The sequence below is a fragment of the Rutidosis leptorrhynchoides genome, chromosome 6, assembly GCF_046630445.1.
Source record: "Rutidosis leptorrhynchoides isolate AG116_Rl617_1_P2 chromosome 6, CSIRO_AGI_Rlap_v1, whole genome shotgun sequence".
NCBI classification, from domain to species: domain Eukaryota; kingdom Viridiplantae; phylum Streptophyta; class Magnoliopsida; order Asterales; family Asteraceae; genus Rutidosis; species Rutidosis leptorrhynchoides.
The window spans coordinates 367,997,949-368,070,037 of record NC_092338.1 but is presented as its reverse complement, the minus strand read 5'-3'; the positions used below and the strand labels follow the sequence as shown (position 1 = coordinate 368,070,037).

At 33.9% G+C, this 72,089-nt stretch overlaps 1 protein-coding gene across 1 annotated transcript; it reads right to left on the bottom strand.

Annotated features, from left to right (window-relative positions):
- Positions 1-56,111: 56,111 nt before the first annotated feature.
- On the bottom strand, positions 56,112-65,559 carry LOC139854508 (V-type proton ATPase subunit a1-like). Its single transcript, XM_071843809.1, has 18 exons — positions 65,237-65,559; positions 63,300-63,344; positions 62,612-62,731; positions 62,375-62,482; positions 61,522-61,632; positions 61,267-61,440; positions 60,766-60,903; positions 59,792-59,899; positions 59,555-59,662; positions 59,316-59,464; positions 58,937-59,090; positions 58,615-58,775; positions 58,275-58,481; positions 58,006-58,189; positions 57,507-57,590; positions 57,198-57,391; positions 57,045-57,104; positions 56,112-56,805 (listed from the first exon to the last, which is right to left on the bottom strand). Exons 1-18 carry the CDS (start codon positions 65,375-65,377, stop codon positions 56,601-56,603), a joined length of 2,451 nt encoding a protein of 816 aa, XP_071699910.1. The 5' UTR covers positions 65,378-65,559; the 3' UTR covers positions 56,112-56,600.
- Positions 65,560-72,089: the final 6,530 nt, after the last annotated feature.

Here is a 72,089-nt window from a genome sequence, read left to right as displayed (position 1 = left end):
ATTAAACAAATTTTACGACATCAGGCCCACATCGGCCGTTTTACGAAATACATACAAAAATACGAGTTTCGACCCAAATGAGTTTAAGTTCCAAACAACTACGAGCATGATGTTTGGGGATAAACTACCTGATGTCGAGCGAGGTGTATATAAAATAGCTTATATTTTACTAGGAAAAACTATTAAATACGATACAATTTTACACAAGATATTTATTTATTTATAGAATGGATATACTTAAACCTTGCTACAACACTTATAGGCAGTGTACCTAATCGTACAGTAGTGTAGTTTTTAGTAAGTCCGGTTCGTTCCACAGGGAAATCTTTGAACAAAGCTCAACGCTATATTAGTTTACTTTTATAAAAATACAAATATATATATAAGTAATATTATTGTTATAAAGGGGGGTTTTTTTTACCGTTTAATGACCGGTTTGTCGATTTTAAAACTTTAGTCGCAGTTAAAACCTAATGTAAAATATTAAATAAATACAAGACTTAAATTAAAGCGTAAAGTAAATAATGATAATGAAATTGCGAATAATAAAAATGCGATAAAATAAACTTGCGATAATTAAAAAGTACGATAATTAGAAGTGCAATTAAATATAAAATAAAGGAAATTAAATATGAAATAAAAGAATTATGCTTATTTAAACTTCCGTAATCATGATGTTTGACGTGTTGATTTTAGTTTTATGCCCATGGGTTAATTGTCCTTTGTCCTGGATTATTTAATATGTCCGTCTGGTTTTTGTCCATAACAGTCCATCAGTCATAAATATAAAGTGCGAGTGTCCTCATCAAATTATTATTATACCCGAAGTTAAATATTCCAACTAATTGGGGATTCGAATTGTAACAAAGTTTTAATACTTTGTTTAATGAATACACCAGGTTATCGACTGCGTGTAAACCAAGGTTTTACTACTTTGTTAACAATTACACCAATTACCCTTGAATGTAATTTCACCCCTGTTTTAATTATTCTAGTGGTTATTAATCCATTCCCGTTTCCGGTTAAATGAACGATTATTCGTACATATAAATACCCCGCCCATCGTGTCCGATCGAGTGTATATGGTAATTTATAGGGACGCCCAATTGTAAATCTTTATATTAACATTAACAAACTTTCATTTAGTTAAACAAATATAAAGCCCATTAATAGCCCATAGTCTAATTTCCACAAGTGTCGTTCTTTTGTCCAAACCCCAATTATGGTACAAAGCCCAATTACCCAATTTTAGTAATTAGCCCAACATCATGATTACTTCGTTTTAAATAAGCATAATAATAACTTAGCTACGAGACATTAATATAAAAAGGTTGAACATAACTTACAATGATTAAAAATAGCGTAGCGTTACACGGACAGAATTTCGACTTACACCCTTACAACATTCGCTAACATACCCTTATTATTAGAATTAAAATTAAAATTAAAATTAAAATATAAATTATAAATATAAATATATTTACGTATGAAGAGGAAGAAAAAAGATGTTTAAAACTCGGCACAAAACTGGCTTTATATAGGACCTGACCAGCAATCTCACTCCATGCGACTCGCATGGATTTGTGCCTTTGGCCATGCGAGTCGCATGGCCACCCTGGATCCAGCCAAATTGGTTTGTTTTCTTCTTGCCGACGTAATATAATAATAATATATAAAATAATATATAATTATATATAATTATATATATATTATATTATATTCTTGTGCATAGTAGACTAGATATTTTTGGTCCGTTGCGTCGGGCGTTAAGAGTTGACTCTGGTCCCGGTTCCGGATTTTCGAACGTCCTCGCGTACAATTTAATATCTTGTACTTTGCGTTTTGAATCTTGTACTTTTGTGATTTCGAGACGTTTCTTATCAATAATTGGAACCTTTTTTATTGTCTTTTGTTCTTTTGAGCTTTTTGGTCGTTTGCGTCTTCAAATCGTCGAATCTGTCTTCTGTCTTCACCTTTTATTATTTAAACGAATATCACTTGTAAATAGAACAATTGCAACTAAAAGCTTGTCTTTCTTGAGGAATAATGCTATGAAATATATGTTCGTTTTTAGCATTATCAAATATTCCCACACTTGAGCGTTGCTTGTCCTCAAGCAATATTGTCTTGAAATACTAGAATCACTTCTTTATTCTTCACACTTTGTACATCAGTGATTTCAATACGGCGGTATGAACAATGGTAGTAACGATGTGGTTTACAGTCCCACATGACTATAAAAATTTAGATCCATTAAGGAAATTGGATCTTTATGAAAACATTTGATCTTTCGAAATCTAGTTTTTACCCTAGATAAGTTTTCCGGAATAACCCTTTACCGGTGTTTGCAAAATATTTTTGTGGGTTTGGTGGGTTTCAGATTTGAAAATTTTAGCTCAAAACTTGCGGTTTTGTGTCACCCACTTGCTAACCTTGTATTTGAAAAGCAACACGTCCAGTTTACTTGTTCCGTATATTACCTTTCGGCAAACTACCGTCCGGTTGTAAAGGAAAGCGTTGAACAAGCAACTGTTTAAGGCAATGTCCCGTGACATGCTTTTGATTATGGTCTATAACGTGTCGGACGCAATTACTATCCTTGGTAGGAGCAATAGTAAAGCTCACCCTTATAATTTGTCGGTTTGGCACAAAGTCCTGTCTTTGACCATGTTATGCAACCACCGTTCTTACGGTTGACACCCGATTTAGTTCAGGTGACCTAATGAATTCCAGGTGAATTCCTAGGATTTTACGTTCAATGGTAATGAACGCATTGAAAATAGGGTTTTCAGAAAATAAATCGGTTTGTATTTTTGATCAAAATATTTTCTCGTTCAAGCTCGAGTTTAGATATCATTGAATTCCATGAGTTTGTAATTCTCAATCTTTAAGGTCAATCTCTAGGATTGAGTAATATCAGTCTTAAAAGCTGATTTTTAATCTTTAAGGAGATTATCCTTTCTGGGGATCTAATTCATTAGTCTTATCCAGCTAATTTGCATGGTGCCCCCCCATTGTACGAGATAAATCCTTCTCATGGTTAGGATAAATCTGACCACTTGGCGACCCTGTTTAATGCTCAGGTCCGTGGATTTCCTGCTGATTTTAGTGATGACTTTTCTAGATTTTTCGTCAACCTACAGCTGGTCTGAACGACAACTTCATGACCTAAATCAAGAAGCGCGTGTCTTTTTCGGAAGACTTTACTTCCTTTTAATGATGGAATTGATTCATCGTGTAGATCCATCTCTTCTTTTCTTTCATCGGGTAAAACAGTTTAGTTTAGTTCAAAGCAAAAGTATTTTCAGTTATTTGTTACAGATATATGTGGCATATGTTTAAAATAACTTGGTAAATTTTCCCACACTTGGCTTTTATTTTCCTTTTTATCGTTCTCTATTCCATTTTAAATGAATTTTAACATTTTAGTTTGTTTCTCAATTTATGTCCTTTCCGAGGTAACAATAATTTCGGTGTTAAAACCTAGTTTTATCGTTCATAAATATGTATAAACATGATTTGAATTCATTTAATTGAAAAATTTTACTAGAATTGGGTAGTTAGTATATAAGACTAGGGCTGTTCTTTTTTATCAGAGAGCACTAGATTCTAATACAACTACTGCTTTACTAGTATTTTTAATGGTAGTTAGTATTTTTAAAATCCGAAAGAATTTAACCCCTTCCCACACTTAAGATCTTGCAATGCCCTCATTTGCAAGAAATCAGTAACAATTTAAATTATTGAGGGTGACTTGTGTGAAAATGATTAAATTTTTACCAAAGTTTCCAAATATATTGGCGTTTGTTTGCTGAATGATAAATGGTGCACATCATTTGTTCATTCCGTCTTGTTGTTATTTCACATATATTTTGCATCTTGTCGTCAAAATTACTTGCTTTTGCTGAACTTAATGCCAGTCTTTGAAAATGCGTTGTTTTACCCTGTTTTGTGCATAAAAGAGAATACATACAATACAAATATAATCATACATGCAATTTGAAATGGAACTTTGGCATCCCACTTTCAAACTATAAGAAAAATATTAGTACACAATAATAATAAGAATATCAAACATTACATAAACGTAATAAAATGTTAAGTGTTTAAAAAATAAAAATTACCAACTTATCTCTACTGATCAGGAGGTGGGTTAGGAGGAAAATTAGGATATGGATCCCAATTCATGTTCGCGTCCGGGTTCCATGGCTGATTATAGGTGAACTGGTATGCTGCGTCATAATCATATGAATCATAGGGTGGTCTCATTTCTGGCTGATGTGCGGGATAGTATGCGGGTCGGGTCGGATAATACATCTCGCCAGGCTGCAACTGGCTTATAATTTGGCGCTGATGATAATCCCATCGGCCATGCTCTCGTTGTTGGGAATGCTCGTAGTCATTCCGACGTTGCCATGCCTCGTACTGCATATGCCTATCATAGTTCGTCATGTATTCATCCTCCATATGAACGCCTAAATCAAGAGCAGTCTCCCGAACAACTCCTATAATGTTGTTCGCCTCCTCCATCTCGTCATCCGAACCTCTTTCTACCTGTCGCTGAGGTCCCTCGTATCGATATACCCGACCACGTCTCATCAATAATACCCTTGCACCGTGATAAAGGTTTGAACTTATAGTTTCACCTCCGTCCTCTATCTCGTTCATTGGACCCCCTTGGTGCTTATCTACACCTAAATACTCTCCAATGAGAGTAATGAAAATACCACCACCTATAATACTCCCCGATTTCATCCCCGAAACTACATTAGCGAGATAATAACCAACACAATAGGGAATGTTAACGAAACTCCTCGGGTCTCTAATACACTTGAGGTAGAACAAATCGTTTACGGTCAATTTCTTCTTATTTCTTCCCCTTTGTGTAATTGTGTTTGCTAAGAATCTATGAATCACCCGGAGTTCAGCTCTGTCTATATCTAAGTATGTATGATTTCCACTGGCGTGAAATTCATTAAAGTGGGACATACGCCTCCAGATGGCGTTAATATCAAATTCCCTATCTACCCTTTCTCCTTGGGCAATCAGGCTATTACAGTCGGGGCTCAAAAGTTCAGCAGGGGTGTAAATCTGTAAGGCCCTAGCTAAATCTATCATGGACATTCTGTACATGCGTCCACCTAACAGAAATCTAATAAAGCTTCTATCATCTATCCTCCTAACATCACTGTTTAACTTAATAGTACTAAGTAATTCTATACACCATTCCCTATATATGGTTCTACGAATGGAAAATAGGCGCATCCAATCGTTAAACTGAGAATTACCATACCTTTGCACCAATAATTCCCGAATCGGTTCGGCAAGGTCAACTGTTTCCAAAGGTACCCAGTCAATTGCCCTTGGCATTTCAACAACCTTAAAGTAGAGAATGTGCATGTTCTTTTGATAATCTGGATACTCTATCCAACATCGATCAAATCTCAGATTTGGGTGTAACTGATCTTCATTAATGTCTAAGCTCAGAATCCTTTGATGTGGAGCGAATTGACGAAACTGATTCATGAATAATTGATCTTGATCGTAATATGGAATATGTTGCTCCTCCTGTTCTTCTTCTTCTTGTTGCATATGTTGTTCTTGTTCATGAAACATTTCCGGTTCGGGCTCTGGTTGCCTGGACGATGATGCTCCTGAACCTCCAGTATCGGCTCTCTGTAAAACACATTAAACACAAAAATTGTGCATCCAAATATGCATTAGTGTTAGCAAAATAATAACTTGAAACAATTATGATGACATGTTCAATTCATAACACATTTTATACATATTTTCCTAAAAATAACAATTATATACTTTTACATACGAAAATGTGTACAATGTTTTATCACATTTAAACTCTTAAACATGTCAACAATAATTATTATAACAATTAAACACTTGTTACATGGCATTCAAATCAAACTAGTGCTCATTTTCATATTTTTGTCAAGTCTACACTTTGTCAAAATAAGCATATACGAAAAATGTACATCAAGTTCATAAGCATTTATCTCAAATAACATGCCAAAATAATCACTACTAGCAATGAAACAAGTTTCAAATGGCCTTTATATCAAATTATCCAAGTTCATGAATTTTTAGACTTAAAAAGTCCACTTTAATTCTCAAAAACATGTTTAGGTTCAAAGTTTGGATCAATTAACTACCTAAACATGTTACACTACTTAATTTAGCAACAATTCATGACAAAAATCGGCCATAACCTGTTTATATCAAAAAGCCCCAAATTGCTCAAGAACACAAACCCTAGATTCTTAAAAATTTGAAGTTTTTAGCTTCAATTCATGTTAAATAGCTTCTATCTAGGATATACATGCATAATATAACAACAATTTAGCTCTAATTACACCTAAATTTACCAAAATCAAAATATAAATTTTCTAGCTCAAGAACACAAAAATTCGAATTTAAAGAGATTAGGGGTGAAATCTTTACCTTTCTCCTGAAGGGGTTGAGACTACTGAATCTAGGCATGATTGTTGTGAAGTTTTGCAAGAAATTTGGTGAAAAATGATGAATTTTTGAGAGAGAATGGGTGTGTGTTCGTGTTTGTGTATGTGTGTTGTGAAAAAGAGCAGGTCGACTGGAATTTTGATCCTGGCCAGTTTTTATTAGCCATGCGAGTCGCATGGTTTCCTGCCCATCCCCATGCGACTCGCATGGGGTTAAATTCCAGGTTTTTTTTTTTTTTTTTTTATTAAAACCTTAAACTTTTAAAACATAAATTAAATAAAATTTAAAAATTTTGTTTCTTTTTAAGACGAGGTCGTTTCGGGACGATGCCCTAGTCCGTCCCTCGACAAAATTTTAAAATTTGTCTTTTTGTAGCGATTGTTTTAAAAGCTAAGATTTTTGGGTTTTTTAATTTTTTTTTTGGCATACTTTAAATCAAAAAGATTAAAAATAATGATAATAAAAGTTCTCGTCCCTCCCTCGGGTAAAGCAATTTCGGTTCAAAGACCTAGTCTTCAACTTACGACGAATTTTAAAAATCATATTCTTAACTTAATGAGATAAAGTAAATTTTTGTTTTTAAATTCACACAACTTAAATATAAAATTCAAAATTAATATTAAAAATTCACACCAAACTCAAAATTTGAAATGCATAAAATTAAAAATTCATATTTTAAAAATTCAAACCAGACTTAATTTTAAAAATTCATATTATAAATTCACACCAAACTTATTTTATATTATAAATTCACACCAAACTTATATTAATTTTTCAAATATTTACAATTTTAAATATATTGTTTTTACAAAGTTTACAATATTAATTTAAGATTTAAATATTAATTTTAAAAATATGGTAAAAATAAAATTAAAAATCTTTTTATCTTTTTATCCCACTTTAATCAATCAAATATTATCAAAAATATGCGCCCCTCTTTTCGGTAAAGTAATTTCGGTTCCAAGACCTAATTTAACTCATGACGAATTTTTGAAATATTTTGGGTTGATTGATTAAAGATATTTATACCTTAAGAATAAATGTTAAATTTCGCAGTGATGTAATAAATTTTTGAATGATATCAATAATTTCGGTCGCCAAACCTAATTTTATTTAATACCAATTTAATACTTTTTAGCGAACAAATTAGCGTTTATTATCAAAAGGTTAAAAATAAAAATAAAAATAAAAACTGTACAGACATACCTGTGAAATAGATTTCTTAGTTATATGATCTATTATATTCATAAGATAGTCGGTTTAATTGATTTTCCATGGCTGCATAGGCGTAACCTCGAGCATTCATTGTCTTTTCTTCTAAACATATGAACGGTCCGTCTCTGCATAAAGTAACAAATTCGGTATTTGAATAGGTTTGATTATTTGAACATTTACCTCCATGTGACCATTTTCCGCATTTGTGACATCGTTCTAGGTGTCGTGCTCTTCTTTTCGCTGCGGATTTTGATTTTCCTTTACCAAATTGTAACTTATTATCTTCGCATCTGGATCCTTTTCTAACTCCGTCCATTCTTTCTCTGATTACTGATACTAATTCACTCGGTAGTATGTCATTATTACGTTTAGTGATTAAAGCGTGTAGCATTAGACCATGGTTTAATTCACAGGCAGTCTTCATTTCGTAAAAACCTAAAATAAAAATAAAAATTCAGAATGGGGGGAGAAGACTAGTTCTTTAGGGTCTGCTAGGGAAAGACCATACGTGTTCCATTTTCGAGAACTACACAAAAACAGACAATCTAACTCTAACAGAAATACATATTATCCTTTAAAGACTTGATTCTCCCCACACTTAGTTAGCTGTGGTGTCGAAATTGTGATTAACTTCGTTGTCGACTTCCATCGGACCATGTATGTAATGTTTAACTCTGTGACCATTAACTTTAAATTCAATCCCATTTGAATTTATCAATTCTATCGTTCCGTATGGGAAAACTCTTTTGACTATGAATGGTCCAGACCATCTTGATTTCAATTTTCCAGGAAATAGCTTGAATCGTGAATTGAAAAGAAGAACTCTGTCTCCTTCTTTAAATTCTTTTGAACTTCTGATTCTTTTATCATGCCATTTCTTCGTTCTTTCTTTATAGATTAACGAATTTTCGTATGCTTCATGTCTTAATTCTTCTAATTCGTTTAGTTGACTTAATCGTAGACGTCCGGCTTCATGTAAATCAAGATTACATGTCTTCAAAGCCCAAAATGCTTTGTGTTCAATTTCTACTGGAAGATGACATGCTTTTCCATAAACAAGTCTAAAAGGTGTGGTTCCAATTGGAGTTTTGTAGGCTGTTCTAAAAGCCCAGAGTGCATCCTCCAATTTAATGGACCATTCCTTTGGATTTGATCCTACGGTTTTCTCTAGAATACGTTTTAAAGCTCGGTTGGTATTTTCAACTTGTCCACTTGTTTGTGGATGATATGCGGTGGAGATTTTATGAGTTACTCCATATCTTTTAAGAACTTTCTCAAGTTGATTATTACAGAAATGAGTACTCCGATCACTTATTAAAGCTTTCGGTGTTCCAAACCTTGCAAAAAGACATTTTAAAAAGTTGACTACAACTCGTGCATCGTTAGTTGGGAGAGCTTGTGCTTCCGCCCATTTAGATACATAATCAATGGCTACGAGTATATATAGATTATTATGAGATTTTGGAAATGGACCCATAAAGTCAATACCCCAAATGTCAAATACTTCACATACTTGGATGACATTTTGTGGCATTTCATCACGTTGACTTATTTTTCCGGCCCTTTGACATGCATCACAGGATTTGCAAAGAAGGTGTGCGTCTTTGTAAATTGTAGGCCAATAGAATCCAGCTTCATAAACTTTTCTTGCTGTTAGTTGAGGCCCATAATGCCCTCCTGTTGGTCCTGTGTGACAATGGTTTAATATTTTACTAGCTTCATCTCCAAATACACATCGGCGTATTATTCCATCGGGACAACTTTTAAATAGATGTGGATCTTCCCAGAAATAATGTTTTATATCACTGAAGAATTTCTTTCGTCTTTGGTATGATAATCCTTTTTCAAGGAATCCACAAACTAAGTAGTTTGCATAGTCTGCAAACCATGGGATTTCTTTATAATCTATCTTCAATAGATATTCATCAGGAAAGTTGTCTTGTATGGCCGATTCATTTAGAATTTCTAATTCGGGATTTTCAAGACGAGAAAGATGATCAGCGGCGAGATTTTCTGCTCCTCTTTTATCTCGGATTTCAATATCAAACTCTTGTAAGAGTAAGATCCAACGGATTAATCTTGGTTTAGCATCTTGTTTTGAAAATAGGTATCTAAGAGCAGAATGGTCGGTATAGACCACCGTTTTTGCTAGAACGAGATATGATCGAAATTTGTCAAAAGCAAAGACAATAGCAAGGAGTTCTTTTTCAGTAGTTGTATAGTTCGTTTGTGCTCCTTGTAATGTCTTACTAGCATAATATATAGGTTGAAATCGTTTTTCAATCCTTTGTCCTAAAACGGCTCCCATTGCAAAATCACTTGCATCGCACATTAGTTCAAATGGTAGATTCCAATTTGGTGTTATCATGATCGGCGCATTAGTGAGTTTTTCTTTAAGAATATTAAAAGATTTGATACATTCATCTGAAAAGATGAATGGCGCATCCTTTTCTAGGAGTTTATTCATAGGAGTGGCAATTTTAGAAAAATCTTTTATGAAACGTCGGTAAAAACCGGCATGCCCTAGAAAACTCCTAACTCCTCTAACATTGGTGGGATGTGGAAGTTTAGCAATTACATCTACTTTAGCTCTATCCACTTCAATTCCTTCTTTTGAAATTTTATGTCCAAGAACGATGCCTTCTTTCACCATGAAATGGCATTTCTCCCAATTAAGTACTAGATTTGATTTTTCGCATCTAATTAGCATTCGTTCCAGATTAACTAGACATGATTTAAATGTATCACCGAAGACTGAAAAGTCATCCATGAATACTTCCATGCATTCTTCTATCATGTCATGAAAAATCGCCATCATACACCTTTGAAAGGTTGCAGGGGCGTTACAAAGTCCAAATGGCATTCTTTTGTAAGCAAAAGTACCATAAGGGCACGTGAATGTGGTTTTCTCTTGGTCTTCGGGTGCTATTGGAATTTGAAAATATCCGGAAAATCCATCTAGAAAACAATAGTAACTATTTCCGGCTAATCTTTCCAACATTTGATCTATGAAAGGTAAGGGAAAGTGATCTTTTCTGGTGGCGTCATTTAATTTTCTATAATCAATACATACACGCCATCCTGTTACAGTCCTAGTAGGAATAAGCTCATTTTTCTCATTTGTAATGACAGTCATGCCACCCTTCTTCGGCACGCATTGAACTGGGCTTACCCATGGACTATCAGAGATTGGATAAATTAAACCTGCATCTAGCAGTTTAATAATCTCTTTCTTAACTACATCTTGCATATTAGGATTTAGTCTTCGTTGGCGTTGCACATACGTTTTATGATCTTCTTCCATAAGGATTTTATGTGTGCAATACGAAGGACTTATTCCTTTAATATCATGAATCTTCCATGCAATGGCTGGTTTATGAGCTTTCAACACAGAAATGAGTTGTGATTTCTCATTTTCAGTAAGAGAAGACGATATTATTACAGGTAATTCAGATTCACCATGTAAATAAGCGTATTCCAAATGGTTTGGAAGTGGCTTTAACTCTAATTTCGGAGGTTCTTCTATCGATGATTTATATCGATATCTGTCTTCTTCTTTTAGCATTTGAATTTCTTCTGTTGTTGGTTCATATCCATTAGCTATAAGTGTAGCTAACATTTCAGCTTCATCAATTGGTTCATTACCTTCTCCTAAAGAACATTCTCCTGTTCCTTGTAATTCTGGAAATTCTTCTAATAATTCTGCATGTGCATCTATAGTTTGAATATAATAACACGTATCATCTGCAGATTGTGGTTGTTGCATTGCTCTATCAACTGAAAAGGTAACACTCTCATCCTCTATACTTAGGGTCAGTTTCTTACCGAACACGTCTATCATTGCTTTAGCCGTGTTTAAGAATGGTCTTCCTAATATGAGAGGAACTTGAGAATCTTCTTCCATGTCCAAAACAACAAAATCTACTGGAAATACTAAAGTACCAACTTTAACTAGCATGTTCTCCATTATCCCTCTAGGATATTTTATTGATCTATCGGCTAGTTGTATGCTTATTCTGGTTGGTTTCAATTCTCCAAGGTCTAGTTTAGCGTATAGTGAATACGGCATTAGATTTATACTAGCACCTAAGTCTGCCAATGCTTCTATTGAATTAAGACTACCCAGAAAACATGGAATTGTGAAACTTCCTGGATCAGATAGTTTTTCTGGTATCTTATTCAACAGCACTGCTGAACAATTAGCATTCATAGTAACAGCCGAAAGTTCTTCCATTTTCTTTCTATTTGAGATTAGATCTTTCAAGAATTTAGCATATCTTGGCATTCCTGAAATCACATCAATGAAAGGAAGATTTACATTTATCTGTTTAAACATATCCAAGAATTTGGATTGCTCGGCTTCAAGTTTCTCTTTCTTCATTTTACTCGGGTAAGGAAGTGGTGGTTGGTATGGTTTAACATAAGGTTTATCCTTAACTGTGTTATCTTTATTAACCTTTTCAACTACCGGTTCTTTTTCCTTATCCTGATCAGGTTGTGGTTCTTGTGGAGTAGGAATGGTTTCATCAGAAGTTACAGGTATTTCAGGTGGTTTAAGTGTTGTACCACTTCTTGTGGTAATAGCTTTAGCTGTTTCATTCCGGGGGTTAGCATTTGTATCGCTTGGTAGACTTCCCGGTTTTCTTTCACCTATTAACCTTGCTAGGTTACTTACTTCTTGTTCCAGATTTTGAATAGAAGCTTGTTGATTTCTAAATGCTTGAGCATTTTGTTCATTTGTTTGTTTTTGAGATGTGAAAAACTGCGTTTGAGTTTCAACTAGCTTCGTCATCATATCTTCTAAATTCGGCTTTTTATCATCGGTTTGTTGTGGTGGTTTGTTTTGAAAATTAGGTCTTTGCTGATTATAAGTATTATTGGATACTTGTTGATTGCTAGGACCTTGTTGGTTGTTGTATGGAATATTTCGGTTATAATTCTGGTTTTGATTGTAAATCGGTCTTGGCGGTTGATAATTATTCTGATAATTATTTCCAGGCCTTTGGTTTATGTATGAAATATTCTCTCTTTGTTCCATTGTTAACTCAATACTGAGACAATCTTTTGTCAAATGTGGTCCTCCACACAGCTCACAACTAATTCGTATTGAGTGAATATCCTTAGTCATCTTTTCCATTCGTCTCTCGAAAGCATCTATCTTTGCCGAAATGGAATCTAAGTCATGGCTAGAATCGGCTCTAGCTGCTTTAGATGATCTAATGATATCTTTTTCTTGGTGCCACTCATGTGAGTGGGAAGCAGTGTTATCAATAATTTTGTAAGCATCAGTTTCGGTTTTCTTCATAATAGAACCACCAGCTGCTATATCTATGTCTTTTCTTGTAGTGATGTCGCATCCTTGGTAGAATATTTGTACTATTTGACAGGTGTCTAAACCATGTTGCGGACATCCTCTTAACAACTTTCCATATCTTGTCCACGCCTCATATAGAGTTTCATTTGGCTTTTGTGTGAACGTAACAATTTCTGCTTGAAGTCTTACGGCTTTAGATGCAGGAAAGAATTGTTTAAGAAATTTGTCAATTAAAACGTCCCATGTATCGATCGCCCCTTCAGGTAACGATTCCAACCAATCTTTGGCTTCTCCCTTTAAAGTCCAGGGAAATAACATGAGATATATCTGTTCATCCTCCACTTCTCGTATTTTAAATAGTGTGCAGATCCTATTAAAGGTACGTAGATGTTCATTTGGATCTTCCTTCGGCGCACCACTAAATTGGCATTGATTAGTCACCATGTGTAGAATTTGTCCTTTGATTTCATAATCTGGCGCATTAATGTCTGGATGAGTAATTGCGTGACCTTGGCCAGTGCGTTTAGCTCTCATTCGGTCTTCCATACTTAAAGGTTCCAGATTCTCCATAATTGAATTTGTTGAATCGGTATCACTAGATGATTCTGATTTAATGGTTCGTTCCTCAATAATCTCTGTTTGAATGATTGGTGGTTCCGGAGGAAAGTTTAATGGTTCAGGATCTACGAACCGTTCCTGAATATTCTCTGGATTCTCAATTGTGAGGTCGGGTTCAAAAAATGGATTATCGGAAATTTGAACTGAAGTACTTGGTCGACTGGATGACGATTCTAAAGAAAAATCAACGGCGGCGATATTTGTTAAACGATGTCTTGATCTAGTTACAGGTGGTGAACGTACAAAAGGTGATGAACGTCTTGCTCGGTGCATTCACTGAATATCCTATTAGTTTTTAAAAGGAAAGAAAAATTATAATAAGTTATCCAATCAATAGACTTTTCTGATTTTGCCCACGTTTCGAATAGCCAAAAGATGCAGCAGAGGGGCAGGATTCGTTTGGTCTCAATATAATTGAGGACTGTTTGGCTCCAATAACCCGGTCCACGTACAAATCCAACTATTACTACGAACCAGAAAATTTTGATGTCTATCAATTTAACCACTTAAAATAAATTTTCGTAATTTTAAGAAATTTAGATAAGAAGTAGAAAAAATTCTAAGTCCTAAAAACTAGAATGGCGAGAAATAAGAGAGAAAAAGAGTTCGTCGAAAAAGGTCGAAAAAGAAAAAATGGTTGAAAAATAAAAGGTGACGGAAAAATAAAAGAAACTTATAAAAACTTAAAAATACTTTACTAACCTAACCTTATTACTACAACTAACTTAAAATTATAATCGCAAATTGAGATTACTAATTGAAATGATAATTGATACATAATAAAAGGTCTAAAAATATTAAAGCTTACAGGAAAAACTAAATCCCAAATGGAAATAACTTAAAAAGAAATTAAAACTTAAAAAGGCGTCGCAAAATTCTAAAGCACCTAAATCTTAGTCTAAAGAAAAAGCACTTAAGGAGTTTTACGGCAAAGCCTAAAAATCTAGGAGTAAAAATAACTATAGCAAAAACTAAGTTTAAAATTAAATATGAGCTAAAAATACAAATATTATGCTACAACGATTAAAAAGGGACAAAATATAAAAATATACAAAAAGTTGTAAAAGTATAATTTTTATAAAAATATTATTTTTATATTTTATAATAAAAGTATTAAGTTTATAATAAATAAAACTAGTTTAAAAGTAATATAAATAAAATAAAATAAAAACTTAATTATAATAATAATAATAATATTAGGGTTTAATAATAATAATATATTATACTCCGTAATAAATGCGTTTTTAGGGTTTGTTTGTGGCCCTGTCAGACCCCTCATGCGAGTCGCATGGTTTAAGGGGGTGGGTCATGCGAGTCGCATGGATACCCTGAACTGGTTCAATTGGACTGGTTCAAATGACAGGCCACGTAATATTTATTATTTATTTATATTTTTCTGTTTTATATATAATATAAGATATAAATATATAATTTAAATAAAAACTTAATAAATTACTAAAATAAAATACAAATACTTTAATATTTTGTAAATAATAAAGAAAAACTTAAAATACACTTTAAAATATATATATTTTTTTTTTCGATTTTAAAAGCTCTTTTTTTTTTATATATTTTTTAATTTTTAAAAATATAAATTTTACCAAAACTAATTATAACTTAAAAATTAAAAATATGGCATTTCGCTTCGGCGAATTTCCCCGGCAGCGGCGCCAAAAATAACTTGATGTCGAGCGAGGTGTATATAAAATAGCTTATATTTTACTAGGAAAAACTATTAAATACGATACAATTTTACACAAGATATTTATTTATTTATAGAATGGATATACTTAAACCTTGCTACAACACTTATAGGCAGTGTACCTAATCGTACAGTAGTGTAGTTTTTAGTAAGTCCGGTTCGTTCCACAGGGAAATCTTTGAACAAAGCTCAACGCTATATTAGTTTACTTTTATAAAAATACAAATATATATATAAGTAATATTATTGTTATAAAGGGGGGTTTTTTTTACCGTTTAATGACCGGTTTGTCGATTTTAAAACTTTAGTCGCAGTTAAAACCTAATGTAAAATATTAAATAAATACAAGACTTAAATTAAAGCGTAAAGTAAATAATGATAATGAAATTGCGAATAATAAAAATGCGATAAAATAAACTTGCGATAATTAAAAAGTACGATAATTAGAAGTGCAATTAAATATAAAATAAAGGAAATTAAATATGAAATAAAAGAATTATGCTTATTTAAACTTCCGTAATCATGATGTTTGACGTGTTGATTTTAGTTTTATGCCCATGGGTTAATTGTCCTTTGTCCTGGATTATTTAATATGTCCGTCTGGTTTTTGTCCATAACAGTCCATCAGTCATAAATATAAAGTGCGAGTGTCCTCATCAAATTATTATTATACCCGAAGTTAAATATTCCAACTAATTGGGGATTCGAATTGTAACAAAGTTTTAATACTTTGTTTAATGAATACACCAGGTTATCGACTGCGTGTAAACCAAGGTTTTACTACTTTGTTAACAATTACACCAATTACCCTTGAATGTAATTTCACCCCTGTTTTAATTATTCTAGTGGTTATTAATCCATTCCCGTTTCCGGTTAAATGAACGATTATTCGTACATATAAATACCCCGCCCATCGTGTCCGATCGAGTGTATATGGTAATTTATAGGGACGCCCAATTGTAAATCTTTATATTAACATTAACAAACTTTCATTTAGTTAAACAAATATAAAGCCCATTAATAGCCCATAGTCTAATTTCCACAAGTGTCGTTCTTTTGTCCAAACCCCAATTATGGTACAAAGCCCAATTACCCAATTTTAGTAATTAGCCCAACATCATGATTACTTCGTTTTAAATAAGCATAATAATAACTTAGCTACGAGACATTAATATAAAAAGGTTGAACATAACTTACAATGATTAAAAATAGCGTAGCGTTACACGGACAGAATTTCGACTTACACCCTTACAACATTCGCTAACATACCCTTATTATTAGAATTAAAATTAAAATTAAAATTAAAATATAAATTATAAATATAAATATATTTACGTATGAAGAGGAAGAAAAAAGATGTTTAAAACTCGGCACAAAACTGGCTTTATATAGGACCTGACCAGCAATCTCACTCCATGCGACTCGCATGGATTTGTGCCTTTGGCCATGCGAGTCGCATGGCCACCCTGGATCCAGCCAAATTGGTTTGTTTTCTTCTTGCCGACGTAATATAATAATAATATATAAAATAATATATAATTATATATAATTATATATATATTATATTATATTCTTGTGCATAGTAGACTAGATATTTTTGGTCCGTTGCGTCGGGCGTTAAGAGTTGACTCTGGTCCCGGTTCCGGATTTTCGAACGTTCTCGCGTACAATTTAATATCTTGTACTTTGCGTTTTGAATCTTGTACTTTTGTGATTTCGAGACGTTTCTTATCAATAATTGGAACCTTTTTTATTGTCTTTTGTTCTTTTGAGCTTTTTGGTCGTTTGCGTCTTCAAATCGTCGAATCTGTCTTCTGTCTTCACCTTTTATTATTTAAACGAATATCACTTGTAAATAGAACAATTGCAACTAAAAGCTTGTCTTTCTTGAGGAATAATGCTATGAAATATATGTTCGTTTTTAGCATTATCACTACCCAATCCTAGGTTGAATCCAAAAGTAATCCAAGCAAGCATCCAAAGGGGAAATCATCTAATCCTGAGCATACCATTGCCACGCCCGCCTCCTAACCTAAAAATATAAACAACGAGAAGGTAAGCTAATTGCTTAGTGAATGCAATACTTATACGCATACATATATAATTCAACCACTTGCATACACCTACATAAACAACGCATTATCATTAGCAAACCGCAATAAATGAAATAAGCAACGTACAATGCTAATAAAAACTTACACACCCCAATATACACAATGTCGACATTTGATTTGATGGTGGCCGACGAAGAGCGATAGTTCAAACATTAATCACTCACCACCCATCGCAACGCGTACGTGGCTGACGAAGAGCAGTAGGTCAAAATCATTAACCACTCACCACTATGCACCATGAGGCCGACGAAAAGTGCAACCGAAACATTAACACTTACCTCAATCACAAGGATGGCCGACGAAAAGTGAAATCGCTTACCATCCTACGATAAATGGCCAACGAATAGCGAATCCCCAAACGGATAACACTCACCACTTACCCCAACACACACATGTGGCCGACGAAGAGTGATAGGTCAAACATTAATCACTCGCTACATAACCAAACACGCACATGTAACCGACGAAGAGTGATAGGTCAAACATTAACCACTCGTCACATGCCTCACCTCCAATCGTGGTCGACAAAGAGTCATTCCTTCCGGATATCACTCAACACATAACGCAAACCAAATATAGCCAACGAAGAGCTATCCATAAGGATAACACTCACTATATTTCTCCCAACCCAAGTGTGGCCCACGAAAAGCGTATCCTACCGGATAACACTTACCACGTTGCACGCAAGCAACCAAATTATATACATAAACGTATAAATATTCCACTCACCTCGATTACTTGAAAAGAAATACCGCTTAAGATCCTAAACGTCTAAATGCAAATCACCTAAGTAATTCACAAACAAATAAGCTAAACACTCTAGCTTATGCCCAAAACACCATAAGTGCAATTTCGACCCATTAGCACTTACTTCCACTTTGACTAAGTCAAATCTCTCCCGAAAACCCCCCATAATCACAATCGACTAGTGATTATGTTCCAACAACTCATTTCACTCAAGATTTCATCATCAAAACATATTACTTGCATCAATTTACACAAAATCCATTTTGACCTAATCTCAAGTCAAAACACCCATTTTGCAAGCTTACACAATTAATCACTTATAACCTAAGTTAACTAGTGATATTAACACCCGAACATGATTATCAACTAATCAATTTCATCATCTAACCCCAAAACCCACCAACAATGATTATCAACACCATTTACTAGCTTAATCACCCATTTTATCAACTAGTGGGTCTTATTCAAGAACACACAATCAAACCCTAACTTTGAATATCAAATCCAACAATGAAATTCGGAGTTAGAACTTACCACAACAACCACAACGTAGCCGTGAATGAGATGGACAACTTTAACACTCGGGCCTTTGATCGATTCAAGCTTCTTCTTCTCCAAATCTCCAAATCTCTCTCTAGAATCTCCCTCTCTCTCTAAGATGAAATGGGAGTGTTTGTGGATGTGAATAATGATCCAAAATTGAATCCCAAACTGATAATATGGCTACACATCCGACCTCAAGTGAAAAGACACAATTACCCCTCTTAAAATATCAAAACCGCACAGCTGGCCAGCCAGTTCATGTGGACGGCGTCCAACAATCTGGACGGCGTCCAGTCTTTTTTTACTGGATGGCGTCCCATCATCTGGACGGCGTCCCATTCAACTGCACAAGACTGAAACTGAAACAGGGCCTTACATATCAACGATTTGCGGACTTTGTAGCTACACTCGGTTTCATTCATAGCAAATGTGATCATTCTCTTTTCATCTACAAAAATGGGTGTGACACGCATACTTACTTTTATATGTCGATGACATCATCTTAACAGCTTCCTCCGATACTTTACGATAAATGATCATGAGGCATTTATCTCAAGAATTCGCTTTGAAAGATCTTGGCAAGTTGAGTCTCTTCTTGGGCATCTCTGTGCAACACACCGCGAATGGGTTATTCTTAAGTCAATCTAGATATGCTACTTAAATCATCGAACGATCTGGTATGTCATTCTGCAAGCCGTCCAAAACACCCTTTGACACCAAATCAAAGCAAAGTTCCACGTCAGGTTAACCATATCCTAATCCCACTTAGTTCTGCAGTCTCGTAGGCGCTTTACAATACTTGACATTCACACACCCAGACATTTCTTACGCGGTACAACAAATTTTCCTTCACATGCATGCACCCTATGACATTCACATGCACGCCCTCAAACGCATTATTCGATATCTCCAGGGTACTATACATCATGTGTTACATATGGTTCGATCTCCTACCACTAATTTGGTATCCTACACGAACGCAGATTGGGCTGGATGTTCGGACACTTGCCGATCCACATATGGTTACTGCGTATACTTAGGTGACAACCTCATCTCTTGGTCCTCTAAACGTCAACCAACTCTCTCTCGCTCCAGCGGTGAGGCCAAATACCGCGGTGTTGCTAATGTTGTGTCTGAATCCTACTGGTTGCACAATTTACTTTTGGAGATACATCAACCAATACACAAAGCTACTATTGTTTATTGTGATAATATCAGTGCCATCTTCTTGTCTAGCAATCCTATTCAACATCAATGAACCAAACACATAGAGCTCGATATCCATTTCGTTCGGGAAAAGGTTGCACGTGGCCATGTTCGCATCTTGCATGTGCCTTCACGATATCAAGTTGCCGAAATTTTTACTAAAGGACTTCCTTTAGTCCTCTTTGATGACTTTTGGGACATCCTCAACGTCCGCCCACCTCCCGTTTCATCTGCGGGGGACTATTAGCTGTATATTATTAGATGTATATTATCATGTGTATCTTATCTATAATTAGGAGATTCTAGTATATCTCATATAGGGATAGCCGATTGTAATCCCTATGATACAGGGATTTAGTCAGACATCCTCTTGTATAAATATAGGATTGATCATTGTAAAACATGACTTTACAATCTAATATAGATCACTCACTAATATTTTTTTGGTATTTTTTAATATTTTCATTGGTAAAGATTAGTAATAATCGTCAATAAGCCAATTGTAATTATGAATGTATGGAACAAACCTATTTCCTGCAACAACACGCGTGACATCTTTAATTGAGTTATATATTTAATCATTTAAATACATGATCGTCTCATAGATTTATAGAATTATTATAAACTTTATGTCGTGATCTATATAAATAAATATGAACATTTAAACTTTTAAAGCGTTAATCTGCTCCATCACGCGGCTCCAAACTAGTTGGTTATCAAGATAAACAAATTATGTTTTAAAACTTTCCTTAATGAATTATGACTAATCATATAAACTCACGTGAGTCAAGAGTCGGGTCGTATTAAACCGATAAACAAATCCACTTAATTTATTAATATAATATTAGGCATGATTTGGTCCAGTTACTCCTGGGCCAAGTTATCATGACTATGCTAACCAGCTTAAAAAAACAATGGGCCTATATATTCTCAGATTCTCAGAAGACTTAATTACACGAATGGTCACCGTGGTTTGTCAAATCTTGCAACTTTAGTCACTATGGTTTTTTTCTTGCAAATTTAGTCGCTAGAGTTTCAAAAAATTACAAGTTTAGTCACTCAAGCTAACTAACGTTAATTTGATCCGTTAGAACACATCATGTGCTGCTCGTGTGATGGGTAATTTCGTCAATTATTTATAACTTCAACCTTATGTTCATCCCCTTTTCCATCTGAAACCCTAATTTCAAAATTTCATTAACCCTAATTTCTTCCTAAATCAAAACTCACTGAATAATCAAAACAATAAAATATATATAATTACTAGTTAAAATTAACAACAAACACCCTACCATGAAGAATCTTGGCAAAATCAAACATCAAAATTCAATTAAATAAAATCAAACATCAAAATTTAATTAAATAAAATCAAACATCAATTTGTTTATTCGCATCTGACTACGCATCTTACCATATTAGCTTGAGAATCAAAGTTTTTTTTCACAATCAACATCTATGCACATAAATTTGTGTTGACAAAAGCCGCTTATATTTCTTGAAAAGTCACAGATATGTTACACCGGTCAAATCACCATCTCAAAACGATTTTTGTACGATTTTGGTGGCTAATTATGAAGCTCAAAACGATTCATGAGCAGCCATCGTCACCGGGAGCGTCGGATTTCAGATTTAAACCTGGAGCCACCATCCCTATCAATGAAACCCTAACGATTTCAGATCTAAACCTTCGTTATGTTAATTATTAGATCTAAAACCCATCGATTTATGACTTATTATACGTTCAATCACCACCTAGAGTTTCTAACGAGGAAGAAGGATTTTAAAGTGTTGGTGGTAGTTTCCAGTGGGAATGAACTTAAATCTTAAATTTAATGGTGGTTAGGTATAAGTTTGAACTTATTTCTTGTTACAGATCTGAGATCAATTTGGGTATATATATTTTGTTATTGAATTGGACATAATTTTAAATGGTGAGGAGTTTGGATGAAAGAGAGGGTGTTTGTGTGTATGTTAAATTATCGATTTCAACATGGTGTTTGATACAGTTGAGATACAAAACTAAAAGAGGTAGAAACGAAACATCAAAAAAATATTTAACAAACAAATTTAAGTAGAATGACAAATATACTCTCACGTGCTAGGCATGTGAGGTGACTTAATGACAAAATTTAACGTCTGTTAAAAGGAGTGACTAAACTTGCAAGATTTTGAAACCCCAGTGACTAAATTTGTAATAAAAAAAAAATATAGTGACTAAAGTTGCAAAATTTGACAAATCACAGTGACCATTTGTGTAATTAAGTCTTCTCAGAAACTGATGATAATAAGAACACTATAATGAAAGAGATGAGATTCTTAACAGTTTATGAAGGAATTTATGTCTCGCCGGGAAATGTCATGGAAATGGTAAACTTTGTGGGCATGGGTGAACCTACATTTAACTCTACGAGGTTCGTGACAACACTAGTTTGGAAAAAAAAATTAGAGAGTATACATCAAATTGTGTATGACACCACTAAATTTAACAATAGGATCTCGAATATTTTTTAATATGTATGATTTTTTAGAGGTAAACAACCACTACAATACCCTTCAACTATAAATAGTTTCGAAAAAAATAATTCGGGATCCCATTAAGTTTTGATCCTAGATTCGCCACTGTCTGTGAAAAATGGGTTGTTCATCCTTAGATCAACTTCTGAGCATGAGCAGCTAGCGGTAGCATATACGTTCTTGAAAATTAACACTCCCTCTTCATTGACCGATTTCATTAAGGCTATCAAAATCAATTCGTGTTCGGATTCTTTTTCCTTAAGTTTTGATGAATTACCGATTTAAGTTTGATCGATCGTATCATTGATGGCAACTTCTTGTCATATCTCCTTACTCTATCAAATCAGATTCATTATCGTTTAAGGATTTATTTGCAAATAGAGTCGAATCGGTTTTAGGTGTTGTTGGTGGTGTTAATTTTGTGCCTTCTTTAAGTCAGGTGTGATGTTTAATTACATAGAGTATGTTAATCATGCTATGACTTCTCGCGTTCCGGGGAATGATTCGCATAAAGTGATAGATGCTCCTTTGTTGAACACACTAGGTCATGGTATGAATATTGATAATGCTTTTGTTATGCAGCCTTCTGCTGTGAATATGGATGCAGTTTATGATCCGAATTTTTTGGTCAATTGTGACATTGGTGTTGGTATTTCTCATTTGGTTAATCCAGATTTTTAAAATACGTACGAGTATAAGTCGGTGAAGAAATAGGGCTCGAAGACGTTATATAAGGATATGTTAATTGCAAAGGTGCCAATTACCGTGCAGAATGGAGATGATATTTGTTTGGTTGATCAATTGATAGATGATCAAAATTGAGGTAGTTCTAGCCATATTTAGGGATGACAATGAATGTATGGTTCATTGGATATTCATCCGATCCAATCCATTAAAATGGATATGGATGATCTAAATAGATGATAAACGAATATTAATATTGTTGAGTCCCCCATGTAATTAAAGATTTAATTATGACAAAACATGATTAATAATAGCAAGTTTAATGTGCAACCATTATAGGTTTACTTAAGATATTCCAAGTCTAGAAATAACTGTGTATGTTGTGTCTTAGTGTTTTATGGTGCTGCCTTAACTATCAGCATAAGACAGTTATATAAGAAAGGTTCGACATAACCATCATAAGACTACAGAAGAACCAACAGAAGAAGTAACCAACGCAAAACACTTAGACAAATTATGCACCATTACATGCATAATCGTTTCATGTGTTGTTTATATCAAAGCATGTTATTCAACTGACATCGAAGACGGGGTTGAGATATAAGGACACAAGTCGGCGACTGACAAGTGACCTTACAAGACAACAGTGGAATGTAGAATTTAACCCATGCGCAGTTCATGGTTAATACTTTATCAACGCCTTGGGAGCACAGCATTTTATTTATTTATTCAAATAGTATGTCCATCCATATTTGGTTGTTCTTGAATTAGTTCTAAAATAAGTAAGGGAGTCATGTGCTATCTGCGACAGTTGTCGACTGAAGTACAAACATCTTTTGAATCAGCGGACAACAGAACCAATACATGGTTAATAGACTCTCTACAAATAGATGAATCCGCAAATGTAATATTTAGTGGTGTGGTATTTAAATAGACCGAGTCTGTTAAATCTTGTATATGCTTTCAGTGTATCTGATCTATCAAGACGTAATCTGCATCAACCTATTATTTATTTCGCTCTAAGATTTTTTATCTTTTTTGAAAGGCAAGTTGTTGGCATCGAATACTATCATTTTTCACGCACGCACGCGCTTTTGGGCAGGAAACCCGAACCGTAGTACGGGGATCCGAACCTTATACCATCCCAAGGGGCAGGCAGTCGAACCTGGGTCCTGGATACGGGTCGGTAAAACCTTCCTTGGAACAATTCGGCTTTCAGAAAATAAATCCCACGAATATTTTTAAGAGGAGGGACTCGAACTTGAGACCTCCCCATCCCAATGCACAAGTACAAAGGGGTGAACCGCTAGACCACAAGGGTGGGTTCATTCCGCTCTAAGATAATAGTGATTCTTTGAGATTATATCAATAAAAAGAATAAGTAGAAAATTACTCGGAATTGTGTTTGTTTAAAATTTTTTGCTAACTTATCTCAACTGTTAAAACTCTTTTAATTGGGAAAAGAATTGTATTCACCCCTCTACGATAATTCGTGATGTTCAATTGGGACCAACAGATATAGATATTGATGACGTGAAAAATTAGTGAATCGGATATGGATGACAATCTATAATCAACGGATATATCTATTTATCACCCGAAATACATATATACATATAAATATATTCAAATTTACTAAACTGTATGCATATGGATTTACATATCCCTATACAGATACATTATAAACTATTGAAAATGTTATCGAAAATATTGATTGTGAAAATATAACTTTGTGAATATTATTGACTTCATATATCTTATACTCTCTACGCCCCAAATTAACAGTCACGATTGACTTTTCAAAGTGTTTATTTTTAAATTTTGACTTTGAAAATTTTTATTTGTGGTGTATAATATTTGATGAAAATATATGAACAGATTCGGTTTTGAAATGCATTTTCAATAGAATAACTTTCATCAAATATTATATAACAAAAAAATCTTATTTAATGCCCAAGTTGTACACAAAAGGATTCAGAAAGTCAAAGCGGGACAATATTTATATAATAACCAAAAGTAGTTCAAAACATGTGCGACTAATTAATATTCTTAGAGATCACACGTAACATTAATCAGTACTTGCATATTTTGTTGTATTGACGATAAAGGATTACACGTTCTTGATTATAAATTTTATCAAATTACAATATCTATATTCGTTAAAATTAAACATAATAAAAATATTTAAAAAAATAACTTAACATTCAACACATATTTATTAACCTGTTTAATTCAACAAATATGAAATGGATTGATGAAAAATATTTAAATGGCTATGAATATGGATTTAAAATTTTAAATGGATATGTATATGAGATCACTCTATCCATATCCGATCCATTGCCATCTTTCGTCATGTTGCTTCCATTTCTGTCACGAATATTGATGCCCCGCCCTCTCCCACAAGAGCATGACTTCGTTTATTTTTGTGGTGGCTCTAAAGGCCTTCAATACTTCGCTTCTGTTGCGTCTAAGTTCGAAAAGTCAATCGTAAAAAAGCCTATTGGACTATTCGGATTTGGATAATGCAAATCCTAAACCTACTCTGGACTCTTCTTTTGCTAAATTTGAAGAAATGGTGAAGGATATTGGGGGCGTTAAAGTAGATGTCATTCTTATTAATTTTAGTGATCCTTCAAACATCCTGCCCAAGCCTAAGTAGACTCGTAAGGGATGTTAATCGATGTCGAAGTACAAACCAAAAATGAACTAAATACTCTAGACTAGCTAGGGTAAGTAGGATTAGTTCCACGGGAGATTGTGGTCAAAAGCAAGCAATTTTCAGAATTCGATTGTTTGTTTTACTAACGAGTAACTAAGATTAACCAACTAAATTAAAACTTAAATACTTAAGCTAAGAGTACAAAAAAAAGATTAAAATGTAAACAATGAGATTAAAAGTCTTTATTCCTTCACAATCTCAATCTAGCATGCATCCAATCAAACAAGTCTTATGTTCATCAAGTATTGATCAAATCTCATAGACAAGATTTCTTAAGTCTATCAATTCTAACTATTTTGAGATTGAACTATGCAACCTAGACACTATGTCTTTATCTTTAATCTAATTGACACTAAGTTGGATCAAGAACACAATGTTAAATCACTATAACTCAACTTGCAATAATCAAAATCATAAGACTTGAATTAATCAATAGATAATCGGTTCATAACATTACAATCAAAAAGACATAAGTTTCATAATATTACAAACCACATAAAACTTGGATGAAAAATACATACATTAATTGTTCATGAAAGAAATAAAGAGAAAGAGACTAGACACTCATGTTGAAGATGATGAACATGATGATTTCTTGAAATTGCATGAAAAGCACCTCCTTGATCTTGACTTGAATCCCTGATTGATGATGTTTTGTGATGTTTTTGTATGTGATTAGGGCTCTAAAAACCGAGGAAAAAGGTCCCCAATTCGTGGCTAAGGGTTTCCTTTAAATAGGGAATAGCCAACTTGTTCCCAAAGAAAAAACTCTAAAAAACCGGAATCAGCAATTTTGCATTGGCGTGATTTACTCTGACCTGGCATAAATTACGCTACCAAGTGATTTTCTGACATATTTTTACGCCCAAAAGTCCCCTTTTTCCTGAGCTGGTTGTGCCTTGGGCATAAATTAGCCATGTCTGGCGTAATTTACGTCAGTGTTATTGAGCTGGTACTTTTCTGATTTTTCCAACTTTTGCACCAACTTCTTTTCACACCTGAAATACACGAAATTTCATCAAAGTATCTTGTTTTTTAATTAAATGTAATCACTTTTATCATGTTTAAGTACAAACGATTCTGTCAAACAATGACCGATCAAACCCCCCACACTTGGCTATTGCTTGCCCTCAAACAAATCTGTTTTTAACTATAAGACAACAACACCCAGATGATCTTCTTTTTACCATTCAAACAACTTTTCGCCAAACAATTTTAACCATTAATTGATATGTAAAGGCAATTCGGGTCAATCACTCAATACCTCAAACAATTTTCCACCTCCAATACATCAACCACAAAGGTTTTCCTCATAGCACATTTCCTTAACTTACTAATTTCAACGTTATGCATAACATTATAAGCCTCAATCATTTCCCAAATCAACAAATGGATCAACACTTAGAACTAAGTTAAACAAATATCCTTCACAACTTTTTCATGATCCATACTTAATCTTTTAACAATAAATACAAATGTACCTAGGTAACATATCAAAAGAAACACAAGATGGGTTAAATTACATCCGGTTGGGTTTATCAGGTTAGTCATGACTCGGATAAAAATTGGTGTAAATCAGTTACGAATGTCGAACCAATCAAATTTTACAAGGTTTAGAAATTTTAACGTGACCCCCAGCAGCCACACCATGAGTTGCGTTGTCACCTAATGTTAGTACGTCTAAACAAGATAAAGTAAGATTAAATTCGACATTAATAACCAAAAATAACGGTAGAAATGGGAAGTTGGTTGTTCTTTGGTTTTTATTCTAAAGGCTCGGGCTGCTAATGGTAACTAATTGATTCTAGTACACAATTGTGTACTAACGACCTGGGTGGACTGCCTTAAAAATGGTGTAAAATAAAAATGGTTTAAAAGTCCTAAAGTGTTTCTTTATCATACATGTTACCTAAAGTACAACATTCGGATCTCATTTTTATTATTGTTCTTCCATGAGAATACATATACTTAAAGTTTATAGGCCAATGTCAATAAGGTCAAATGAATCTAATAAATCACCTAACACTATCATACCTCACCGGCCAAGTTCAAAAACTCCAAATTGATTTTTAATCACTACGGTGCTCTCATGAGTAAACATCTCAATTATAGCCTTAAAAATTAAAAAAATTGACCACATAGGCGATTAAAATTCATTTACTCATAAAACAAAAACCACAACCAATTTCAATTGATCAAGCTAAGCTAAATATGAATATTTCCTTCCTCCCCCCGACACTTAAGTCATGCTACGTCCTCGTATGCATATTAAAATAATTTTTAACAAAAGTGGAGAAATCAAACAAAGAGAAAAAGAAAAAGAACAATATTACCCGAGGATAAAATCAACTTCCATAGCAACCGTATTAAGCATACGAACTTCCCAACTTTCATCACATAAACATGTGTCCTTCCATACAACTTTATTCTTACAAAACAAAAACAACAAGAAAATGTAATATCTAACTAACCCACTTTCGTAAGGAACACGATTGCACTTAGCATGTGCAACAAGCCTTTAAACCATCTGATTCCCTCGGGTGGACTAGTTTTTGTCTCGTGGGGGCTTGCAGTGAACATACCCACAAAGTTCATGTAAACTAAATTAATAAAAATAAAACAAAGTAAGAATAATATAAAGATGACTTACAAACTCTACATATAGTTTGTGCAGTTTTTATTTTCGAGTCGTGCATACGACTCTTTCTCTACTTTAGCTAATTCCGGGACTGTAAAAGGTTCCTCGGTCTTTCACTTTATGAGAACCTTCACTTTTTCTAACTTTCCTCAACTTAGACTCCAACCATGCATCATCTTCCTTTACCACATGCATTAACTCAAACAAATTATCTTTTTTAGGAGACAAGTTATGCACAAAACGGTTACTCAAACTTTCATCTCCTCTACTCCTCGCATCATGGACCCTTCTATGTAATTTCTTCATGGAACTATCAATCACCGGGTCATCCTTATCTTCCTCTACCTTATCATGCGATCTCACAAAAATACGTGGTAGATTTTCCTCGTCTCCCCCACACTTAGGCCGTTCAAGATATCCTCTAAATTTGAAGACACCTCATAATTAACTTGAGAATTCACCTTCACATTCTTATTCATTTTTATCTTGTGACCTCCAAACCTTTCAACAAGTTTTTCTACGGTTCCTCCGGTTATTGTGACTACCTTACCATCGAACTCTCTAGACTCATCAAGTGCACCAACAAACCCATTCGGAACACAAACATTATCCATTTTATTATCACTAGATATATGTTCATTTGATTTTTTCATTGGTGGTGGTCGGTAGGGCCTAATCATCTTCGGGGTTACTAAATGTTCTTACTCTTCACATTTAGAAACTTTTTCATCTACCCCAATAAATATGGATACTGCCATCACAGTTTCTTTCATCGGTAATGAACAAGTGGTGCTAATAGATGAACTCAAATTGGTTTCAAGAACTTGACTCAAATTTTTCATCTCGCACTCAAGATTTTGTATCGACACTTGTTGTCTCATCAAAATTTCTGCATTAGTTCTTATTTGAGATTCCATGAATTCACTCGTCATACCTTCTTCACTAAATTTCCTTACATCCTCTTCCTCGTTCATACCCGGTGCATACTTTTGAACCTGTTCATGGTTAGTATCTAACATAAAACAATCCTGGACATTTGGTGTATGTAATGAATTAAATATATTAATCTGTGATCTCTTATTACCAAAATAAATGTCTATAAACCCAGTTCTACAATTTATAAGAGCATCAATTGTGGCAAAAATGGATGACCAAGAATGATCGTCGGTTGGGTATCCCTAAAGTTGGTCTCAATGTCCATAACTATAAAATCTACCGGGTAATAAAAGTCTTCCACTTTTACAATCACGTTTTATAGCATGCCCCTTGGAGTTCTTATTGATCAGTTTCGCAAGTTGGATGAGAATATCAGTTTGTTTTAAAGTTCCCAACTCGTACCGGTCAACAAAACTTGATGGAAGTATGTTAATACTAGCCCCCAAATTCAATAAAGCCTTTTTGACATTAACATTACCCACCCTAATCTAAATTAATGGTGTCCTCGAGTCCTTAAACTTAGATGGAAGTGAACCAGAAATGACCGCACTCACTTTCTCTGTTAATTTCACCTTTTTGGGCAATGATGCTTTGAGTTTGTGTTTTTAAACGCACAAATCCTTTAAAAATTTAGCATATGCTGGAATTTGTTTGATTGCATCAATAAGTGGGATATTGATTTTTTACTTGTTTAAAGATCTCCCACATATCATCCGTTTTTTGTCCCTTTTTCCCATAAGGGAATTGGTTTGGGGACTCCAAAGCCTTGGGAAATTGAATGGTATTAGTATCCACATCTGTTTCCCCAATTTTGAAAATTTTTGATTTATCATAAAGATTCTCAACCCCAAAATCTACAGGAACCTCATTAGCATCATTACTTAAATCATGTAAAATAGGAGACTTACCTGGACCATACTTGATTTCTGATTTTTTGGGCATTTTTACCTTGTTATCATATGTCTTTCCAATCCTTAAAGTGCCCACCATGTTCACTTCATGTCCCCTTCCTTGTAATTCATGATTCGGGTTTAGCAATGTATAACTCAGAATTGTACCCAATTCTCGTGTTGCCTTTTCCTCCTCCACTTGACCAATTTGCTTACCCAATGTCGTAATTGACTTATTTTGAATTTCCAAAGTCTTCTTCATTTCTTCCATGAATGACTCCATCCTAGCATCCGTGCTTGAGGATTGACTTTGTTGATTATTTTGAGACAAGTTTTGGTTTTGATAGTTATGATTTTGGTTTTAGTTTTGCCTTTGGTATTGGTTGTTGTTTTAGTTCGGGTAATAGTTTTGGTGTTGGTTTGGTGCATTCAATGTGTTATTGTTGTCCCAGCTAAAGTTTGGATGATTTCTCCATCCTTGGTTGTAGGTGTTGGAATATGGATCATATTTTTGCCCTTGAATCTCGTTCACTTGCTCTTCCGTCATTGGTGGATTTCATTGCTTACATCCATTTGCATAATATAAAGAATCCCCGCATAGTTAACACACTTCTTGAACCTGCACAGAATTAAAATTACCACCCTGGTTCGGGTTGTTAAACATGGGAAGCAACAATTTTATCTCATCTAATTCCTTTTCTAAATTCCTAGTCGACCCTCCCAATTTAGACACATGGTTAACTTGGGAAGAATTGTGAGTTTTTCGTTCAACAGAAGCTTGAGTTTTTGAACCCTTGCTCAATTGCTCGAAAATGCACACTCATCCTCACTAGTTCGAGTCATAAACACACCACCACTAGCCACTAATAAGAATTGTCGATTTTGCGAGTCAAGACCATCATAAAAAACTTTGACAAGTTCCCATTTGATAATGCTAAAAACGAACATATATTTCATAGCATTATCCTTCAAGAGAGACAAGCTTTTAGTTGCAATTGTTCTATTTACAAGTGATATTCGTTTAAATAATAAAAGGTGAAGACAAAAGACAGATTCGACAATTTGAAGACACAAACGATCAAAAAGCTAAAAAAAAAATACAAAGTACAATCCAAATGGTTCAATTTATTGATGAGAAACGTCTAAAAATTACAAAAGTACAAGCCGTGAAACACAAAGTATAAGATATTAAATCATACGAAAGGACGTTCGAAAATTCAGAACCGGGACATGAACCAACTATCAACGCGCGACTCAACGGAACTGAAAGTACAAGTCAACTATGCACATGAATATAATATAATATATATATAATTATATAAAATTATATATATTATATTATATTATTAAAAACCGTCGGCAAACAAGAAAACAAAAGTATGTGAGCTATCCCAGGTGGCCATGCGATCGCATGACCTGGAAGAACAAACTCCATGCGATCGCATGGAGTAAAAAGTTAGGCCAAGTGCTATAAATTGCAAGTTTGGGCGACGAGTTATTTACACCTTCATCATACAATTCTCTGCACTCTCTCAAATATATTTATATTTATTATAATTATAATTTTAATATTAAGTTAATAATAATAAGGTTATAGTGGCGAATGTTTTAAGTTTGTAAGTCGAAATTTTGTCCGTATAACACTACGCGATTAATACTCATTGTAAGTTATGTTCAACCTTTTTAAATTAATGTCTCGTAGCTAAGTTATTATTATGTTTATTTAAGCCGAAGTAATCGTGATGTTGGATTAAATATTAAGACGGGGTTATTGGGCTTTGGACCATAATTGGGGTTTGGACAAAAGACCGACACTTGTGGACATTGGACTATGGGCTATTAATGGGCTTTATATTTGTTTAACTGAATGATAGTTCATTAATTTAATATAGAGATTTACAATTTGAGGTAATTATAAATAACCACATACACTCGATCGGATACGATGGGCGGGATATTTATAAATACTAATAATCGTTCATTTGATCGGACACGGGGATGGATTAATAGTCAATGGACTCATTAAAACAGGGGTGGATTACATACAAGGACACTTGGTGTAATTGTTAACAACGTATTAAAACCTTGGGTTACACGCAGTTGATAACCTGGTGTAATCATTAACAAAGTATTAAGACCTTGTTACAGTTTAAGTCCCCAATAAGTTGGAATATTTGACTTCGAGTATAAGGGTAATTTGACGAGGACACTCACACTTTATATTTATGACCAATGGACTGTTATGGACAAAACCCAGATGGACATATCGAATAATTCAGGACAAAGGATAATTAACCCATGGTAATAAATTAAAATCAACACGTCGAACATCATGATTACGGAAGTTTAAATAAGCATAATTCCTTTATTTTATATCTCATCGCACTTTTATTTATCGTCATTTTAATTATCGCACTTATATTTATTGTCTTTTACTTTACGCTTTAAATTAAGTTGTATTTATATTTAATATTTTACATTAGGTTTTAATTGTGACTTAAGACATAAAATCAACAAACCGGTCACTAAACGGTAAAAATCCCCTTTTATAATAATAATACTACTACTTATATATATATATATAAATATATATATATATATATATATATATATATATATATATATATATATATATATATATTTATACAAATATAGTTTAAAATAAATATAGCGTTAAACTCAGCTAGCTCCCTGTGGAACGAACCGGACTTACTAAAAACTACACTACTCTACGATTAGGTACACTGCCTATAAGTGTTGTAGCAAGGTTTAGGTATATCCATTCAATAAATAAATAAATAACTTGTGTAAAATTGTATCGTATTTAATAGTATTTCGTAGTAAAATTAATAGTATTACGTACCCCTTCGCTTTAACATCACCATTACGGTATTTCGTGGTGGGGACAAGATCTAAGCAATTCCTTCAGACGTTCGTATGCTTCATGAAAAAGTTCACTTGACAATTGCCTAAAAGATTTAATTTGCATACGCATATCCGAAGTTTTACTTATCGGGTAGAATTCCTCAAGGAATTTCTTTTTCATCAGCGCCCAAGTAGTGATACTTCGGGCAGGTAAGGACAAAAACCAATGCTTTGCTTTATCTTTTAACGAATAGGGAAATAGGAGAACGCGTACCTCATCGTCGATGAACTTATTTACCTGGTTTGTAGCACAAAATTCATTGAACTCGGTGATGTGCTCATACGGTTCTTCCGTTGCCAAACCTCGGTAGGTTGTCAAAATAGCAATCAATTGAGGGCGGACCTCAAATCTCCGGGTGTTTTCCACATTCGGAGTTGCCGGATAAAAAATGGGTGAAGAATCCTCATACTCACCTGGTTGGTAGTACGAATTCACTCCATGTATGTCTCTTTCCGCCATTGTGCAAGCACAAAAACAAAAGATACCACGCGTAAAGCCGAACAAAACTAACGCAAATAAATAACTAAAGTAAACTAAATGTAAAAAGAAAAAATATTTTTTGATTTTTTAAGTTTTATAATTTTTATGACTTTTTCAAAATTTGAAAGAAAGCAATTAAAAATAAAAGCTTGCAATCAAGCACACACTCTCCCCGACAGTGACGCCAAAATTTGATCGGTGTCGAAGTACCAACCAAAAATGAACTAAATACTCTAGACTAGCTATGGTAAGTAGGATTCGTTTCACGAGAGATTGTGGTCAAAAGCAAGCAATTTTCAGGATTCGATTGTTTGTTTAACTAATGAGTAACTAAGAATAACCAACTAAATTGAAAACTTAAATACTTAAGCTAAGAGCACAATTAAAAGATTAAAATGTAAACAATGAGATTAAAAGCCTTTATTCCTTCATAATCCCAATCTAGCATGCATTCATTCAAACAAGTCTTATGTTCATCAAGTATTGATCAAATCTCATAGACAAGATTTCTTAAGTCTACCAATTCTAACTATTTTGAGATTGAACTATGCAACCTAGACACTATGTCTTTATCCTTAATCTAATTAACACTAAGTTGGATCAAGAACACAATGTTAAATCACTATAACTCAACTTGCAATAATCAAAATCATAAGACTTGCATTAATCAATAGATAATCGGTTCATAACATTACAATCAAAAAGACATAAGTTTCATAATATTACAAACCACATAAAACTTGAATGAAAAATACATGCATTAATTGTTCATGGAAGAAATAAAGAGAAAGAGACTAGCCACTCATGTTGAAGATGATGAACATGATGATTTCTTGAAATTGCATGAAGAACACCTCCTTGATCTTGAATTGAATCCTTGATTGATGATGTTTTGTGATGTTTTTGTATGTGATTAGGGCTCTAAAAACTAAGAAAAAGGGTCCCTAATTCGTGGCTAACGGTTTCCTTTAAATAGGGAATAGCCAACTTGTTCCCAAAGAAAAAAACTCTAAAAACCCGGAATCAGCAATTTTGCATTGGCGTAATTTACTCTGACATGGCGTAAATTATGCCGGCAAGTGATTTTCTGGCGTATTTTACGCCCAAAAGTCCTCTTTTTCCTGAGCTGGTTGTGCCTTGGGCGTAAATTACGCCATGTTTATTGAGCTGGTACTTTTTCTGATTTTTCCAACTTTTTTCACAACTCGACTTCAAACGCCATTTTTCGCATCTTTTTGCACCAACTTCTTTTCACACCTGAAATAGACGAAATTTCATCAAAGTATCTTGTTTTTCACTTAAATGTAATCACTTTTATCATGTTTAAGTACAAACGATCGTGTCAAACAATGACCGATCAGATGTCTGGTTCAAGGCGAAGGGATGAGGAACTTTTCGAAAATTGTTAAGGACATTTAAGCTTGCTTCCGTTAGGCTCTAGTTCTTTGGTATGTCCGTTTGTCGACCTGAAAAGGGTCTTTAATCTTTCGTCAACGTTATGTTTGAGAACTCTAGTTGGTTTCGCTTCGTTATTTGAATTGGTGATCTCTTGTTTGTTTAGTTCCTTTTATTTTCATGCTTTGTTGTGAGCGCTTGTTTGCTCTTTCATGTTTGGTTGGGCTCGAACATTCCTGTGGTTGTCTCCTTGTATTTTTGGAGTTTCATCTTTTGAATGAGATATTCCCGATTAGTTATCAAGTTTTATGTATTTATAGCGAAAAAATATATATACATGAACAACTACTTTAAAAAAAAAAAAAAAACAAAATTAAAAACATTTGATACGGATAATATAACTTAAAAATTAAAAGAGTGAATGGAGAAATGAATATGTTAGAGATGGCTAAACATTTATTTATTTAGAAATATGTTAATAAACATTTAGAGAAATCAAAGGTGTATTGTAGAGAATGAAAATTGTTTTCAGTCAATTACATATACATATCAATAGTGATCAATAATTATTTATTGGGTACGTAATAAAATATTACTTTTCAACGAATTACAACACCCTTAAAAAAATTTTGCTCAATAGCCCTCACATATTGCAAGCATATTTTGCGACCTTGTGAAACAATATTTACCGGTCATGATCAATAAATTTGAGGTCGCAACCTAATATTTATTAGTCATGAACGGTCAATGTTGTTTTATAAGGTTACAAAAAGTCATTGCGATTTGTAAAAGCTATTTGAAAATAAAAAGTTAGTTATGAATCGTTAGAAAAAAGAGCGTTTTCGTATTACACGCTTATTTATTTTGATATATTTTTTTATATATACTAATATATATTGTATAATAATGATGAGTACAAATTAACTGGTGATTAGCTTTCAAAAATACAATTTAAACTAGTTATTTGGTAAATTAAAACAAAATAAAAAAAAATGAATAAAACATAGGGCTCACGTGTAGGGTTGAATGCACTTAAGGATAGCAGTAATAATGAAATTCCATCATTACCCGTTGCATGGGTTGGTAATTATTACGATATGAAATGATGATATTTTATCTCCACAATTCATTACTAATGAAAAATAGAGATCGGGTTGGGGCTCTATGTGTAATTGAGTACTACTCTACAAGAAGTTAAAGGAGTAACAAAGTTAAATAAATGGAGTATGGTTATTATTTTATTTTTATGTAATTGAGTATGATTATTACTGAAAACTCATCATACATTACATAACATAACATTAAATATAAATTTAAACGTGATATCATATACAGTACTATAAAACATAATGATAATGTATTAGACTTTCATACGTTGGATGAAGAAATTTTTACCATCATTGTTTAAAGTAAATTAAAGGGTGATGATATATACACAACCAATTTTTATACAAATACACAACCAAACATGCTTTACAGTGTTGTACAGTACAACACTGTAAAACATGTTTGGTTGTGTATTTGTAAAAATTGGTTGTGTATATATCACTACCCTAAATTAAAACAATCCACACGAATATTTTTACGATATGATTATCTATACATGTTCATTTTCATATTATAACTTTTTCTTTTCTTTTTTTGCCAAAAAAACAGAAAGTATATCAAATAAGGGAAATCATTCAGTGGTGGTGACGGTCCTTTGGGTCTTATGGCGGTTTCAGAACGGGGTCATCTTTAATGACATAATCATTCGTATGAGTAACATTGTAGATGTAATTAAGTTGTATTCTTTTTGTTGGCTTAAAAACCGAAGTCATGTAGTTTCCAATTGGAATTACTGGCTTCAAAAGCTCTTGTAATTTCTCTCTTAGCGACTAGCTATGGAGCGTTCATTAATATACATTCTGTTGCTGTTAAAAAATAAATAAGGGAAACCATTCATCAAACAAAGAAATGAAGGTAACCAAACAAATTACATCAAAGTTGTCATACTCGGCTAACAACAAACAATCATCTCCAAACTAAAACTAAGCCGAGTGACATAAAAGATTGGGTTGTATTCCCATACATATGATTGATGACTAAAACAAAGTTTGAGAGAAGTCACTCAAAGGAAAACTTTTAGTTTGATGTTTCATACAATAGCCGACGGACAAGTGAACTTCCCGTTGAAGATGAAATCGTTCCTAGCTAACCAAATAGCAGAGGCGTCTTTGAGCATAGACAAGATAGGCAGCCGCCTAGGACTCAAAAATTTTAAAGGGCCCAAAATTTTGAATATCTGTATACTTTTTTCAAAATTTTCTGTTTAATTAAATAAAGAATTGTCAATTTACCTTTAAATAGTTAAATACATTGTAGGTAAATAAATAAATAAATTTAAGTATTATCTTTTTATATGTATTAAAAAATTAAACGTGTATAAAGACCCACTTTTATTTTCGCTTAGGGCCTTCAAATTGTTGAGACGACCCTGCCAAATAGCCCAAAGAGTTGTCGGCCCAATCATCCTCCAAAACTTCTCGTCGTTAATACTCATTCCATGATACCAATCATAAGAAAAATTTGGCAACGAGGAAGGAATCACTCATCTAATATTCCACCACTAAAAAAGATCCGCCCAAATACTAAACGTCCATGAGCAATGAAGCAACAAATCACTAATTGGTTAATACCTAATAAGTAATTTCATACCCATGAGCAATGTCGTTAATACCCATTTCGTACTATAACTTATTGGTTGGAGTACCTTGACTCTTTATTACATTAACAATCATAATTTTACCGTTGAAGACGGCTAAGCATAGCAGCGTTAAGAGTAGAGCGTGATCAAAGAAGTTAAATTAAAGATGACGGGTATTACAATTTCTCCCTATTTACATGATTTGGAGGAAGACCTCACGTTTGGCGACACACCACCGTCTTTTGGCGGTGATCAAGTTGAAATTCGTCATGGTATTTTCGGTGAGGTTGTTGGTCCTGCGGATTCGCAAAGTGGAGATGTCGTTGGTTCTTCATCGGGAATTTACTGGTTTTTCGAGATAGTGATGAAAGGGTTCGAGGGCTCTCGAGTTGAAGGCAAGTTAATTAACTCCAAGTGATTTCCATCTTGGTTAGATAGATCGTCCCGATGTGGTTTTGCTTTCTTGCCATCTTTCGTCTTTGGTTGTGATTTTTTGTGTTGTGTTATGATGTTTGTTTAGTTTGGTGCCGAGTTAGCTTGTTTAGGTTTATGTGTTAGTTTGGCATCTTTTTTGATTATTATGTTTCGCTTTTGTGTTTCGTAATAAAGTTCTTTTAAAGAAAAAAGTCAATGATATATCTACCATCATGATGGTACAACTATTTATGCATATATTATTAGATTGTGGTTTAGGTTAGTTGGTCAATTTCGATTGTGGACTTGAGTCTGTTAGGTTTTGTAGGGTTTAGTGAAGCAATAATACCCGAATCCTCACGAGGAATACATTGCTTAACATCATATGCGAGTCTGATCCGAGACCTAGTCACCGTCACGAGTCGTTGTATCTCTGCCACCTCGTCAAACCTCCTTTTTTCAACATCTCAAAAACATAAAAAAAAGTCCTTACCATCATAACCTATCAACAAAAAACCGATCATAGCTTTTACGTGTAATCCGATTAGAGATATTTTGTTTTAGTTCTCGTTTCTCTCTTTCTCTTTCTCGTTTTTGAAGAAAACTCCCACGTACTACTTCATCTACATTGTATTAATATTATGTTTATCTCAAACATGTTTGTGTTGAACAACAATATTACACCAAAAACTCAATGATATATTCGTGTACCCTTCATCAACTTCGGCCACAAATTGTAGTGAACTGCAAGAATTGATGGCAACAATAAAGAAAAACCTTTATTTTTTTCCTTTACTATTATCTTTAATGATAGCAAACCTACTAAATAATCTTTGGTATGAGATAAACCGGCTAGCTTGACTAGTTTTCAAACCTCGAGAAAAAAAATCCAACTTTTTGCAACGTTGAAGAAGATTGTTGTCTACCAAGTCCTGCTCACTCCTTAGACAAAACATGTCACAACGTAAATGAAAATAAATATTATGGAAAAGAAGAACGCAATTACGCAATATGCAACTACATCAGCATATATCAATCAAGTATCGCACAACAAATAAGAAAAAAAGTTATCTTTTAATGCTCCCTAATATTTTCTTCCAATCCGAACTTTCGTGATTTCACCGTTCGAACTACGAGCGAGTATTAGACTCTGGTTTATATTAGTTGGTTAGTTGGCCCAAGTCTGACTGTAGACTTGAGTCCGTTAAGTTTTCTAGAGTTTTAAGATTATATCAACAAATTGTAATTTTCAGGAAAAGAAAATCAAGAATTGTAAGGCCTTAGCCTATCGTACAGTCGTACACCATTGGAGTCGCCACCTACCGCCACCGGTTGCCACCCAATGATAACGATAGGCAGTAAATCACCAGAGGCTTCGTTCGTGGGTACTGCAACGGTGCTTTGACGATTGAAGTGGGGCCCAATTGTGTTTCAAATGGTTAAAAAATGAGTCGTTTGAATTTTATGTTTTTTTATATATAAGTTAAAAAAAATTATCAATATAAATATAACTGTTGAGTCCCCAAAATAATTAAGGATTTAATTATGACAAAACTGTAATTTATTTGCACTAAAATGTTATGTGCAGCCAGCACAAGTTTTTTTATGTATAGACAGCAAATATTGTTGTGTCTAGTGTTTAGTATGTTGCCTAGTCTACCAGCACAAGGTAGAGTGTATTCTTCGAATCAGCACAGGATGAGTACCCAGCAATTCAAGAATATCAAGTGACTCAGCATAAGAAGAACTAGTAAACCCGGTAAGCAGTATACAACACAAGACATCCATGCTCCATTACAAGTATGGTGATTTCCTGAGTGGTCTACATCAATTGTACTATTCAACAGAAGTCAAAGACAAAGTTGAACAGGAAAGGACACGCGTCGGCGGCTGACAAGTGACCTTACAAGACTACGTAGGAATGCAAAAGTTTAACACGTGTGCAGACATGTGTTATACTTTGTCAATGCCTAGGGAACACAACATTATATTTGTTTAAACGAATAGTGGTGCCAAACCGAATTGGGGTGTTTCTGCAAATAGCTACCAAAGAGAAAAGAGGAGAGCACGCTCTCTGATGCAGTTGTCCCCACAAGTACAGACATTCTATGTACCCGTGAACAATAGAACCATTACACGGTTAATAGGACTACTATAAATTGTTGTATCCACTATTGTAACAACTAGTGGTGTGGGTTTATTTATTTAGAGTCCAAAATGTGTAATGGCTTTAAGTATCCTCATAGCTATACCTAGGTAAATCTGTATCAACCAACTATCATTTCGCCAAGGATAGTTGTAATTCTTTGTGATTTAATCAATATAGAATAACAGTTGAAAAATTACCTTTGACTCTATTTACATTACATCCTTGAATACTAAACCGTGTTTAATTGGTTAGTTATTTAAAAGAAATTGTATTCACCCCCCCTCTACAATACTTCTGTTGTTAATCAAGGGACCAACAACTGGTATCAGAGCTTCAGTCTTGATAATTTAATATCTTGGATCTGAATTCTCTCATGGCTGCATACTCAAATACAGCTTACCTTGAAAATGGCTCATCCAATAGACCACCCAAATTTGATGAAGATGAGTATGAAACTTGAAAGGCAAGGTTCATGCTTCACCTGAAGTCTATTGACCCACTTATGCCTGGTATTGCCACAGATGGTCCATTTCTCTCAACTGAGACTATTGATAGCATCCCAGCTACTGCTGACACTCCTGCTGTTCCTGGCAGAGAGGTTATTCTCACTCCAGCCAGATGGGATGCTGAGGACAAACGTCGTGTTGGACTTGACTCTAAGATCAGAACTCTGTTAGCTATAACTTTACCTAACCACCTGTTCAAACTGATTAAGGAAAAGTCGAATGCTAAGCTTATGATAGACTATCTAGATGTCACTTATGAAGACATGGATGAGGTTAGGTAGAACAAGATTATTGCTTTGAAAAGAGAGTATGAAATGTTCTTTGCCTATAAGAATGAGACCCTTAAGCAAACCTTCATTAGGTTTAACTCCTTAGTTGCTGACCTGCTTACTTTAAAAATCACATATACTGATTTTGAACAAGTAAACAAATTCATTGACTCACTGCCTACTAAATGGAAACTTGTCACTGACCCCTTAAGAACCACCCAGACCTTAAAGAACTTTAACATGTCCTCTCTCTATGGTACACTTTGGAACCATGATAAGGCAGAAGCTAAACTTGAACTTAATTTAAAAGAAAACTTTCAGTCTGCCCCCACCACCTCAAAAACTGATAATACTGCTCTTATTGCTGCTGCTAAAAAGAAAACTCAAAAAGCTTTACTGGTTCAAAAGTTGATGGCAGAAGATGAGTCAGCTGAAGATGAGGTGGATAGTGGTACTGGGTTGTGAAGAAAGCAGTGATGATGAAGATGATGTGGAAGGGTTTGCTGAAGGTATGGCTTTGCTGGCTAGGCAGTTCAAAAGGTTCAATCGTAATAGAACCAGCAAGCCATACAAAGGGAGCAAGAAACTAAGTGCTAGGTATATCAGCAAATCTATCAAGGGTCCTAAATCTGAGTGTTACAATTGTGGGAAGGTTGGACATTTTGCTGCTGAATGCATGTCCAGGAAACCTTCATCATCACATGCGAACTCCTTCTCAAAAGTTGATAAGTACAAGAACAAGTACAAAGCTATGAAGGCTCAGATGAAGGAAAGTGCAAACACTGATAAGAAGAGAAAGAAGCCAGAAAAGGTTCTAGTTGTTGAGCATCATGATTGGGATGAAACCAGCTCTTCTTCATCTTCTGACAGTGATACTGATGATGATGATGCTGGTTATGCTTCTGGTAAAAAGCTGTGTTTGATGGCCAAGGAGGTCGAGGAGTCTGATGAGGATGATAATGGTAGTATGTTTTTGGCTGATATGAGGGAAGCTGATCGGAAAAAGGATTCACCTCAATGGAAATCTGAAATGCTGTATAAGGTTGATAATTTTCGAACTTATACTGATGATGAAAAAGCTGAAATGTTTGACTACCTAAGAGTTGATTTATGTAGAGGCAGTAAACGTGAAGAAGTTTTGAAAAATGATAACAAATCTTTAAATGATAAACTTAAAAGCAAAACTGATGAAATTAAGATCTTGAAGGATGAAATTTCAAAACTTGAAAAATAAAATTTTGCTTTAAAGTCTCTTCACGTTGAGGCAGCAGATGTTAAGAACCAGCTAAACGACCTCAAGAAGGTTGTTGCTTCATGGTGTACATCTGCTCAACGCACAGCTAAGTGTGTAAATGAGCAGGTGCCTGCCCAAGTTAAGGTTTTCTTTGCTGGTGACTATGCTGCTGCTGCTGCTCTTGCAGAAGTTACTTACATGGACCCCATTCTTGAAACAGATCCTGAAGCTGTCTTGCCAAATACCTTTGCCAAGATAGTTAAGGGTAAAAAGGTCTTAACAAATAAGTTTGTCAGACCTACTGTGACCCCACCACCGTCAATGAAAGAAATTTTAGAGGATGAAGTAAAAGTCAAGGAAACCAGTACTTTAATTGATGAAACTACCGATCCCTCTAGCATCTACTATATGACTCCAAAGGAAAGACGCATTATGTGATGACCCAGAAATTTCCGACCAAATTTAAAACTTAATCTTTATATGATTTCGACAAGATAAGCAAAGTCTGTAATATTGATTCTCAAAATTTTTGAACAAATGTTATATATTCAGTTAACCTTTGACTATTGATCGACGATTCACGAACATCTATTTGTATATATATATATATATATATATATATATATATATATACATTAAGTTGGAATATTAATTATTAATTATAAATAACTTGCAATGTGTATTTAAAAACTGATTTATGTATATTAAATAAAGATATATACATATATATAATTTCAAGTTATTTAGTAAACGATAGTAACATTCGATTATTGATTCGATTGATATTTAGATAAGTTAACTAAAACGTTTAAGATGAACAAGTAAAACACTAATTTGCTACAGTATTTTCGAATTGCTACAGTACCCGAAAAGCTACAGTGTTTTCGAAAACCACTATTTGCTACAGTAAAAAAATCATTTTGCTACAGTAAAACACTATTTCAAAATAAAAAGGCATGTATATTTTACAAATGTTAAAAAATATAATATTAACTTAAGATATAAAACGTTTTGATTTAAAATAATATTATTATATATTAAGACGTTAATTTATAAACGCAAATGACCATAACACTCAATCATACAAGCTAAATTACGAGTGAGATAGTTTTTCATTAATTTGAGTCTTGTTATTGATAAATGTACAATACACGAAACATAAAGTACAAGTTATTAAAGCGTACGAAGTAACGTTCGAAAAACCAGAACCGGGACATAAGTCGAGTGATAATGTACGAGTCATCGGAACGAAAATTACAAGTCAACTATGCACGTAAATATAATATAATATGTAATTAATTAATATAAATTAAATATATTGTATATATTATATAATAATATGTCGACAAACAAGAAAACAAAATAATCATGTGCTGGATTTTTAAGGCATGCGATCGCATGGCCAAAGGCCTTCAAACCCATACGATCGCATGGGAGGCTGGGAGTGGCTCAGTCTATAAAGCTCGAAGTTTTTGCTCCGAATTCATTTACTTTATTCTTCTCAATCTCTCTGCTCTCTAATATACATATATATTATTATTATTATTATTATTATTATTATTATTATTATTATTATTATTATTATTATTATTATTATTATTATTAAGATTAATGATATTATTAATCTTATTATTATTATCAGTAGTATTAATATTATTTTTATTAGTAATATACATAAAATACTACGACGAGGTTATGTCCAAATGATTTCAAAACTGGTTTTTCGAGTGGGATAGAGCTAAGGAAATTATGGGTTATAGCTATGGAGGTTATGGGTATTGTTCGGGAGTATTGCTCGTGAGTCAAACTAGTGTTTATCATCTCCGTTGCGTCTACGTATTTTTCTGCAATATTGAATCATAATATTGATATGTGAGCATTCATATCTTATCTTTTATATATTAATAGTGTATCCATGTCTAGTGCTCGAGTACATATGTTTATGCATGCTTGTATGCTTTAATTTTGTCGTTAGATAGTTTATGATGAATCACGAATTTGATACATATGCTACTAATATAAAGTATATGATATGCATGTTGTTGGAAAGCTATCGAAAAATTAATAACTTTTCATTTAGAAATCGCGTGATTTCGATGAACGAATTAAAAGATATGGTCAACTGAATTATGTTTGACGTTAATTGAAATTGTGTTTGAAACTGCAAATTAATATTTAAACAACTTGTCTATGAGATTGATAAATTGGATTTTTAGATATTATTACTTCAGTAAATGAATTTCTATATAAGGCACGTCTCGTTTTGTTGAACAATTGTCAAAGTTGACTGTCTTATCATGTTTTAAAGCTTTATAAACACTATAATCTGATTTTACAAGTATTGGAAAAATATGTAAAATAATAAAATATTTTCGATTTCCATGATAATTCAAATATAATATAGCTCCTGAAATAAATAATATTTTGAGTTTGATAAATTATAAATTCGTTCAATTATCAAGACTTATATTATGTTAATAAACATGTATAGATTTAAAGATCATATTGGGTCAGATTGACTTTTGAGATGACTTTTGTTAACTTTTGCATGTCGGTCTCGAGCATTAGGATTGTGATACACTATGACCCGAACTAGCTTGTTAGACATTTATTGACTAACATATGTTCTCTAGGTTGAGATCTACGGTTATTTTACATTCCGAGTTTCAGTCACATTTCGGTAAATGAATTTATGTGCTGCTAAGGTGAGTTTCATTTGCTCCCTTTTTAATTGCTTTTGCAATCTATATTTTTGGGCTGAGAATACATGCACTTTATTACAAAAACAATGGACACAAGTACATACTTAATTCTACACTGAGTTTGAACCGAAAATCCCTTAGCTTTGGTAACTAGTAACTGCCGGTTATAAGAACTGGTGGGTGCGAGTAGTTATATATGGATCCATAGGGCTTGACATCCCCGTATGTTCCAGGTATAGAAACCCTAGCCTGAACTATAAAACAGACGTATGCTATTTGAGTTTAGTACACGTTGGATTGCGTGTATTGTACATGTTGGTTGCATGTATGTTAAAACAGGGGTACTTATTATAACGTTAAAGCTTAGTTACCAGGGTGCTCAATCTTGTAGAATATTTTGATAAACGTTTCTGGATGAAACAACTGAAATCTTGTGATCCACCTTTATATACAGATTATGTGCAACATTAAAACTATGAACTCACCAACCTTTGTGTTGACACTTTTAAGCATGTTTATTCTCAGGTTCCTAGAAATCTTCTGCTGTTTGCTTATACGTTATACAAGCTATGTGTATGGAGTCATACATGTTTTATTCGAGAACACTTTGCATTCACAAAATCATCACCATGTATCTTATTTTTGACTGCATTTTCAACGGATGTATTGTTAAAAACTATTATTTACAGTGATTGTCTATATGTAGAAATCATCAGATGCCAAAAACCTTGGAATTTGATATTCATTTATGGTGTGCCTTTTTAAAAGAATGCAATGTTTACAAAATGTATCATGTAGAGGTCAGTACCTCACTATGAAATCGATGAATGATGTATTCGTCCAAATGAATTTGGACGAGTCATCACACATTAAAAGGGAAATCACTGAAAACAATCAAAGAAAGTTAAAATCAATTGATTCCCCTTCGTGTTCAAATTCCACCAATGCTGAGCCAGCTGATAAAAATTGTACTGGTAAACCAGTAGCTGATGACAAGCAAGCAAAACGCAATACTGGCAAGTCAAAGGCAGCAATCAAGATTCACAAGAATCGACCAGCATCAACTGATGGGTTAGTAACTTCCCACACTGATTCGTCGAACAAAGGCAAAGCAGTATACCATGATTATGGTACTGGTTCTAAAAGGAAAGCTGCCCTTAAGGGAAAAGCTAAAGTGAACTAAATTGTGGAATCAAGTGCTGGATCATCTATCACTGAGATAATGACTGTCAAGCTTGACCAGCTCATAGCTGCCATATCTGAATGTAGACCTGATCTTACTCACCCATTTACTCAGTGTATGACCGGTCACCGATACCAAACGTGAGAAAATGCTACAAATGTGGCAGCAAGTTTCATTTAGCCAACTTGTGTACTTTAACCCTAACCCCATCTGCTGCTGCCTCTTCAAGAAAACCAGCAGACAGGAAGAGATCATCAAAGATGACCCTTCCAGAACCCATCCTTGGATGGGTTTCCAAAAAGAACTAATCTCTTAGCTACTGTGCAGGGCATTCAAAACAAGCAAATCTAGTATCTCGATCGTGGTTGTTCGAGACATATGACCGGATGTAAGTCCCTGCTGATGGACTATCAAGAGAAGGATGGTCCAGTTGTATCATATGGAGATAATTCGTTGGGTTACACAAAGGGTTTTGGTACTTTAACAAATGAGAATGTTACATTTTCAAATGTAGCATATGTCGTCGGGCTTAAACATAATCTACTCAGCATAAGCCAACTGACAAGCAAAAGTAAGATAGTCCAGTTCAGAAAGAAGTTTGGCACTATTTTTGATAAGACAGGGAAGCCACTGCTGACAGCAAAAAGATATGAGAACATGTATCAAATTGACATGAACACAGCAGTCACAACAACTGATACTTGTTTTTATTCAAAGACAGCAGACAACCTTAAGTGGTTATGGCACAAGAGACTCTCACATCTCAACTTCAAAGATATTCATAAGTTATCTAGTAAAAGTTTGGTGTCTGGACTACCTACAATGTCTTATGTGAAGGACAGATTGTGTCCTGGTTGTGAAAAAGGGAAGCATCACCATGCCTCATTCAAGTCAAAGCAGATTTCATCTGTTGAGAAACCATTTCACCTACTTTATATGGATCTCTTTGGTCCTGTTAATATAGCCAGCTGCAGTGGGAAGAAGTATACACTGGTGATTGTTGATGAATATTTCATATACACTTGGGTATTCTTTTTGAAGCAAAAGAGTGAAGCTACTGATGAAATCATCAATTTTATCAAAAGAATGGAACTACTAAATGAGAAACTGGTGAAGCAGCTTAGAAGTGATCATGGTACAGAATTCAGAAATGCAACATTGGAAGAATTTTGTGCTGACAAAGGTATTTCACAAAACTTTTCTGCTATGAGAACACCTCAACAGAATGGTGTTGCAGAAAGAAGAAATAGAAGTCTCATTGAAGCAGCAAGATCTATGTTAGCTGAGTCTGGGCTGAAAAATTCATATTGGGCAGAAGCTGTGAACACTGCATGTTTTACCCAGAATAGATCTTTAATTGTGAAAAGACATCAGAAAACTGCTTATGAAGTTCTCAAAGGCAGAAGACCCTCAATTTCATTTCTTCATGTATTTGGCACTCCCCGTTTCATTCTAAACAATAGGGATCAGCTAGGCAAGTTTGATGCTAAGGTTGATGAAGGTATATTCTTGGGATATTCCAACATGTCAAAGGCATATAGGGTTTTCAATAATAGAAGGGGTTGTTTTGAAGAATCCATTAATGTTACATTTGATGAAACTGCCCCTATTTCATCTACTAGTCAAGAAGATGAAGAGTTAATGTTTGAAGAGCCTACTCAGCAAGCTCTTGATAACGAAGAAGAACCAGCAGCAAATCCCTCACCAATCCATGTTGCTGGGTTCTCTGATGATGAGATGGAACATTCTGTTCCATCTGTGTCTAAACCATGTGGACCTACTAGCTCTACTGAAGTTTTACAACTGGAGCATAGGTCTATTGGTTCTGAAGGATCTCAAGCTGAACTGGCTACACTCATAATGAACAGCTGTCTCCAACTGCTGCTCATTCCTCTGAGCCAGCTGATAATCAAGATGTTGTTTGTTCCACAATAAGCTCACCTGTTCATAACACTAGATGGACAAAGGAGCATCCAATTGAACAAGTTATTGGTAATCTGGCAAGTGGTGTTAAAACAAGAAGACATGCAACCAGCAACTTTTGTATGCATGTAAACTTTGTGTCTACCATTGAACCTATATGTCCTGATGAAGCTATCAAAGATCTAAGCTGGGCAGAGGCTATGCAAGAAGAGATCTCCCAGTTTGATAGGAATAAGGTTTGGACGTTGGTACCTAAACCTGATGATGAAACTAAGAAGATCATTGGTACCAAGTGGGTCTTCAAGAATAAGATGGGATTGTGATCAGAAACCAAGCTAGATCGGTAGCTCAGGGTTTCAAATAGGAAGAAGGATTGGATTATGGAGAGACATATGCTCCAGTGGCTAGGATGGAAGCTATCATATTATTCTTAGCATATGCTGCTAAGATGAACTTTAGGGTATTCCAGATGGATGTTAAATCTGCATTTCTAAATGGGAAGCTGCAAGAAGAAGTTTATGTCAAACAGCCTCCTGGTTTTGTAAGCAGTAAATATCCAGACCATGTCTACAAGCTAGGCAAAGCTCTTTATGGCCTCAAACAGGCACCAAGAGCATGGTATGAGACACTTCATGTGTATCTCACTGGTATAGGTTTTAAAGTTGGAACAATTAATACCACTCTGTTCTCAAAAGAGATATATGTGATCTCTTGCTGGTACAGATATATGTGGATGATATTATTTATGGATCTAAAAATGAGAAACATTGTCAAGATTTTTCAAAACTTATGTCAAAGACATATGAAATGAGCTTACAAAGAGATTTGAAATACTTTTTAGGATTGCAAATTAAACAACTTGATGATGGAATTTTTATAAGTCAAGATAAATATATCAAAGATATGTTAAAGAAATTTGGTCTGACCTATTTAAAAGATATAGGGACCCCAATGGCAGCATCTATTAAAATAGATGCTGATCCCAATGGTGAACCAGTAAATATCACTGAATATAGAGGTATGATTGGGTCCCTACTTTATCTTACAGCCAACAGACCAGATATTATGTTTGCCACATGTCTCTGTGCCAGATATCAAGCTGATCCTAAAGAGTCACACTTGCTAGCAGTAAAAAGGATATTTAGGTATCTGAAAGGTACTGCTAAACGTGGTCTTTGGTATCCCAAAGACCAGGATTTTGAGCTAATTGGGTATTCAGATGCTGACTTTACAGGGTGTAAAATAGACATAAAAAGTACTACTGGTGGTTGTCAGTTACCGGGTGGTAGGCTAGTCAACTGGACGAGCAAAAAGCAAAATACTGTGTCCACATCTACTGCTGAGGCATAATATGTTTCTGCTGGTAGTTGTACTGCTCAAGTACTATGGATGCAAAGCCAGCTGAAGGATTATGGTGTTCATGTTACAAAGACTCCAATCTACTGTGATAACACAAGTGCTATTGCTATTACCAACAATCCTGTGATGCATTCAAGAACTAAGCACATTGACGTTCGATATCATTTCATAAGGGATCATGTTCAAAAAGGAGATGTGGAGCTACATTTTATTTCAACAGACCAGCAGTTAGCAGATCTTTTCAGAAAGCCCTTAGACGAGAAACGTTTTAACTATCTCATCTCTGAGCTGGGTATGCTTGAACTTTAAAATAAAAGGCAACTTTGTTAGTGTGCTGGCTCTACAACATGTAGGGCAAACCAGTAAGTCAAAATTTCTTTCACTTACTGCCTACATGTCAAACAGTCAGCACAACAAGGTCTTTTATATCATGGTTATTCAATGTTCAAAACGAAATAATAAATAGCTCACAATACTTAAATGATACCTTAAATCTGAAACTCATTTACTTCCAACGATTTAAAATTAAATTCATTACATATTAAATGTCACAAAGAATTTTTGTATTTAATACAAAATTTATCTTATGATTTTTAACTTCAAATTGATTTAAAAACTGCTGCATTTAATGCTTAATGGGAGGCATGAGTATTCAAGCCGATTAAACGTCATGTCAACAGTCTGTGTCCCCTCGAAAACGTGTCAGTCTGTCACATCTGCCCACGCTCCTGCAGATGACAGTTGCCATTTTCTCTCTCCTGCACTTTTTCCACCAATCCGAAAGGTTAAATAAGGCGATCAACTCCACATAATAACATTCGGTTATTAACTCTTTGATTTACCTTTCAAAAACACACTCTTCTCTCTAAAATCACAAATCTTCATATCTTTCATACATCCATCTTCAACGATTTCATCAATGGCAGACCAAGAACAACAACATCCACAATCACCACCCACAGAATACAAACCGGAGGAACACCAACCACAGCAACAATAACCAGAACAGCAACCTCCACCGGTCGTTGAGGAACAAGCTGTACAGGGTCCACTGTTCAATCTTCACCCCAATCTGATCAGGGCTGCTAATGCACCAGACCATGCACTGATTCGCCTTTCCAGAGGCAATGCAGCACACGCTCTCTCTATTCCCAAGTCTAAAGCCAACATTGGCTATGAGGCTTTGATTGACTACATCAGGCGATGCCCCTTGGAGAGATCTATCACCGGAGTTCCTTCTCGCCTCTATCCGGCCTGTTTAGCGAGATTTTGTGTAACGACCCGTCAAAATTGCTATTGACGCGGCACGTTAATCATTGATTCCACAGTGAGGTTTTGACCTCTATATGATACGTTTTGATAAAATATTGCATTCATTAAAATAAGTGACTTTCTAAACATAGAAAGTTATAAACATGTGGGCGAGTGCTTAGGTATAAGCAAAACCCCGAAATACATAAGTCTTTAATTTACAGGTTGACATCACAGTCCAATTATTTATTACACAACGCAGTTTTATTTTGAATGCAATAAACTTTGTACAAAGCATGAGAGACTCCATGCAGGCAACAAGCACATCACAGCGGAAGCATTCTAAGGACCTGAGAATAAAACATGCTAAAAAGTCAACACGAATATTGGTGAGTTATAGGTTTAATTGCTCGAGTCATAAACATATATAAAGATAGACCACAAGATTTCATCAAAAGTTTATCAATAGATTCTACGTAACAGAGCACCCTGGTAACTAAACTTAACGCTATATTGATAATTACCCCATTCGTTTTAATACACGCAAACCAACGTGTCTTAAACTCAAATAACATACGTCCGTTAAAAGGCTAGCGCTCTAGCTCGGACGGGGATGTCAAGCCCTATGGATCCATATACAATTATTCGCGCCCACCAGTCCATATCCTATGTACTGGCAGCTACTAGTTACCAAAGCTAGGGGATTTTCGGCTTAACTCAGTGTAGAATTTAGTATGTACTTGTGTCTTATTGCGTTTAAAATAAATTGCATGTATTCTCAGCCCAAAAATATTTAAAGTATTTAAAAAGGGAGACTATAAACTCACAGTTCAATATTGCGATTCAATATTGTAGGTAAATTGCATAGACGTAATGATGGTAGACGACTGTATGCTTGGCCTTGGATTCAAGAACAATACCCCGAACAATACCCAATACTTCCTTAGCTTAAAGCGGTTTGAAACCCGAATTAAAACACTCTCGTATATACCTTATTATTATTATTAAACTTAAATTTAAAATTATAATTATAATATAAATATAAATAAATTACAGAAGAAAATTTATGAAATATTCGTCGAGCAAAACGGACCTTTTATAGTACTTTTCGATTTACTGTAGCTCATGCGACCGCATGAGTTTTCAGTGTTTTTGTTATGCGATCGCATGGCCGCCTTTTCTGTTTTTGTTTGCTAGTTCGTCGACATCAAATAGTATTTTACTGTAGCAATAGTGCTTACTGTAGCAATCATTGTAGCAAAGTCGTTTTCACTGCAGCACTGTAGCAAAATACGGTTTACTGTAGCATATAGTTTTTTTGCTGTAGCAAATAGTGTTTACTGTAGCAAATCAATGCAGCAAAGTCGTTTTCACTGTAGCACCGTAGCAAAATACGGTTTTACTGTAGCAAATAGTGTTTTACTGTAGCAAAGTAATTTTTACTGTAGCAAATAGGGTTTTACTGTAGGAAAGTCATTTTTACTTGTACATATATATATATATATATATATATATATATATATATATATATATATATATATATATACATACATATAATTGTTCATGAATCGTCGAGAGTAATCAAAGGTAATTGTATATATGAAACAGTTCTAAAATTTTGAGACTCAATCTAACAGACTTTGTTTAACGTGTCAAAATAATAAATCGTATAGAGAATTGGTTTAAATTAGTCGAAATTTTCCGGATCATCACATATAAATTGTTGTATCTATTATTGTAACAACTAGTGGTGTGGGTTTATTTATTTAGAGTCCAAAACGTGTAATAGCTTTTAGTTTATCCTCATAGCTATACCTAGGTAAATCTGTATCAACCAACTATCATTCCGCCAAGGATAGTTGTAATTCTTTGTGATTTAATCAATAAAGAATAACAGTTGAAAAATAACATTTGACTCTATTTACATTACATGCTTGAATACTAAACCGTATTTAATTGGTTAGTTATTTAAAAGAAATTGTATTCGTCCCCCTCTACAATACTCCTGTTGTTAATCAAGGGACCAACAATAACACACACTCATATTTTTTTATCCAACTTAAACACACTTTTCACTCTCATTTTTCACATATCACTCTCATTTTTTTTATACAATTTCACTTCATCAAACATGGTTTTTACAAACATTGTTACCTTCGATGTTAACGTTGGTGGGTTTTTTCCGACAATATGAAGCAACACTCCGGTAAAACTGTCCATATGTTGGACGTTGTTGTTAGCGGCGTTGATGTTTCTACTTTGTTAGACTATTTAAGACGAACCGTTGATTTCGAGGCATCTAAGTTCGCGTATTGGATGAAATAGAGGCGGAGTTCGGGTGGCTAGAGGATAACGATCAATGAGCCGAAATACTCGAAAAAAGCTATAATAAAGTCGACAAATGTCGTGTTGTATACCAAGGGTATTTTGGACGAAATCCCTCATGACACTGATCGTCGTGAGGATGGATATTGTACCGATTGAGCGATATTATATTATTAATCGTAGTTTTAGTTTAATTTATGTAATCATATATTTATTTTTATGTTAACGTAGTTTAGTTTTATGTAATCGTAGTTTAATTTATGTAATCGTTTTTTATAATTAATGTAATATTTTTTTAATTACGTAATGTTTATTTTTATTTTTTTAATTTACGTATGTTATTTATATTTATATTTATATTTTATTTATATTTCTATTTAAATAATAAATTATAAATGGTTAAAGTTGAATGATGGAGTTTATGATAGGGAGAAATTTGTGAAAGAAATATTAAAAGTGTTGTGCTGATGTGACGCTAATGTGTAAGAGAGAATGTCAGTAAAGAGTAGTATATGTAAATAGTAAATACCAAAACTACCCCTACTTGAGACCCCATCATTCACATGACGTAAACAAACCCGCCTTCTCTTCCAAAAATCTGATAATCATTATTCATTGTTGAATCAATAAACCACATTTAATCCAATCCCATTTCAAGCCGCCTTGTCTTCCATCCTTTCAAATCTTCATATCAGTATCATTTATTATTATTTACAGTAATATTTATTTATTTTTAAAAAAAATATTTCCCTCAACAACACCCCTTCCATTTTCCCACTATATATATATCTACCATTTCTCTTTTATTTCACTTTGTCCCACCACTTCCTGTTTATCTTGCATAAAAATACAGGCTGTCATCTTTTTTAAAGCCCTAAAACCATTGTTTCTTCCACAGGTGATTTTCATGCAAGTTAAAAACAACAAATGTTTTTATTATTATTCTTGGCTTGTATGTTGGGGGCTAAAAGTACAAAGTTCATTTGTTAAATGAGTCCACATTTGGAGTTACCAACATTACTTGTAAATCTTTTCCTATATATATTAAAAAAAAAAAATAAAAAAAAATCCAAGATTTCCTCTGTTTTCTCTGTTTTTCGTATTATCAATATATTGTGAGTATTTTTTGGTTGATACATATGTTATCAAGAATATTATTCAAGATTTGAATTGGGTTTTCTTTATACTTATTTTGTAATCATAATTATCCAAACTAATTTTCCCCTATTTTGTTCTGTTTTTTGTTATATTTGTTGCTTTCTTAAATTTGTAAGCCTTGTAGGTGTAAAAATGTTACCAAAAATTTCATTTCTTGATATGTGTTTTGTTTATTAAATGCAAATATACTAACTTTTTTTTATAGACTTGATTTCAGGTTTGCAAATAAGATGGAAAGATTGAACTCAAAGTTGTACGTGGAGAACTGTATGATAATGCAAGAAAATGAAAAGTTAAGGAAGAAAGCACAACTACTATATCAAGAAAACCAAAAACTGCTTTCGGAGCTTGGCCAGAGGCTGACTATGGGTGATCAAAATGTCCATAATGCCCCTCACTCCTTCACTGACCTCAATCTCTCAACATCAAAAAATCATGTTTCTTCTAACAACAGGAACCCTTGAAGAAATGGAGACTAGTGAAAAAATGACTAAAAACTAGACACAGCAAATGTCAGCTTTTGTTAGCACTTTTATATTTTGGTTTTTGATGCTATGTGAAAATGGCAGTTCGCTACATATATTGGTCTTTCTGCTATTACGTTGATAGAAGTATGTTAGGGGGTATAATTGGTATTTTAGAAACTCCAGCATGGTGTACTGGTGTAGTAAGTTTACAGTATTAGTTATTATTGTAGCACAATTTTCTATTTTAAAATGATTACTTTCTAGCCTACTATACCTATTTTCTTTAACTAATCTTTGTATTGACTTCTATTATTATATGCTATGATATAATACTGTATAATATATCTGTGTTAGTCTATTGGATGATGATGTACATCAATCTTGTAGATATAGATATTGAAAAACAAACGTTGAATCTTCACATTGTACGTGGATTTGGAGTTAATTTTTTTTAATAAATTTATGTGAATACTCCGTACGTAGTTGGTTAGATATGAATTTAGTACAGCAAATTATAGTGATGGGTAATTAACATTACAAGTAAATTATATCAAGCCAAATATGTTTTGCAAATTACTTCAATTCTCCGCCTGATTTGGTAGTGCACGGTGATTGTCTCATGATTTTCACGAAATTACACCAATCATCATGATTATTACAAAAAATTTGCCAATAGCCCTTGACTAACATAAAAGTGTGTGTTGATCGTGTCTGACTTACTTAAAAATGAGCCGATAAGTGAAGGAATGATCAACGTGCACTTCAAATAGTTGACCATCAACCTACGTCACTATGCAAGTCTGAGACTATCAATGTAAATCTTAAAAATTAAGGATATTAATGTAATTTCATGAAGAGCACATGGACTATCGGTGTGATTTTTCAAAAGATAAGGATGATTCTTGTAATTTCATGAAAATCACCACATGTACTATCCTTGTGATTTTTCAAAATATAAGGACGGTTAATTTCATGTAAACTACAATAATTATTGATACAATTTACACAATTTTAGTATTTGTCGAGAAAACCTTATAAACATTTTCATATCTAATCCGATGTTGAAGGTAAAGATAAGTAATGTATTTTACTATACATGTCATACCAAAATTTATATGCTTGAGTTCACGATATAAATCGTTGTACATAAAGAAACACAATGTTAAGTTTATGTGACGATGATATGACATCAATTCTTATGATCTTTTAAGGTATATTTTCTTACAAGTGTTAAATAAAAAGGTAGCTTTAGAGGGTGAAATCACCGTGATGATGATTTTTTTTTTAAAGCAATAATAACCGGTTACTATGTAATATATGTGATCAGTAGTAAAGTTGGAATTGTACTATGTAACATACTTCGTAATTATTTTTATTTTCAGGTAGCTGGCACACAAGTACTAACAGCATGTTAAACACATTAAAGTGAATGTTGTATACCACAAGTTTCTTTATAGAGCACTATTTTTTTGCAACTTGCTTGTTTATTTTGACAGAATAGAAACATTATAGATGCAAATCTACACAAGAACCAACACCTTATAGCAATCCAGTATAAAGGAATCCCTTCTTTACATCTAATTTTACCCTGTGAAAATTTATATATAATGTCCGTTTTCTGCAAGCAGGCCCTCAAATTCATATCAAATCTGGGTCAAGTTTCTACAACGCTATGTTAACTCAAGCTGCACATGGATTGATATAATTGAAGATCCGCCCGTAAATCTAACTAGCCAAAACTCTCTGTATAAATGTTACCCTTTTTTTAGGCTCTAGTTGTCATGGGTGAAAGACTTTTTCCCCATGTCCTTCTTCCCCAAAAAATGAGAACTGAAGGAGAAAACTGTCATTTACTAATCTTCATCGTCAGCTATTGTTGCAAATGAGAATGGTTTGAATTTATAACCATCACCTCCATAAAACTTGTTTTGAAATTCAACCCAGTGCAGCCGTATTGCATGAAGGAAAGCACTTAGTGTCTCCATCATCAGTAGTATAAATGCAGTTGCAAACGCAAAAACTGCTAGTCCAACCATCCGAATTAAGAAGTTTTCATACCTGAACAACATTTGGTAAATGGTTGATATTTACTGTTACATTGACACGTATATGAAAAGAGAATTACTGTTGACTTTTTGATCCAATTGGTACTAACAGAGTCCATTTACCAGTGCTTGTGTTACTCAAGGCTATCAAATAATCTTAGTTTAATGGCTTTAAAATATTAGAGGTGGCAATTTAGACCCATTCACTAAATTGGAAATTATTGGGTCAAAATGTAAAAAAAAGAAGCTTACCCCCAAGCAAGAAGAAGAACTTTCTCATAGAATACGGTGGACAATTCTGAGTGAGCCAAACTGTAACAATTGTAAACTATCAGCTTAAACGCATCAAATACTTGAGGTTATTATTAGTAAGAATGGATTAAGATTAGTACATGTTTTTCTTACCTCAAAGCCCATAACCGAAGGTACGAAGCAGTGTTAGAAACTGAACCAAGTACAAACTCGATAGAATGAATCATTTGATGTACAAAGACCTCACTAAAATTGAATTCCTCCTCATGATGCCTTGCAGAACCAGGCTCAGAATCTGTATCTATCTCAGAGTTCCTTAGAATTCCATACACACGACCTTGAAATCTCTAAAAAAAATATCAATGGATGAAACAATTAACAACTAAGGCTATACATTTTCACTGAATAATTATAAGTGGGTGACATATGACATCAGTATGACATAAGCAAAGCAGGTGGTACCTCAGCATGAAGTTTCCTCAGAATAAAAGGTTTGGGGAAAAGCATCCATGGAACAGCAACAAGAGCTGACACCAACAATACAATCTGCAAATATCATTTCTTAGCACCCCGTTTAGGTTTACAGGTCGCAAATTTGACCCATTCATGAATGGGTCAACTTGATTTGTGCTTTCTATTAATCAGGTAAAAAATTAATATATAGGAAACCTAGATAAAATATTGGGGCAGTTCAAATGCTTAAAAAAACCAAAATCCACTTGAAAGCATGTTTCAGTCAAATACCTAAATCATTATGTTAATAATGGTGTTTTTGTAATGACAAATTAACACACTGTTTGTCTGTAATGAAGTGTCGTTCATAGGTAAACTCAACTCTGCCCAGCTCGTTTCAACGTCAACCCAAAATGACCCGTTTCTACCCGGTACCCAACCCACGCATCTTATCACCTCCAGTTAAATTTTGCGTGGGATCAAATATAGAAAAAATAATAAAATGTACCTGAAGGGGCCTTTGTCCCCAAAACAACTCATTGTCACCAAGATCGTCAAAGGGACTCAGAAACATGTAAATCATCACATGATAAAGGTCCGCTTGAGAGCCAGTGCACCACTTTATGATAATGAGAAGTGAAAGATAACCAAAAAGGCTGTTTAAAAATATCATCTGTGGCACAAACTGATATCTGACAAAGATGCACCAAATAAGTTGTCAGACTTCTATAAGTATCGAGTATGGTCCCAAATAAAATACTCCGTAATATGTTATACCTGATATCCAATGAGTTGTTGAAGAAAATTGAATTGAAATAGCTTAAAATGATTCCAAGATTCATCTGGGCGACACCAAATAAAATAGACATTTTCATTTTGAGAGAGTTCAAAAAGGGTAGCTCTGAACGACTCCCACGCCAACTTGGATCTACACCAAATGGGTATGCATCACGATATTTGATTAAACCAATTGTTTGTGCCTCACTGTAAAAGAAAGGGAAAAAAAAATGTTCAGTGCAAGCTTTTTCAACAAAAAAATATAGAAAACATAGGAAATGTGTGGTTATGTATAATATCTGAACATGTAGAGAAAAAAGAAGATGAAATATATATACACCTGCATGATGCATCACGACATCTATAAGCAGATGCGCCAAATATGTGAAAAGGGACCGAAAAGAACTCATTGTATATTAGGCCACAATAGATTGAAAAAAGTGACATCAAGAGTATTACATAACGGCCACCAAATAACATTTCCATGAAGCTCCCAAGTTTCTGTCACAAACAATGAAGACAGAAATCTAAGAAGCATATATTTGAGATGCAAGGCGATAAATCCAAAATCAACTATGCATACACAGAAATATAGTATATTTTAAAATTAAAAAATGACAGTTAAATGTTAAAAAGAAAATCAGCGTTCTAAGAAAATAAACCTGAGAACTAAGCTTCCTTTCACGAGCTATAAGAATCAACGCACCCAACAACAAACATATTCCATGCCCCCAATCCCCAAACATGACGGCAAAAAGAAACGGAAAAGTAATTACAGTATAAACTGCTGGATTGGCTTCCTGGTATTTAGCAACACTGTAAACAGAATGTAAATATCATCAACACCACATAATAAAATTCACATATACAAGAACCTATATAAAGTTTAGTACTTTAGTTCACGCAATGAATGGTCGTTATATCAAAGTTGTAGTAACAATATATAGATCACAATACATGAACCTATTATAAGCATTTGCACATAAAAACAAAATGAAATCTAGATAATTAAATTTATCATTGACGTGAAATATAGCATACCCATAGGCGTCAACAATTTCTTGATATGCATTTGTGAACGTGTTAGTTCTGAAATATGTTGGGGGTGACTCCACAGTATCTTTGACATGAAATATAATGCCAACTTGTGAGTTGCTATCAAATGTTGCACGTTGCAGTGCCTCTTGAATCTAATATTAGTAATAACATCATACACCAATAAGAAGCAAGAAATGGTGTTTAATCCATTTTATACAGAAAAGAATACGTATAGAAAATACCTGGGGTTTAGCAAATATCGGGCACCACCCCTCTCCAACTAGACACTTTTTTGTAACATCAAAGTTCAACATATTCAATGTATCAAACACAGCTTTCTCTCTTTTGACCTACATAACCAGTAAATTATCACATTATATACAGTTTCAATTGTTAGAGAAAATCAAAGTTCGATGGATGACATATTGACACTACTAAATTTATTTTGATACAAAGAATCACGAATAAGCACACCTTACCATGTTCATCCATATTGTTAAGTGAACCCCAATGGAGTGAAGAGCAGCATTTCTGTGACGAATTCCGACATCCAAAGTGGTTTCCAATTCAGAGAGCCGTGACAAAACCTACAAAATGATAACCACATAAGTGTTTCTGAATTCCAGCACTATATTTCCTTATATGATCAGATCCTAAATTTTTATTACAGTAAACTTGATTCATATAGCTAAATATCATCAATATTCCACCAAAACCCAAATAAAAGTAGAAGTTTAGATAAGTATAGTGGTGTTGGCTTAAAGGGGAAAAAAACTAAAGTTACAATAATTTACCCTAAAAACGAATTAGGTACAGAGGTCATTTAAGTGACAAAGATGAAAAGAAGAAATAAAAATGGTCAATCAAGCTCTAGGTTCACACAAGGTATGAAATTACAGGAATGATATCCTTAAATTTTGCATCTAAGTATAGGTGGCAAAACAGGTAGGCCAGGCGGGCTGGGTAGCCATTCAACAAGAATTTGGATCAAATATGTAATTTTTCGAGCAGGGTAAAACGTTCAGATTGAGTTCGGCCAAACAGAAAAGAAAAAACATTTTTTCTCCAATTTAAAAGTTGATAAAAATGATCACAAAAACTATATCACTACAATAGTAAGCTTAACTAATTTTTAACACAAATCAGAAAGTTTTAAGCATGTAAATAAAACTTGAGTGACATTAAGCCGGTTCAACCATTTGACATGTTTCTTAAAAAGTTCAACAAAGTTGAAGAGATGAATACAACATTTTACCTGTACCCTTTTTGGTAATATATTTTAGCTCAACCCAAAAATCAAACACACCCTAATCAACCCAATTGTATGTAAATGGTTTAGAATGACAACTTGACTTCCTCATAACGTGCGTAAAACAAACATCAATGGCCCAACAAAAAAAATATATCAACATTGATAAAGCCAAAGATACCACTTCTTAAATTAAACACATACCTCTTGAGTAATTTGACTCTGCTTTGTTAGGTCCTCTGGAACTGGATAGCAATTTGCACCAAATGCTTCACAAATTTTCAATATTTTTGTCTTTGCCTGCTCTCCCGAAAAGAATACAACAAATACAACTTTCTCAACCTGCAAAAAAGCATCTAATATAAATTCCTTTGAACTATAAAGATAATCGAAACTGTATATGCGTGTAATAACTATAAAGATAATCAAAACTGTATGTGTGTAAACACGCACGCACAGCACATGCACACACCAAACAGAGGTGTATAGGGAAAAGGAGTTCCACCACAAACTTTCTAGATGCTAATGTATGAGCAGCAGAATAATGACTTTTAGTAGCACCCTATAACTGCTCTCACATAAAAAAAGAATACAGATAGGAGTGGGAAAAAGATTTTAGAAAATAACCCATAAATGATACTTGTGTGGTAAATGTATTTGTATTCATGGCACTAGGAAAGACAAAAAGTTTCAAGGTGAACAAACCATTTCAGATGATACAGCATCCATAATCAGGTCATCTGCAGGTGCCTGGTTGAAAAGCAAATTTCCCCTTGTTGCACGAAACAGCATTCTCTCAAACAATAATACCTTAGATTTAGGGACAATGCCACTTATAAATCGAAGACCAGACAAATTTGATGGTCCCGATTGTGTCGCCTGTGTGATAAACAAACTTTAAGTTTCTACATGATAACACCTTCAACGTAAAAAAGAAGAAAAAAAAAAACTGCTTTTTACCTGCTCGAGTAAGGAGGCCGATTCTGGATAATCACTGGGGTAAACATCCTCGTTTAATTCTATGCCTTCTGGAGTCTCATAGCTCTTACCTGAGACAAGGAAGCCTCCTGCCTGAAGAAAAGATGATGATATTCAGAATCTGATGAATACAATATTAAAATGTTCTGGTAATCAACAAAGTATAGAATAAAACAAGTTGAGATGTTGTTCCGATAATTATGTTAATAAACATTATAACCACAGATATCCGTACACTTTAGCATACAAATGGAAGTTCTGAAAACTTTAAATAGTGATACCAGAACTTGAGCCTTAATTTTTCATAGTTGAGGAAATACAGAAAGAAATAAAAAAGTTTGGTGCAGAAGTATCATTACCCCTTATAATACAACAAATGAGTCTCACATGTCATTAAACAAGTAAAGATAGCAATATGGGGCCATTGTGTGATTGATCGGAACAAGTTTGGATTAATACAGGTCATTTATTAGTATGGCACAGATTGGGTACCCAAAACACTATCCTGTACATGTACATATTACATATTACATACATTACATATCTTATACTCCTATATACCAATGTATTGATTAACAATCCTCAAATGAGATTATTTAGGAAATGTAAGCGGTGAAAACAGCCTTTCGGCAACTTTAAACCTATCTGGCATGTTCCTCTTATAGCTGAACTTTTTACTGGCCCATTATAGATAAAACAAAACCCAAGTCAACCCACTATAATCAAATGAATCCAATCATCAGACATAAGAACAAAGATACAAGTAAAGTGCAGCCAGTTAGATGGCATGGAATGGCATGTCTACAATGTAAAACAAAGATGATGCACACTATACCTTCTGCAGCACAATCTTGAACTCTAGCAGCTCATTATACGTCTGTTGTAATTTCTCACTGTTGGCATTCATCTCAATAAGTTCGTGTTCGTGCTCAGCAAGTTTTATCTGTGATCATAAAAAATAATAAAAACACTATTTAGTAAAAAAGCAAGCTAACATGCAATCGCTGCTTATCCCCACAGACCAGAAACTTTTTCTTCTTATTTATTTTATTCAAGCTAAAGAAAAACATACCTCTAAGGCTTCCAAGTCAACGTCTGGTTGCATTGTAGGTAGAGCAGACAGCAAGCCAGCTTTATGTATCTGCTCTTTGAAAAACCGTAGCTTTCTTGACATTTCAGCACATCTTTTGACCTAATAACAATGGCACGATGTGCAGCAAGCAAACAGAAACTGAGAAACTAAACCACACACTTTTAACATTGCTACTATAAACAGGCACCTAGGTCTCCTACGTAACAGTATAATCTAATTTAACTGTTTGTAGCAAAAGTTTTTACATTACGAACGAAATACTAATATTGTAAGGCCAAACATGAACTGTTTAGAGTCTTAGCCTCTGGAAAAAGGAAAGAAAATAGTAAGAAAAAAAACATAAGAAATTAAAGAGAAATATAGAAGGAAAAAAAAAGAATTGTCTACATAGCTTTAACTCCATAACCACCCAGATACTTATGGATTGTGGTATCCAAACCTATATACCATTATAGAGCCTCGTCTCCGTCACTACACAAAGGGCACAACATTATCCGTTGCTTCCTTGGAGATTTCATACTTGCTTCTTCTCTGGGAATTTATGTTCTAGTCCATATGCCTAGATGTCTACAACTATGTTTAACAAGCCAATAGGCAGTAGCAAAAACATAATCTGCCCATACAAAGTGACAAGCAAATTGGGCTATAAACATGATACGATAATTACCTGATTAACAAATGTTCTTTGAAATGGGCTTTTATCGTCATTTAACTGCGAAGACAATCAAAAAACAGTATTTTAGCAACTTGCATGATTTATAGAAGATAAGCTACTAATAAAAAACATTGAAGTACAAAATTTTACTTTGATCTCACTTTAGAGCGAGACATGTAAGACTAAAAGTCTAAACCCCACAACCTATCTTCCAACGAGGAGATCAACACACAGAATTAAATAAGAAGAAAATAGGTAGCATGCTTTTAATTTTTTAGCCGGTATAATAAGACTGCGACAAGCAGCACCTAATTCAATAAAACAGATCTAATCTGGGCAACAGTAATCTTGTGAATTTAAAAGGCTTTGATTTTACCACATGTCTGATAATCTCAAGTGTATGAACTGAAGCATATGGCTAGCATGATTATAAAGTCCTTGAGTGATGCAATCAGATATTGATACTTTAAGAGTCAAGCTACAGATTGTCAATGTGGCTCATTGAGTCACCGATCAAGGAAAATACAAGGATCGTATAAATTGTTCATCATTCTGCAATGAAACAGACTATCTTGCTCTTGTAACTACTAACTATGGTAAACCATAAAGCCCTTTTTTGATAGAGTTTTGAGTTTACAACGAATAACCCTGTTTTTAAGTAATTACTATACGCCACATCAGACCTTTATGAAGGCAAGAAAAATAAGCTTCAGTCAGGAGGATGAATAGAAACGCTAACAGGCACATCCAACAGTCACTATTGTCTATTGGTCTATATTACTAAGGAACTTCAATAATCCTAAACAATATTGCCTACAATGTATAGCCTAATTGGTTCCCTATATGAGAGCAATTATAAGTATCCCAGGTTTAAAAAGCTTGTTTGGTATTTACATTTCATTCAGATAAGTTATTAGACGTTCATATAATGCGGTAACAAATTCGACTAAAACATCACTGTTTTTTAAGGCAAAGCCCCAAAGTTGTTATAAACTATGAGGATTGAACTTGGGTATCCACTATAGATTCCCAAGCCTCAACTACCAAGTTACCCCTGTGGGGTTCGACTAAAACATTACTCATATCGGCCTTATCTATTACAATTTGAGGTGTTGGTCCACTGATCAGCAGAACCATTGATTGAATAATATAAACCACGTGCAAAGTTTAAAAAAGAAGACTCCATCCAGCCATGGGAAACAACTCCTATTTTAGTTTGACAATGTCTGCACATGATTTTTCTTGAACGGAACCTTACACAAATTCCACTTCATTAAACAACAACTGTTAGCTATACGCTCGCAGTGATGATTCCTCAAGATAAAAACACATTTTAAGCCTGTCAAATGCAATCCGTATCATCCTAAAAGACCTTGCACCAAACAGAACATACCTAAGCTTCGTCTGCTTTAACAACAATCTTCTCAAGATCATCACCACTCTAAGAGACGCACTCTAGTGCAGGTCCTATAAATCACACTTATAGTTCAACATCTTGTTACCCTAACCTTGACTATACTTGGACATACCTTTACCTTTAACCTCCTAGCATACTATAGTTCTATAACCTATAATGTCAAATTCACTTCAACCTCCTAAGTATGATTTGAAACTACAATTATCCATGCTCAAGTTACATTCATTCTACAGTTCAGTCCAAATTCGCATTAAGCAGGAACTACATTCAAACTTTGTAAACAATTATTCGATATAACGTAAGGCAAATACGGATATCACTAAAACCTAATACTCCGTAATTCATTAAAAAGGTTCAAAACTCAAATATCAAAATCAGTAATGCAAATAAATACAAACACACACATTCCATCAACACACACACACACACACACACACACACACACATATATATATATATGTATATATGTATATATATATATATATATATATATATATATATATATATAAATAAGTTTTAAACGGAATCATACGTCACGGAACTGTAATAAACCGAGTTCGCCGAGATAAGAAACGGCACGGTGAGCGGATTCAACCGGAATAATCAACTGAACGAACGTCATCTTCTCCGACCGCATCAGATCCATTTCCGGCAAATTCTTCAGTAATTCCATATTTATTTTTATTTGCTTATTATAATCCAATGCTAACTCCTAAAAATTTGTGAAAAGAGAAATCGATCGATCTAACGATTGATGAATATATGACGTCAGATATCTAGGGGCAGATCTTTGGATCTGGCCTCTGTAAATTCATACTGCGTGCAGTTTCTGGATCTACAAACGTATATGTGTGTATTTTTATTTTTATTTTTTATTTTTGTTATTTTTATTTTTATTATTTTTATTTTTTATTATTTTAATGTTTCGGGCAGATGTCAATTGTCAACAGACTCTGGACACTGGAATTTTTGAGATGTAATTTTTTATGCGATTAAAATTAAAAGTTGATGGTAGATCCGGCAAATAAAAGGTACTTTGCCACAAGGATAAGCTCACTCATTCTCCACTATGCAAGGGGGAACTTTTTATGAGTATATCTTGATAGACTTAATTACGCGAATCATCCTTAAAGTTTACTATTAGTTTCACTCTGGACCTTAAAGTTATTTTTATTCATGCTAACCCTTAATGTTTTAATTTGATTTCATATTCATCCCTAAAACTAACTGGCCTAGGTGACTTAACGAAGATGACTTAATGCCAGTTAGTTCCAAGGACGAATATGAAACCAAATCAAAACATTAAGGGTTATCATGAAGAAAAAATAACTTTAGGACCCATGGTGAATTAATGGTAAACTTTAGGGACGATTGACGTAACTAAATTTTTTTATATATATAGAAAATTAATGAACGTAATTAAAACTATCATTCTTTCTTTTATTTAGTGAAAATAAGGAAATAAGAAGAATGAAAGAGATGAAAAATGGGTTATAGATTTAAAGAGTTTTAGCTTTAATTAGCTTTAAGTGTTTTCATCTAATAATCAACGGATTTTTTTAGAACAGCAAACACACTCTTTTGTTTATGACGGGACTCGAACTCACAACCTAAAAGTTGATGAGCTCCTTTGATACCGCTGGAATAAAAGCCTTTTTATTCTAATAATGAGTGGATTACGAAGGAATATAAATTTTTGTAATGACTAATAATCTTAATAAAGTCTTAAGTAATTTTTTTCTATTATTTAGAATTCTCGTTTGATACTTATCTTCACCGTGTTAGTTATTATCCTTCCAACTCAAGAATATAATATTACTCACTTTTATTTTTCTCTTTTTTTCCCATCCCATTATATTCTATAGAAAAAACTCTAACAAACACAATGTAAATCATAACTTTGAGTATTTACTGCTCGTGTATAATAGAAATTTTAATTTTAAAGTTAGCCTCAGATGACAGATTTCAACACTTCCTCCACTATTGGACATCACACATTTTTATAAAACAAAGATTTCAATCCAATATATTTATCAGGGCAACCCTTTACCAAAAAAAAATAAATGAGATGCGAGGTGTTGTTAACAAGTTTACATCATGATCTTATTTAGGGATGAAATCAAGTCGAGTTTGGGTCGGGTTTAACTAATCTCAGACCCTAACCCGATTAAGAAACCATGTTTTAAAATCGGACTCATACATGTCGGGTCCCATTACTAACGGTCGTGTTATCATGTTTTCCCACGGGTAAACAGGTATCCGCATTTACTTAATAATTCTCGGGACCGGGTTTTCGCACGGGTATCGAATATCTCCGTTGTTAGTCATTCTGATATCGGCTAAACAGTCACGTTTTTACCCCGGTATTAAGGCCCAAACATAATAAAGTTCCAAATTTTATCTCCAAAATAATCGCTTTATCAGTTTATATTGTAGATTTAGTAATTACAAAGGCGATGCAAAAAGAATCAAGTGAAACGGAGCTAAAACGAAGATTCTAGAGCGAAAACAGTGAAATACAAGTTACGACCCCGCAAACCAAGTTACGATCCCGGGAATGAGCAAGACGATCCAAGAAAAACAGCAAACCAGCACCAGCATGTGAAACGGGCTAGGAAACCGGGCATGTGAAACGGGCTAGGAAACCGGCTTGCCTGGCACCGGGCTGAAATGTCCCGTTCTTATTGATTAAAAACGTTCCATAGTAATTGATTTCGTTGCGAGGTTTTGACCTCTATATGAGACGTTTTTCAAAGACTGCATTCATTTTTAAAACAAACCATAACCTTTATTTCATAAATAAAGGTTTAAAAAGCTTTACGTAGATTATCAAATAATGATAATCTAAAATATCCTGTTTACACACGACCATTACATAATGGTTTACAATACAAATATGTTACATCGAAATCAGTTTCTTGAATGCAGTTTTTACACAATATCATACAAACATGGACTCCAAATCTTGTCCTTATTTTAGTATGCAATAGCGGAAGCTCTTAGTATTCACCTGAGAATAAACATGCTTTAAACGTCAACAAAAATGTTGGTGAGTTATAGGTTTAACCTATATATATCAAATCGTAACAATAGACCACAAGATTTCATATTTCAATACGCATCCCATACATAGAGATAAAAATCATTCATATGGTGAACACCTGGTAACCGACATTAACAAGATGCATATATAAGAATATCCCCATCATTCCGGGACACCCTTCGGATATGATATAAATTTCGAAGTACTAAAGCATCCGGTACTTTGGATGGGGTTTGTTAGGCCCAATAGATCTATCTTTAGGATTCACGTCAATTAGGGTGTCTGTTCCCTAATTCTTAGATTACCAGACTTAATAAAAAGGGGCATATTCGATTTCGATAATTCAACCATAGAATGCAGTTTCAAGTACTTGTGTCTATTTTGTAAATCATTATAAAACCTGCATGTATTCTCATCCCAAAAATATTAGATTTTAAAAGTGGGACTATAACTCACTTTCACAAATTTTTACTTCGTCGGGAAGTAAGACTTGGCCTCTGGTTGATTCACGAACCTATAACAATATATACATATATATCAAAGTATGTTCAAAATATATTTACAACACTTTTAATATATTTTGATGTTTTAAGTTTATTAAGTCAGCTGTCCTCGTTAGTAACCTACAACTAGTTGTCCACAGTTAGATGTACAGAAATAAATCGATAAATATTATCTTGAATCAATCCACGACCCAGTGTATACGTATCTCAGTATTGATCACAACTCAAACTATATATATTTTGGAATCAACCTCAACCCTGTATAGCTAACTCCAACATTCACATATAGAGTGTCTATGGTTGTTCCGAAATATATATAGATGTGTCGACATGATAGGTCGAAACATTGTATACGTGTCTATGGTATCTCAAGATTACATAATATACAATACAAGTTGATTAAGTTATGGTTGGAATAGATTTGTTACCAATTTTCACGTAGCTAAAATGAGAAAAATTATCCAATCTTGTTTTACCCATAACTTCTTCATTTTAAATTCGTTTTGAGTGAATCAAATTGCTATAGTTTCATATTAAACTCTATTTTATGAATCTAAACAGAAAAAGTATAGGTTTATAGTCGGAAAAATAAGTTACAAGTCATTTTTGTAAAGGTAGTCATTTCAGTCGAAAGAACGACGTCTAGATAACCATTTAGAAAACATACTTCCACTTTGAGTTTAACCATAATTTTTGGATATAGTTTCATGTTCATAATAAAAATCATTTTCCCAGAATAACAACTTTTAAATCAAAGTTTATCATAGTTTTTAATTAACTAACCCAAAACAGCCCGCGGTGTTACTACGACGGCGTAAATCCGGTTTTACGGTGTTTTTCGTGTTTCCAGGTTTTAAATCATTAAGTTAGCATATCATATAGATATAGAACATGTGTTTAGTTGATTTTAAAAGTCAAGTTAGAAGGATTAACTTTTATTTGCGAACAAGTTTATAATTAACTAAACTATGTTCTAGTGATTACAAGTTTAAACCTTCGAATAAGATAGCTTTATATGTATGAATCGAATGATGTTATGAACATCATTACTACCTCAAATCCCTTGGATAAACCTACTGGAAATGAGAAAAATAGATCTAGCTTCAAAGGATCCTTGGATGGCTTGAAAGTTCTTGAAGCAGAATCATGACACGAAAACAATTTCAAGTAAGATTTCCACTCGAAATAAGATTGTTATAGTTATAGAAATTGAATTAAAGTTTGAATATGATTATTACCGTGTATTAGAAATATAACCTACTGTAAGTAACAAAGGTTTCTTGATCTTGGATGATTACTTGGAATGGATTTAGAAAACTTGGAAGTAAACTTGCAATTTTGGAAGTATTCTTGATTTTATGAAACTAGAACTTTTGGAATTTATGAAGAACACTTAGAAGTTGAAGATAGAACTTGAGAGAGATCAATTAGATGAAGAAAATTGAAGAATGAAAGTGTTTGTAGGTATTTTTGATCGTTGGTGTATGGATTAGATATAAAGGATATGTAATTTTGTTTTCATGTAAATAAGTCATGAATGATTACTCATATTTTTGTAATTTTATGAGATATTTCATGCTAGTTGCCAAATGATGGTTCCCACATGTGTTAGGTGACTCACATGGGCTGCTAAGAGCTGATCATTGGAGTGTATATACCAATAGTACATACATCTAAAAGCTGTGTATTGTACGAGTACGAATACGGGTGCATACGAGTAGAATTGTTGATGAAACTGAACGAGGATGTAATTGTAAGCATTTTTGTTAAGTAGAAGTATTTTGATAAGTTTCTTGAAGTCTTTCAAAAGTGTATGAATACATATTAAAACACTACATGTATATACATTTTAACTGAGTCGTTAAGTCATCGTTAGTCGTTACATGTAAATGTTGTTTTGAAACCTTTAGGTTAACGATCTTGTTGAATGTTGTTAACCCATTGTTTATTATAACAAATGAGATATTAAATTTTTATATTATCATGATATTATGATATATAATATATCTTAGTATGATATATATACAGTTAAATATCATTACAACGATAATCGTTACATATATGTCTCGTTTCGAAATCATTAAGTTAGTAGTCTTATTTTTACATATGTATTTCATTGTTAATACACTTGATAATATATTTACTTATCATTTAACATAATTAACCAAGTGTATCAATATCTTAATATGATTCATATGTACCTAGTAAGACGTTGTTATAACGATAATCGTTATATATATCGTTTTCGAGTTTCTTAAATTAATAGTCTCATTTTTATGTATATAACTCATTGTTAAAATACCTAATGAGATACATACTTATAATAAAATCATGTTAACTATATATATAACCATATATATGTCATCGTATAGTTTTTACAAGTTTTAACGTTCGTGAATCACCGGTCAACTTGGGTGGTCAATTGTCTATATGAAACCTATTTCAATTAATCAAGTCTTAACAAGTTTGATTGCTTAACATGTTGGAAACACTTAATAATGTAAATAACAATTTCATTTAATATATATATAAATATAAACATGGAAAAGTTCGGGTCACTACACGGGCACCCACACCGTCCCGTGCGCCGGCTTGCCAGTCGTTTCTAGCCAAAACCATGTCTATTTAAAGGGCATTTGTCATCCCATTTTCCACACACTTCTTAAAATTATGTCACATACAAGCTTATCACTAAATGTGGAATTCCAACTAATAATCTCAAAAATCTTTAATTAAAACTCCTAAGTGTGGGATACACTAGGAACATTGGGGACAATGTTCTTCTAAGTGTGAGATACACTAGGAACATTGGGGACAATATTCGTCTAAGTGTGGGATGATGGTATAACCTTTTAAATGTCATATCACAATAAACCCGTCTAAGTGTGGGATGATGGTGTAACCTTTTAAATTTAGAATAAAGTCTTTAAAAAACTGTTTTACCCCTTTACACCATTTAAACAACTTCACCATCACTACAAAATTCCTTTTTCACCTTTCCATTTTGACAGGTGACCTAGAAGCTATGGTTATCACCGTCTTCACATTAGTAACAAGGATTTGAGTCTTTATCAAACATATGACGATGGGTGCAACATGACTGGCTATGAGTGAATTCATTTCTTAGATCTATAGGGGGCCCTTAACATTTGTGTGATTTGAGTGACCTGTGAAAGCTAGCCTAAGTCATGTAACCTCCTCGCATACTTGCAGAGATAGTTACGACCCTAACATAGAGGACTCACCTTATCTTTCGCTCTTATAATAAAAAGCAAACCGTTTAGGCCAATAGAACGAAAACTTCGAAAAGATTTCTTGAAGTTAAAAATGAGAAGTTTGCTTGAGGACAAGCAAAGTCTAAGTGTGAAATATTTGATATCGGCTAAAAGCCACGTTTTTACCCCGGTATTAAGGCCCAAAAAAATAAAGTTCCAAACTTTATCGCCAAAATAATCGTTTTGTCGGTAAATTTTTTAGATTTAGTAATAACAAAGGCAATGCAAAAAAGAATCAAGTGAAACGGAGCTAAAACGAAGATTCTAGAGCGGAAACGGTGAAAGACAAGTTACAACCCCGGAAACCAAGTTATGATCCCGGGAACGAGCAAGACGATCCAAGCAAAATAGCAAACCAGTATCAGCACCGGCCTGCCAGGCCAGCTTGCCAATGTGGCGCCGGCTTACCAGATCACCCAACACTGGGCATGTGAAACGGGCTAGGAAACCGGCTTTCCTGGCACCGAGCACCCACACTGGCCTGTGGCGCCGGCTTGCCTGCCATTTCCAGCCAAAACCATGTCTATTTAAAGGGCATTTGTCATCCCATTTTCCACACACTTC

Bases quoted from the DNA above. Each gene is read 5' to 3' on its own strand.
- LOC139854508 (XM_071843809.1), bottom strand. From the start codon at position 65,377: ATGGAATTACTGAAGAATTTGCCGGAAATGGATCTGATGCGGTCGGAG. The intron at 57,392-57,506 runs GTACCACCTGCT...TATTTTTTTTAG, and splicing joins TGAGGAAACTTCATGCTGAG to AGATTTCAAGGTCGTGTGTA. The intron at 56,806-57,044 runs GTAAGCTTCTTT...AATGTTGTTCAG, and splicing joins GTTCTTCTTCTTGCTTGGGG to GTATGAAAACTTCTTAATTC.